Below are 72,089 nucleotides of genomic sequence, written 5' to 3' on the forward strand. Positions count from 1 at the left end.
ATCACCAGGGTAAGATACTATTTCCAATTTTACGAGTGATGGAAAGTGATGAGATGATCATAAGCCAAGGTTTCTTGTTCATGAAAGGTAAACATTTGAAACGATCGAAGTTAGGAAGAAGAAACAACTATTGGTGAACGTAGCTCCAGCTGGAACTGATAACTTACGACAGCGATGTTTTCCTTTCTGAAATTATCACTTATTTTACTAAATTCAACGCGAGTCTGGGCAGGGGAGTAGGTTTAGTCTAAAACTACGCGGTATATTGCTCATATATGGTGGGAATTAGTGGCCTGAATCTACGTACCCAGAGCTATGGAGACCCATATGCTATCCTTCTATTTATTCAGCATATCTGTAGCTGAGTTTTTATCTAAATATTATATGAGCGGTGATTTGGTGCGCTCAGAGCGCGTTTTGTCGTGCCCAGAACTGTGATGGTTGGGCACAGAGCTGCGTTTTGTCGTGCTCAGAGCCAAGTTTTAATTGTCGTTCCCAGAGCTGCATGCATTTTGTCGTGCCCAGAGCCGAGTTTTGTCGTTCCCAGAGCTGCAAGCATTTTGCCATGCCCAGAGCCGAGTTTTTTCGTGCCCAGGGGCCATACTTTCAAAACTGGCTAAATGAACGTAAGTACTTACGCTCCATTTTCTTGTCTATGATTGGTGGATTTTGCTTGAAAGGCCGTCAATGATTGGCTGATGGAATTACGATCTCTTAACTTTTTTTGAAAGTATAGGCCCAGAGCTGCGTTTTGTCGTGCCCAGAGCTGCGTTTTGTCGTGCCCAGAGCTGCGTTTTGTCGTGCCCAGAGCTGCGTTTTGTCGTGCCCAGAGCTAAGTTTTGTCGTGCCCATGCAGAGCTGGACGCCACGCACAAGGACTTCTCGACAACTCCAAGCGACCTTGTCGCTGGCATCTTCGTCCATTATTGCCGCCAGTTTGTTTTTCCGCCGTCGAATCTGAAGCCGCGCAGCCGTATTTGGTTGCCAGTGCATCTCATGCCATCGTGTGTATCAGCGAGTTAACCAAAAATCGTAGGATTGTTGAATGCAGTTTATCTTGTGGCAGAAGCATATTTCATTCTATCTTGGACTACTTACTTGTTTCCGATAACGCACAAAAAACCTATTTTCTCAGCTCTGTTTGCCCTGAACAAAATCGAATGCAGCGACATTGTTTTTCGATACTGATGAAAACTCACCTATTGTTCTTTTATGGTCTTGAATTAATTCGAAAGTGTGCTTGCTTATATCGAAAAACATCGTTATTATTGATAATTTTTTGTACATTATTCTTTAGCAAGTTTCTGCATCTCTTAATACGGCGCGAGTATTAGACACTTGTTTATCGGTCGAGTGATCTCATTTTATCTTTCATTACCTTCATAATTAAAGCCATAAATTAATACCAATTTTATCTAAACTTTATTATACTTAGCTTATTTGATTCGCTTAACATGAACATTTTTGTACTTGATTGGCTGGTTGTTAATAAAAAGAATGAATTGTTGGGTATTTTTTTCGTTCATTTCCCACATTTATCCGTTTTTCTACAAATAAAGAGAAAGAAACAGCAACCACGATTTGTGACGATTATTGACGTGAAAAACATGAAACAAAGTAGATGACATGCTTCTACACAGACGCTACATAGAAATGCATATCATTTTGAATTAATTTATTGCAAGAATTGTATATTAGACTAATTGCAAATGGCCAATTGTTGTGGCCGTGACGTGGTCGCCGAGTTTGTGGCGAATCCCGCGTAGTTCGTGACAACGCTGAACTGCGTGCTAAATTTCGCTATGATGTCAGCATTTAATCACTGCCCTTTTGTTAAAGGCCTTATCGAGGATCATTGAGAGATCCTTCTCTAGCTCCCCAAGGTCGTATTCTGGCTTTTGTGTCCTATTATGATACGTTCTCTGGAGGTCCTGTATTACCGAAGCTTGGTTCCCATATCCCATGACTGGCAGGTTGTCGCACGCATCCTGTTAAAGTTTCCTCTAAAATGTTTAAAGAATCGAATTCGTTTTGGTGTTCCTCTCAAAAACTCGATTGTGTTCTTCTAAAAAATTATAAATGGCGAATTTGTTGCTATTATCCATCCGAAATTTGAAACATAACTGGAATTATTGAAGTTAGCTTCTTACCTATGTCCAGTGACCGCAAGTATCCTTAATACTTCAATAAAATGAGAAATAGTAAATGATCAAATTCGCCTCTAAGGCCTTCACAATTTTACGAAGGTATGGTTCTTAATGCAGTGACTAGCAGGTTTAATCATTCAAGATTTCTGGGACACCCGAGCAATAGTTCGTTGAAGGAGTTCATTTACCCTGCATTTTCAAAACCTCCCGAAACATCCCAAGCGTCTTTTATAATTTGATGTTTCTGTCATTCTCGTCATTTTTAATTTTTTTAATCTTCGTGTATACGCAATTAAACACATATTTGTTACTGATTCTTGATTCTTCCGACGTGCATGTAAATTTTTTAATTTTGAATGTCTAATTTCTAAAAAAAAATATTGCTGGTCTTGTGTCATAGCCATAACATAACATAGTGATCTCGGCGCTGAAGTGTATAGGCCTGATGTGGCCTGTCGCCGATTCTTTTCCTTTTCGTGCCTTGTTCACAGAAGATTTCAAATCGTGTCATTTGACCGGATCTTTTCATGACTGACGATAGTTTGAAGTAGCTACTTCAAAGTTTGTTTTGTTTGTGTTTGACTTTGCGATAGTTTGAAGTAGCTACTGACTTCCAAATCTGAACATGTATTTTTCCATAGCTATATGCATTCCATAGCCATGCATTTTTACATAATAAAAAATGATTTCTTGCTTTTTCTCATTCAAATCACCTAATTTTTATTGAAATTACCCAACGTCTCGCAGATAATTCCCAGCCCAGCCTACGCGCTCACGAAAACCAACCCACAAACATTTTAAGTTATTCTCGAATTTCACGAAAAAAAACGCGCTTGCTTTTGCCGTCGACGCTCATCACTGTACGTACGCAGTTTATTGTTGGCGTCCAAATAAGCTCATTTCCTCATTTCTTGAGATGCTCGCAGATGCCTTAAGATTTTTCAATATACACAGGAACACCTTGCGTTGTGAAAAGCATGTGGGGGGAAATTATATTTATAAATATTTTTTAAATAGTTAATGATAGATATCTTTGGTATTTCTTTTCTTTATTTTCATTTACCTCTATTATTATTTTGGGCTACTCATTAATTTTTAAGGCTTCATCGATGACTTCGTTCTGGTGTCATCGTTAAGTCATTTGACTGGCCGCAAATTACATCGTGTTTCCGGCTTGCGAGTTAAGCGCATTCTTGTACGCTTGTGTTTGTATATATTTTACTTGCGCGCCTCGGGGCGTAGACGAGAATGCGTATACATGAGTCGTTCGGCGCTTTGCTGACTCAACTGTTGACTCAACTGATGACTCAACTGATGACTCAACTGTTGACTCAACTGCTGACTCAACTGTTGACTCAACTGCTGACTCAACTGTTGACTCAACTGCTGACTCAACTGATGACTCAACTGTTGACTCAACTGTTGACTAAACTGTTGACTCAACTGCTGACTCAACTGCTGACTCAACTGCTGACTCAACTGCTGACTCAACTGCTGTCTCAACTGCTGACTCAACTGCTGACTCAACTGTTGACTCAACTGTTGACTCAAAATCTCAAACAATAGAAATTCAATGGACTGTTATTCTAATGTTTAACATGTAACTGCCCTAGATGTATACTAGGAAATCTTAATACGGTGATGAAAGCCTAATAAATCCATTAAAATAATATTGGCGAATAGACTTACAAGTAATTAATTTTTGTATGTTCTGAATACTGTTTTCGAGAATACGTTCTGAAATTTTCTGTAAACTGAACTTGTGTCGCTGACCGAATGTAATTTTATAAGCGTTGCATTGTAAATTTGTCCAGAATATATTCTTGTGTTAAACAAAACAGCTTCATGAGTGTGCACACAATGTTAAATATTGAAACGTCCTTCCGTGTGGGAGCATGAACTTATTTTTTGATCATTTAAAAAAAGTCAAGAGAAACATCTGAATTTTTTTTGAACAATAAAATTGATCCCTACATGCATTCTCCATTCGTTGGTGCAATTTCAACTAACAGCGACCAACCAAATTGTTCCAACACCAACGTTTAGCCCAACTCTAAACTCAACTTCGCGAAAAATAGTGCCTCCCCTTCACCAGCATTTCCCGATGTCACGAAGATAGTGCCTCCCTTCACCAGCATTTCCCGATGTCACGAAGATACTACCTCCCTTCACCAACTTCTTCCGATATTGCACTATTCGAAAGCGCAAAGCAAAGGCAGGGAATGCAACAACATCTGCAATTATAACATCAGTGGAATCAGTGGATAATCTTACTTTATTAATTAACTTTTCCTCAGCATTATTAGGTCCTGATTTTATTGATCAGTGCAAAACTAGGAAAAGAGACAACAGGAGTTAAAATCGTTGTAAATTACACTTACGCAGTATCATTAAATACAGCAAGAGCATTACAGCCAGCAGTAAAAAAACGCAGTAAATACAACAAGAAATACAGTAAATAAAATACAGTAAATAAAAATACAGTTAATAAAAAGCAGTAAACACGGCAAGAAATATAGTAAAGTAAGTAAAAAGCAGTTAATGCTGTAAATAAAATACAGTAAATAAAAATACCGTAAATAAAAGCAGTAAATACAGCAAGAAATACAGTAAATAAAAATACAGTTAATAAAAAGAGTGAATACAGCAAGAATTAAAGTAAATAAAATACACTAAATAAAAAGCAGTAAATACAGCAAGATCATTACAGCCAGCAGTAAAAAACATCAGCAGCAGCTATCAGCAGCAGCACGCACTACATTGCGTAGGTAGGATGACCACAAACCAAGGCCGGCGTAATATTGTGGCGTTAGGAAGGCTGAGGCTCTTGCGGCTACTTTATTCTGCAAGACCTGTGCGCATGCATGCGAGACGCATGAGCTTCCCTCCTAAAAACTCTTCACTGAATATTCTCTGGCAAACCATCGACTCTTCTTGGCCATTTTCACTGCACGGAAATGTCTTAGCCAAAGGACGTCGTTTGGTACAATGGCTATTAAATAGCCATTGTACCGAATGACGCTCTCGTAGAAATTAATTTCGAGGAGAACATTACGGCAAATCTCGCTCATTTTATTTGCCGTCAATAACACACTTGCAACTCAGTGAATATTTTTATCACAACCGACAATGATTAACGCTCTTCGATGACACGTTATTGACCACTAGATGGCCGGTGACCTGCCATTGATACTGTGGTATTCATTTCAGCTTTGGTTATATAACAAAAGCAAATTATGATATATTGGTTAAAGTTATTGGCTAATAGTTAGACACTATCTAATATTTTCTCCTAGTATCGTTATTTATTTTCATTGAAAGTTGATACATGTAAACAAATCTTCGCCGAGCTGGCCCGTCATGTTTGTTCCGCCCATTATATTCATTGAAAGTTGATACATGTAAACAAATCTTCGCCGAGGTCGCCCGTCATGTTTGTTCCGCCCATTATCCCGTATTATTTAAGTTTGTTTAGCTTATTATTCTGTATTATATTCTCTTTGTGCCATTCATTATCTCGTATTATTTTCTATTTGTTCCACCCTTTATCCCGTATTATTTTCTCTTTGTGTCACCCATTATCCCGTATTATTTTCTCATTGTGTCACCCATTATCCCGTATTATTTTCTCATTGTGTCACCCATTATCCCGTATTTTCTCTTTCTACTGCCCATTACCTGATTTTATTTTCTGATTGTGCCGCCGATTATCCCGCGTTATTTTCTCTATGTGCCGCCCATTATCCCGTATATTGTTCTCTTTTTGCCGTCTAATATCCCGTATTATTTTCTCTTTGTGTCGCCAATTAAGTGCTGTTGTGGTTCACGCATTCCGTGCACGGTCGCGATGAGGGCCAAGAATGACCTACGATTAATTAGGTGCAAATAACAAGGCGTCAAAAATGCGACTTGTTCCTTGACTTTGCTTTGACCAGACCCCTAGTTTAAGTCGCCATGCTTAACTATTTCTATTCGATTGCGACTTATTGCTAGATTTTGCTTGACCTTTGCTCTCAGCAAATTTACCATCTATGCTTATTAGATCGATGTAATTTTATACTATTTTCAATAAGGCTTGTTTGCTATTGAAATAGTAATTAATGTAGATTTGTCTCGCAAAAATGTTATCTGACGAAGGTTTTTTTACATCATTTTAAGATATTGCAAATTACTCTCAAGCGGTGCCAGTTCTTGTTCATTAAAAATATCTATTCTAAAACTAACTTTAATTTATATGAATAATTGATTCAGGAATAGCATCCGGCCTTGTACTCCGTTGTCCGGGAACGCGACAAACTGCGGACAATTCAGCGTCAAAATGCTTCAGCGTTCCTGAGTAATTCGCTGGCATCTCAGTCTTGAAGGACGCTCGTTATTTCTTGTGGCACAAAAACATTGTTATTATTACTGTATTTTTTAGTCTAAACCGCTACTTTTGCGTTCTCATAAAACGAGTTGCATCTGAATGATGGCCGATGACATTATGCTAGGCACACATGTTTCTATGTATTATACATTTTTAATACGCAATTGCACTTGCATTCATCTTTTTTTGCCCGACGATATACCTTCATCGCAACTCTAAGAATTTCAAACAAGAATTTCGCTAACGTAAATCTGCTAATATAGGATTTCCTAAATTTAATCGAATATCTGTATAAAATATATAACTTGATAACTGGCATACCTGCGCATTCGATGTGATCTGAATGTGATATTTCGAATTACTTCCCAATAATTACCCAACTATTTGTCTGGCTCGTCAGCGCATGATATTTTGGGCATCATTTATACCAGTCTTCTTATATTGTATTATTAAAAAAAAACAAGTTCTTCAGTTGCAATAGCTCGGTTATTACTGGGTTTGGTGTTGCATAAATCTAAAGAACTCCGTCGAATTATTTTAATTTTGCATGAGCGAAATAGTTTTGAAGCTATAACTATTGCGATCTTCTAATTTTTGAGGCCTAATAATGGATTATAGCGTCGATGCTACTGCTAATATCTGGTAAATTTTATAAATTTTATCATACTGAGAATAAACTATTTTTTGTTACCTACTGTCATCAGTGTCATGTTACTTGCCCGTTTCTTGACCATATCTTTTTCTGCATAATTTTTTACACTCTTTAGCTTCATGTTTTTTTTTTAATTTAACTGCCATGTCAACTATATCCTTTAGGACCAGCTAGTATTTTTTCATGCCGCTGAGTTCCCATTTGCATTTCATGCCGCCGAGTTCAATAATTTTTAATCATAAAAGAACTTTTTTAACATGAATTTGAATCGTGTAATGTTCCTGCAATTTAACTTCTGATAATTGTTGTTGTGAAAATGTATGGCCATTGTATCACTTCCGCTGCGCGTGACATTGTCGTCCCGTTCCTGTTACTACCAAATAACAATCCACGGCCCGCCTCTCGTGACGATACTTTTTTGAAGTTTCTCATAAAAGCTTCCATTTTCTAAGATGGAGTCCTCGTTTTCTATGAGAGTTCTCTAACTTTCGTTTTCTGTTGGTTCGCCTGCACCCTCGCCGACCGTCGACTGCCGAGTCATTGCAACGACGACTTTCGCCATTCAGTCATTCAATTCGCAGTGACCGCCTTTTCGCTGAATTCTTTCTCACGTTAATTCCATTCAATATTTCTTGTCTGGCGCCAGCCACGTTTTGTCTGGCTGCTGGCTACGCAAAATGCAGGCGAACGTAAACTTGATTTTATTAAGCAGGAAGACGTTTGCACATTGCTCCCCAAATTTTAAAATTTATATCTTTTCCAGATGAAAACTGTGGCTCAATAAACTCCTTTGTTGATATCATTTTATGAATGTGTAATTTTTCCGAATAAAAAAAATTAAATCTGCCAATTCTAACGTCTAGTCAACCTGAAAAAATATCATCTGATAATTTTCAATTCATGTACTATACATTATTATTAGTTATACTATTAGCCTGTTCAACGATACCTAAACTATTAGCCTGTTCAACGATACATAAACATTAGCCTGTTCAACGATACCTAAACTATTAGCCTGTTAAACGATTGCTAAACTANAGCCTGTTCAACGATTCCTAAACTGTTAGCCTCTTCAACGATACCTAAACTATTAGCCTATTCAACGATACCTAAACTATTAACCTGTTCAACGATTCCTAAACTGTTAGCCTCTTCAACGATACCTAAACTATTAATCTCTTCAAAAACTTGAAGCACCCACACAATTTGCGATGGCGGTGATAACTTTGGAGCATCCAGCTTGTTCCCCCTCCCACAAATGTGCTGGACTAGCGGGCCTGTTCCAGGTCTTTGGGATCAGTGACCGGGCGTTTCAAATATATTTTTAATACTTTGTGCTGGCGCTATTCATCTCTATTTATGGTAAGAATACCAATGAATGCACAAAAGATACTTCTAAACTCTGCTGCGTAGAGCTATAATGGCCGTATTGAATCGCTTAGCAAAATTTATGAGCGAGGAATTTTATTGTGAAAAGTTAAACCATTTCAGGCATTACTGCCTACTTCTTTCAAGCTTACACATGAATAGCTTTTTAATGAGTGATCAATTTCAGTTTTGAATTAATAGTTAAGTTCTGTACCATAAAAACACTTCAATCCATTTCCAACCGCGGTATGAATAACAAGCTGGCGAGCAATGCGCGGAATAATTTTTTTTGTTCAGTGAAGGTTTAGCGTCTATTGCTTGCCTGGTACCGACAGGAAATAACTTGGGTAGGATTATCATTATGCAAAACCTCACTTCTTTTGTCTGTTGAGGGTCAAAGTTGATTTCATTGACGCAACAACGGTGCTGATGCCCTCCAAATCTCGGGTAGAGGTTACAGTCTGACGACATTCCACTCATGCCCAGGCTGTTGTGCGCATCCGGCGTGGCAGCAAAAGTGACTGCGGCCGGGCAGGCGTAGAATGGATCTCGGTCGGCGATCTCGCCAGACATGCCGTCGCCGGGCTCCGCTTGCGCTTTCTTAGGATAATCTGTGACTCTATATAATTGTGAACTTTTAACAAATCATATTTGCTCTTTTGTTTCAGCACTTAATAACAACTTTAAATTAGTTTAACGGGACGAAATATATCATTATTAATAAAAAATGAACACATTTTCTTAACAGACAGCGTGGCGGCGATGGTGAACATAGTGCCGACTACAAAACCATTGCGTGTATCGTTCAAGAACCGCGTAAAGCGGTTTCACTACATGATTTCAACATAACAAATCATGTCTTCAACTCGTGTTAAACATTAGGCTGGAAGATTTATTGCTGTTTTAGGGTAAATAACAGAGCCGCTTTAACGTGCACTCTATTTTTCTCGCAGAAAATGAAGGGACTCATGAGGAAACGCTCCACAACTGCAGCTCGGTTGCAGCGCGCTTTCAGCGCCAAGGGACTCCGAGGTCAAATCAGCGACTCGCCTAACAACAACAACAACAACAACAATGCTTCCAACAATGACATCAACTATGGCATTAACAATAGTAGTGTGAACAGCAGCATCAACAATGGCTATCCCGATGCAGCCACTGACGCCTTGTCCCCTCACAGCAACACATCGGGGCACCTGAGCAACATGTCGCCTCACAACAACATATCAGGACACCACAACAACATGTCACCACATAACAACACATCAGGGCACCACACAAACATGTCACCACACAACAATACATCAAGGCACCACAACAACGGCAGTCTCTACCACAACGACTGCAGCAACTCTTCTGTCTCGATGCCTCGGCCCAAACGTCACTTCATTATGGAAACTCCTGTCCAGTTTACTACCGTGAGTAAAATTCCCTCGATTTTTTGTTACTGACTATTTCTGTGTCTGCTGCAACAGTGAAACATGTGTGAATATTTCTCTCTTTGTGAACCTTTTCTTAAATAAAAAAAAAACAGGCTCAATTTCCTAAGTAATTATAACCATTCTCATCTCTGACCTGCTTTATCTTTAGAATCTTTTACATTCTAAGCGAGCGCCTTGTACTCCATTTTTTCCTAGTGTGTCGTATTGGTTCCGTTTTACGTTGTAAAACACCAAAGATTCCGTTGGAGCTGAAGCGACTTTACATTTTGGCGCTATCTCAAAACTGTATCGCCAACTCGACTTGAAGTATGAGCTTCGACGCGTGTGCCGCAATATATCCTGCTGAGCTCAAAAGGAACCTTCCATGAAATAAGTTAACTTGAAAATAAGTATTCTGATCTTCAAACAATAAAAGTCCTTGGAGTAACTGCATATCTCATATTCTTTCGTCCTTCTAACTCTCCAAATCATTGGCATAATTGACCTTAATTTCCAGAATTTGTTTGTTCTCCTTTAGACCCACTCACGTGTTTTCATGTTAGTCTGTGATCCGTCGCGTTAGGTTGGTTCTCCTGAACCGGAGCTTCGTATCTCCCATGGGATCAATTAATCCGCAGTCATTTGATATTTTTCGTCGGATTACGCGTTATTTGATCCGCCTTAAAATCAACAGAAGATCGGCGTACTGATCCTTGCCTTTGACTAAAAAAATACGTCCCGAGAACATTTTGTTGTCGGTCAGCGTCGAATCACGTTTCGTTCTATAAATAACCTTGAACACTGAATTTTTGGGTTGCATTTCTTAATGAAATGAGTGCGGTTTTATAATTTGAAGAAAAATCTGTCATTATGAGCTTTTGTCATCCATTAGTGCTAGTTTATATTCATTCCTTAAATATGAATAACTTGGGAATTGAGAGAATCGTATATAATTATTCAGTAAATGGCGACGAAATTACCTCTTTTTACGTACTCAGTTAACATAATAAAACATAGTAGTATCTCAACATAGTTGATTATAACATTATTAATAAAACATGAATTTATGATTAGCTCTAAATATGTCAGTCACGTTGAACCATTTGATCCTGCATATGAAAACTCAAACTAATCCATGTTAGGTTTTCTTCGTTATTACAATGTGACAGATTCTACACATGTTTCAGTAACATTTTACCTGGTACCTCGTCAGATTTTTTTTTTGCATTTCATCTTCCTTAAACAATGCCTGTTTTTTTCCCTGTTAATTGCCTTAAAGCAGAGGCTTTTCTACCGCAGTTTTTTTCCCCAACACAAGCTTATTTCATTTTTTTTTATTTATTGCCTACACACTAAAGTCTATTTATTTAATGCTTTAACGCTAACGGTTGTATTTTTGTCTGTGGGTTATTTTAATGCTAACACTTGTTTTTTTTCAGTCTGAAATGTCACTGGAAAAATCAATTTTTCAGTTTATTAGGGGATTGTTATAGCAGTAATATTTTATTGACCACGTATTAAGGGAGTTTATTCTCATTTCGTGTGAAAGTTTCATCATCACAAAAAGCGTTTTTTCATTCGGTTATCTTCTGAACTTCAGGATTTATATTATATTTAGTTTTTTGTTTCTTTTCTTTTGGTTTTCATTTTCACTTGCTCTTTCGATCGAAGAAGCCGGTTTAGCCGATGTACCTTCTTTATTTATCGTAGCTGCGGTCGGGGTTCATAGTTGATCGTCGGCGTCGATGTATACCGTGGAGCTGAGCGATGCTGCTGTCGATACCTGGACACGCTACACAGGCGCTCGCTTGTGTATCGCTGGACCACACAGGATTTGAGTCTTGGCCCTGAGTTGGGTATTCATGAAAATTATGTGGAGTTGAAGCTGGTGAAAAGCATTGAAGTTATGTCAGAAGAAAAATGTGGGCAGTAAAAAATACAGAATTGTATGCGAAAAAATTTAGAATTGGTCCTTAAATAATTATTTCCATAGTTAATTCATCGCAATTTGAATTTTTTCTCGTCCTATTGAATTTACGGCAAACCTCGAAAATATCTATCCCACAATCTGGTTACTTGAAAAGCTACTAATGAAAGTAATGATGAAATTCCATGATCAATGGTGATACTGGTGGCAAATAATTCACGTTAAATCCGCTTCCAGCTCGCATTAAAGGTTTTGTATCCTACAATGTTCCAGAAATGAACTAATTCATGAAAAAGTGCATTAAATTTTTGCATCCACATTTGTGAGTAGATTTGGTTCAAAATGTATTTAATGCAAAGCTCAGACAGAATTTCACTGACTAATTTCATTAAGTATTCAGCTCCTATTTTACGATTTCTACGTTCAAGTTGCAGGTATTTACGTTTTCCCAATAGAACACCTTCAGAACCTCGTACATCAATCCCTTCATCAGCCCGCTTTGTATCAAGTTTGTGTCTAGCAGACTTTGATATCCAAGAAAGATCAATCCGAAGCCGCCTGTGATGGCCGTAATCTCGCGGCAGGAACAAGTTCTCTTTCAGTGCCTTATTTGAAACGCTGCTTCCCCAGCCTTTCATATATACGCGCTGCTCGAATCCCCTTCGATTGTACCAGCTTAATTTTTTTCATCCTATGGGTGATTTTTTAATGGGTTGATGCATTTAGTTACTGAAATTTTTCGCAAATAAAATACCGGGTCCAAAGTTTGGTGTAAGCGGAATTCTCGCGGTGCAGATGAAGCCTAAAATGAACATGAAACACTTTCCAACATGTGCACTATATATTTTGTTCGTGAATCTTCGAATCAACATTAAATCAAAATTATATACATTTTTTATCTTCTTATATACTCAAGCAAAATTGTAACTCTCATCTCTCAGTTTATTTCTTTAAAAAGACTTTCAACGGGTAGAATATATTATTTCTCTAAAGTTTTCAATTCAGCTGAGAGCGCGTTCACTGACGGGTCATTTCTAAGGTGCTTCTCTCGATCCTTTCATGCTGATATTTTCATACGATACTCGTTCGCCCCCGCAATTTGTCGGTGCTGTTTTTTTAGGTAAGTCACCGCCCGAGGGCGTACGAAATGATCCAGCGGGCGCTGGCCCTAGCTTATACATGACACAGCTGCCGCTTATTTAACCCCGACAGAGAAAGCCAGGATGGGTCTTCACGGCAGAGCATATAATTTGCGATTTTGAAAAGCACGATCGCTTGTAGTGCGGGAAACTACAATCGCCGTGTGCGTCGTCGGATCGATGTAAAAAGCCCATGCCCATGAATTGCTAGATCGATGTGTATAGAACTCTAGCCATAGGTCGCTAGATCGATTTGTTGAACCCATACTCGTGGATTGCTAGATCGAGGTGTGGAGCCCATATTCATGGATAGCTAGATCGCGATGTGGAGCTCATTCTGATGGATCGCTAGATCATGGTTAATAGCACCTGCCCGTGGATCGCCATATAGAGTTGCAAAATCTACACTCATGGATGGCTAGATCACGGTGTTGAGCTCATACTCATGGATTGCTAGATTTTTGTGTAAAGTAAAAGCGTAAGGCTTGGTCATCGAGGTTTTACTATATGCATGGGATGTCGATGCCCAGTGCAAATTTATAGTCTGATGTGGTTCTATCATGTACGTCTCTCCTCTGGTATGGGTACACAGTTATTATGGCCTCGAAACGTTGAACAAACAGTACGTGCATCACTAAATCAAGGTATATTTTATACTGATTAATGACGAACGTGCATTGTTGGATCGAGGTGCAAACTTTCGTCCTGTTACGGCTTAGAATACACTTGCCGTTAAATTGAGATTGTGGCACTGCATTCAGATGTAACTTTAGTTTGTCCAATTACACACACATCGACGAATTATAAGATCGATATGTGCTTGGAATTGAACGAACCCAGTTTTATTGTTCTAAGATTTATAGATTTCGCCGATTTATAGAATCGGTTAGGTTAGGTTAGCCATTGAACGTACGAATATCGAACGTCTCCGATTAACATGTGATTGTTCGAAAGTTTCTCACGCTTCTCACGAAACGGTCATGCTTCGGTCAACTTCGATAAAGATCATTCGTAGATTTTTGATGGGCGATCGTCAGTGCAGCGCCGACAACCAACAAATATCACATAATTTCACCAGGGTACATGCCCGATCGACATGTCATCTGGCATTGAACTTTTGGCCTTGACTGTATCCTTTCTAATTTTAAATTTGCTAAGCCGTGAAACATAAATCTTCTTAGATGTCTGGGGAGATTTGATTCAACTCGATCGTTCTTTGCCGCGGTCGAATAACAAATTGACCTTACACCTTGCCGTCATGATTATTAGAGAATTTGTTTGCAATAGTTCGATTTGACAATATTAACGTTCTGAAAAGTAAAAAATTTGAACTTTTCAAAATTAAAAAAATTATTCGGGTACCAAATTGCGATGCTGGGCGAATTTTGTTGAATATGGGAAAGGGATTCGTGAGCCGATGTGATGGAATAGTCCAGCTGAATATAGGAAGAACCTGAAAGATGTTCCTTATTTCAATTACCAGTCGTTTGATTCTCTTAGAATATAGTAAGATGATTTTTTTATATTTCGCCGGATATACTCACGGGTACTCAAGTTTTATCTCACGTACTGATTTTCTGGAAATTCATGACTGTCTAAAGAATGATAAATTTCCATTAAGCTAGGGCTAGAGACTGGACTGAGCTATTCCATTTGTGCTTCGCTCTGAGGCGCATCATTTTTTTTTGTGCCGCGTTGTGTGTTTGTTTTTGAAAATTTTCCAGCTGGAAAATCTTTGTTTTGTGATCTAGGCATATTTTCGGGATTTTTTTTCCTGCCTTTTGACCATTGGGTCGACCTCCACGGTCAGTTACTCCTGCCTATGCCACCAAAATGTCGCCTATGCTTTGTTGGAGTCTCTGATAATAATAATTTGTACACAAATCCCTTCAAATTGTGGAGCCTTAAGCTCTTGTATTAAATATTTCATAACTTGGAAATTTGAGGTTCGAGCATTTCGTGTCTTAAGTTTCGTATATCTTAAATATCTCGTTCTAATGTTTTACTAGCCTATTAGCGTCATAAGTTTTAATTAAAACTGCTTGCTATAGAAACACGTTTGTTGAATGATAAATTCTATGTGAATTAAATTTTTTACAATCGGTGCAATTTATAATTTTTCTGAATCAAATTACGACGTATCAGATTATTTCTGCCAGTACAGAATGCAACGATTATTTTATGCAAAAATCTGATTATTTCTAATTTGTAAAAAGCTAATTTCGGGTCTAAACGAATGGGTACTATGAACATGCGGTTATTAATTTTCTTTTTATTCGTGCTTTATTTTAATTACGTACAAGCGAAAAAAAAAAAACACTCAAGTATACATAAAGGCATCTCTGGCAACATATTTTTGAACGATTTTTATTGAAAATTTTGAAATAGACAATATCTATTTGTATATTGTCATTTGACCCGCCTCTACATTTATTCGTTTCATCTGTTTAAGGTTATTACTTTCATTAGATATATGGTTATTCGTTTTCTCTATATGGTCGTTCATTTCATCTCTACATGGTCATTCATTTCATCTCTATATGGTCATTCATTCGTGCATGGGTTCATAGGTGCTATGCCACCTGTAACCTCTGCCTCTTTTTTTTGTCTCAGTTCTCTGTAAAATTTAAGGCGAATTACGGAAGGCTGTGCCGCCTCCACCTGCCTTTCGTCCTTAGAATTTTCCGGCTGGACTGTTCTTCAGTTGCTCGCACAAAGTTTGCTCTTCAGCAGCTTCGGCACATTTAGGATGAAAAATAACTGAACAATCTATTTCAACAGCAGCCACTTTCCTCTGTAAAAATTGTTGCTTCCAACTTCTAGAAGATAATCGACGGATTTTAATTTGCAATGCCCTGAAGACTCGCTACATCTTGTGGCAGCGTTTTGATTCTGATTAATTATTTTTTGTTATGCCGAATGAATTCGTCATGTTAATGCTTTAGCACTTCGTTTTTCAGACAGTTATACATTCCTTGCATTAATTGCCTATAAACTTCTTAACGCTACTATTGTTACACAAATATTCAAGATAATATTCACATTCTTTGTAGTCACGTTGCTGGAATATGACAAGCTTATTTAAAAAAACGTTGCCCCTTTAAGTAATTTCTTCAGAATAATTTTCTCTTTTATAATATGATACAGCAATGGATATAATCAATTCATGAAATCAGCGGAGATCAACGCTCTCGATTCGCTATGCTGTCGTCTTATTGACAATTAGGCAACCGGAGGCCGCTTGTAATGCATTGCCCTGCGACCTTATAACGTCCCTCGTGTTTTGCTATCGTTCAAGAGCGCCGAGATTGGCGTGCCCCCGGGATTAACGATGCATTTGACTGATAGGCGAGACTTGCGTGTAGACAACAACCTTTTGTTATGCTTGTGTTTGCATCCCGTTTAAATGCACGGGCAAGAATACATTTTGCTAACCATGCAAATCTTAACCATTTTAATTCTTGTCATTCTCAGCAATACGTTTCTTCTGGGGATGCCTGTGGAGCATTTATTTTAAGTTATTTTATTAAGTTCATCGAGGTCGTTTAACGATGCCGAGATAATTTAGATTTCTAGTGAACAAAGTTTAAAACGCTCCTTTTTAATTTACCACAATGTATTTGAATTCACTCTCTTTATTTTTAAGGAGAATTCACTCTCCCTTTTTATTTTTACCGTAAATCTCTTAATGTGTTTCCCGCAATATTTGTTGACGTGTATTTTCTAATCAAAAATTACTTCAATGACGAATAAAATGATGTGTTGCAGGGCGTGCAGTCTCAGGAGCGACACTTGTTCCTGTTCTCCGACCTGTTGCTGGTCGCAAAGTCTCGCAGCGGTGGCAACTTCAAGCTCAAGGAGAAGGTTCGAGTATCGGAGATGTGGTTGTCCTCTTGTCTTGAAGACGTAGCTGAAGTCTCCAAAAGTCACGACACTTCCTTTGTTATGGGATGGCCGACCACAAACGTCGTCGCTACCTTCAGGTGAGATTTTACTCGGAATCGTCTTTTTTTACCTACTTCCGCTTGTAAGCAATCTGACTCTTTGTGACATGGAAAAATTTTGTATCTCTTCCATGTGAGCTATGGCTTCAGTGCAGAATTGTTCATTCTACACTATGATTTATTACATATTTTATTATTGTTCATATTTTTTGGAACTACTCAAATGATACTAAATTATTGAACTGTTCATTTAAACTTTTTAATGATATACAATTTATTTATTAGACGGAGGTCTCAAACATTCTAATGCCATTAAATGAAAATCTCAATTCATCATCAATTTGTAGTAAAATAAATAAAAGTATAATTTTGATTTAAGATTCATAAAATTCTTCGTTTATTTTATTTATCATTGTATTTTTTCTTTTACTTGGTTTAATTTAGAGCGTCTTACCGTGTTCAGTCTGCATTAATATGACCACAATTTAGTGTATTATGTGCATTCTATAACCAGCCAATTATATTGTAAAATTGTTGAGCGTTAAACTTTCACTGCGTAAGCTATAAACCAATATTAGTTCAATAATTTATCAGGACTTTTTGCTGCGAGGCTATGTATAACGATATTTTCTCTATACATTTTTCCGATAAAATATCAAAACTGCATTTTTAAACAAACTGACCACAATTATTGATTAATTTGACCCGCTATTAATTTCTGTAGTAAGACGGCGAAAATTTATTTTTGTCATTTAATTTAACAAAAAGTTTCTGCTAATATCGATACGTTGTCATAGATCACTTGCCATGAATCATTTTCGTGCTTAATCAGCTTATGTACTACTTTTTAGCTCTTGAGTCTATTTTTTGACACAAGTGAACTAGAAACGAAAATTTCAGGTTTTTCCCCATTAGTTCCTCGAGTTGTTCGCACACCTCACGGCAAGTCATCCATCACATTGCCGTCTAGATTTTTTTCTCCCATGGTCTATATTTATTCCTTCAAATTTTTTAACCCTAACTGAAGAATTTAAACATCCCTGCGTGGCTTTTGAATCAGTTCATATTCGTACTGCGAAATTTGTTTGATTTTGGCCCCCGATTACTCATATCACGGTTGTCGCATGGCTTGAGATTGTCTCACGCGTTGCTTGCTCTATTACTGCTGCTATTAATATTATGCGAGCTTAAGATAGGAATCCTAGTACGAGCTTTCTGCCGCCCCTTCTTGTAGATTTGTATCGTGAATTATTTATTGCTGTACAGAAAGAAGCTCATGTATGTTTCTGTACCTCCTGTGATAGTAAGTTACTTTGAAGTTTTCTTTAGGCTGTTAGATTCCCTTCACAAGTCGGACAGAGCATATGCCATTTGCCTTTATTTTGGTTGAATGTTATATGGTAATAAGTTGATTTATAATGCACTTTTAAAATTAAAATTCTCCATGAAAGTTTGCGTGAAACGTTTGGAACATTTATTTCATATTTGTCGTATTTCTTCCCTAACTTTGTCTATATTCTGTCTTTACATTTAGTTTTACTTTTTTTGCCTACTTTTTTCGTGTTTTGTTGGCACCTTAACAAGTGCTTCCTTTGAAATGTCGCTTTTTCCCATTGTTCGCCTACAAAAACTTGCCGATGCCGTTGCTATGCTCGCGTATAGGCGTCACGTTTCCACATTGCCTTCACAAATGAGCCGGAATAAGTGCAGATGAAAAACTCTTAACGAATTCATCGGCATGAAACTTGGAGCCGAGTACAGGGCGGTTGCACTTCTAAGTTCCTTTCCAACAGCGTTTTTTATATGGCCTGCGAAACGTCGAAAATATTCCTTTACTGATACGGAAAAAATTTTCATCCGGGTATCGTGGATAATCAACGAATGCGTTGGGTCCCGAGACTGGATTTTTTATTTATTTCTTCTTGATTTTTTTCCGTGAGGGAAGAATTGGAGCGTTTCAACAACAGAGGGGAGAGTTCGAGCGAGGGGAGTTGTTTATTTCCTCGCTGAGCGCGCACTGACGGTTCGAGATTTCCAAGAATAGAATTTGCAGAAAGATTATCGTTGGTTACTAATTACCTTTAGTGTTACCTTTAGTTGACTATTGATGAGTATTATTGCACATGTTTAGTCCATTATTTGGTCGCCAATTGGCCGACCAAAAGTTTCCACTGAAGGACGCGTGTATGTGTATGGGCTTTGTGAAGTTTTTTTTAATCATGAATATTCAATTTGAAAGTATCCTAAAACGAATATAACAATAAAATATTCTACGAATATTTCCATTCTGTATTATTCCAATTTACAAAAATTTTAAATAAATTTTAACTTTCATAGATTTCTCCTAGTCATCTATTATACATTCGGATGCGATTCCATATTTTTTAAGCATATAAATTAAAGTATCTAGAACTTCTTTAAAACCTTTACATTACAATTGTTTTCCTAAATATAATATTTGAAAAGACAAAGGAGCTGAATTTTAAGATTTCAGCGACCGAACCGGTTTCTAAACTATTTTTGTGTTCATAATTTGAAAACTGTTTTCCAAGAAGATTATGTTGGAAAATTGATGTAGTATAATCAGCCAAACCTCTTTTTCTGTGCAAACTCATGCATTTTTCTTTCTGTTACGAAATTGATAGATTTATTGTAAAAATGTTCGTTGTTGATTTCAGGCTGCGATTAAATAATAATTCATCATGTAAACATGTAGAGTTTTCCTCAACTGATATAACAGAACTAATATTACCGCTATATTGCAGAAGACGCTACCGGAATCACGTTCTGCTTCAGTGGCTGTCACTGATTGTTTATCAACAGTGCTATTATCAGAACGTGACGCACGATATACCGAAGACTTGGATCTAATATTTTAGTTCTGTTATTTTTAAGCGACAAGCTTAGACACAATGTCACTCCTGCTTATTGTGCAAACAATGTCACATGAGTCTCGAGAAAACTTAGTTCACACGCACAGGTTTGCGTGCCAGTGTGATCCCGTGTGCGTATATGCATGAAGACGAATGGTTCATGAAAATTTATAAATCATTCAGGTGAAGAAATCACGTACGGCAAAAAAAATGCACAAAAAAATTGATGTAGTATAATCAGCCAAACCTCTTTTTCTGTGCAAACTCATGCATTTTTCTTTCTGTTACGAAATTGTTAGATTTATTGTAAAAATGTTGATCGTTAAATTTTCACTGCGTAAGTTATAAACCAAAATTAGTTCAATCATTTAATTATCAGGACTTACATAAGAATCGAACACGTGTTCGGGATGCCGCGCATTCAAAGTTTTATGCGTCATCTTCTGCGGTGCGTTTTTTTTGCTGCGAGGCTACGTATAACGATATTTTCTCTATACATTTTTCCGATAAAATATCAAAACTGCATTTTTAACCAAAACTGACCACAATTATTGATTAATTTGACCCGCTATTAATTTCTGTAGTAAGACGGCGAAAATTTATTTTTGTCATTTAATTTAACAAAAAGTTTCTGCTAATATCGATACGTTGTCATAGATCACTTGCCATGAATCATTTTCGTGCTTAATCAGCTTATGTACTACTTTTTAGCTCTTGAGTCTATTTTTTGACACAAGTGAACTAGAAACGAAAATTTCAGGTTTTTCCCCATTAGTTCCTCGAGTTGTGTATAAGAGACANATGCATGCTTGCGCATAACACATATGCCTGCACATGCCACCCATGCCACGCCTGAAACACATGCCACATATATTTACTTACATGCCTGCTCGGTGCACATGTTATACATGCCACACATGCCTGCACATGCCACACATGCTTTCCTGATCCAAATGAAAATATGAGCGCACACTTCACGCATGCCCTGAGAAACACGCATGTCACTCAAGCTTCGAATTAAGGACATATCTCAAAAAAGTACTACGGTAAAAATGTACAAATATAAACGTGCATGTTCATATGTTCATACACTTGCAGTCAAAGATGATCATACGGTTCAGGAACACGTTTAATTTATATGTACTTGTATATGTTGAATTTGGACATGCCTTCCATAGCACAGAGAGAATCCCAGGTGCGTATATTCATGAAGACGAATGGTTCAAGAAAATTTATGAATCATTCAGGTGAACAAATCACGTACGGCAAAAAAGGCACAATGCCATTCGGCATTATAATCCTTCAATTTACGTCTATACCGATTGCTTGAACGCTATTTTTCAATCGAACTTGATATCAAAATGGGTTATTGATGCTATCAAAAAAGTTTCAAATTGTTGCGTGATAAGTTCATGATTTATTGTATTGAGTAACGATTTACGCATGTATATGACTATTTTTTAATTATGCTCATACAAATGAGAGGTGATATGACTAATATCCTAATAATGAGGTTAATGCTTCTTTCTTTGTCTATAACTATTGTTTATTAGAAGGCTGCGACCTATGCCGACGATCCTCGTTCATGATTGTGGACTTTGAACAGGATATCGCGGTACGAATTCCATCGACAGCTAAAAAGGAATTGCTGATGCAATTTTTGCTGATTGTCAATCACGAAGCAGCTTCTGCTTCAGTCAATCAAAATGTGTCAATATTGGCATTTGTTTATGGTGCATTTATGAGCATTAGTTCATCTATCACAAAAGCTTAACAAGTCGTCGTTCGGCAATGTCAATACAATATACATACTTCTGCAACGATGTAATGCGCGATCGAATTGCCGTCTGAAACTTTCCAACTTGAGTTTTGTGTGTTCGTAAGACTGGCCTGATTTAGGCATCGGTTTATCATAAAATTTTCCTAATTTTTAAGCGGTATTCATACAAATTTAGCATTGGAACCTTCTTCCGTCTGGAATTACATACGCGAGGTATTCTGATCCTATATTCCGTCGCGCGTCTTGATGTTGACGCTCCGCTGGCTTCGTTGCCATGGCATTGAATTACGCGGTGTCTTTAATTAAATTATGTGAGTGGTGTACGCAGATCAAGTTGTAAAGGATTTTTATTAATGATATTCTTACAAATAATAGTAAATAGGTAGAGATAGGACACCTATACAATTTTTTAGCTAGATAGGGAGGCATTACTCGTACAAATAGAGCATGTGGTGCTGCATTCGGCCAAAATTCATTTAAAAGTCAAAATTATTACTCTTGCCGTTGAATATCACCGTTGTAGCTACATCGCTATTAATAATATTACCAAAGTATCTACATTTTCATTAGAATTTTATTTATAAAGCTAAAATTTTATTTAGTATGCTGGTTAGCGTTGACTTTTCCTGTCAAAGATCGAATATTTCCTATTTAGTTTAAGCTTCTTCACATGTGAATAATATTCATTTAAAAGTTCAACCTATTCACCAAAATATCAAAATTTCCAATTGGAGTACGTATTGAATCCCTATATCTATTCTTTGATAAATTTTACTACTTTTTGTCGGTCTTTCGTTTCTTTCTTTTAGTGTTTTGATTATCTGGAGATATTTCAATTTGCTTGTTTCTTATTTACTGTCTTGTTTTGTTTGATTGTCCTGCTCTGTTTTCTATTCAATGGAATGTTTCCGTTTTCAATGAAACTGAAAGTTTCGTTCCAAAAAATCTTCGTCAGATCTGACCCAAGTAATTCGTCCACAAATACTTGGCATTGTTATTTGCGGTATCTTAATCTGGGATGAGGTTCGTCTCAGGAATATGACGTACAACACAAAACACCTGCTTCCGGTGCCTGTATTTCCTACCTCTGTAACCGACGAGATACTTTTTACTGTACGGTTTCTTATTATTAATGTGGATTATAAATGGAAACAGAAGGTTCAGTAGAAAATTCCCTCGAAAATTTTAGCTTTGGAGGCGATAATGTTTTGCATTCAAAATTAATATGGGTAACATTTGTTAAATGAAAACAAAATTTTACAAATTTTATACTTAAAGCACTGTACAATATTCAATTTAACATTGGTTATGTATTGAAAGCGCTGAAACAGACATGCTAGCTTATAAGATTTAAAGCGGTTGAAAATTGAACGCCGAAAATCACTTTAATTTATTAAACATCAATTTCATTTCAATCGAAGTTTGTTTTCGAAGTTATATGAAAAAATTATCAAAAAGCCGTACGCATTTCTATCCATGTTCTTCTGATTTAAACTAATTTTTATTTGTATGCCTTGTTTCAAATCCATCAATTCATTATTAACAAATCACTTGTAATGTTATGATATCAAAGAGGCAAAACCGCTAGAGTTTTTAGGAGTCCCACAAAGCAGCAGCTGCAGCAGACAGGCAGGTGCATGTATATCCCGCTCCTTTGGACTTCGCATTCTCTGCACTCACTCTCGTTTGCTTCAAGTTCCGAAACAGCTCTTTGATGCAAAATAATTAATAATTAATGTACATAAATATACATGTATATTTTCTTATAAGTAATAAGAGCAGAAATAATAATAATATAAATTAATATATACATATATAATAAATAATAATAATAAAAAATAAGAGCGAATTCTACAACGCGCATTGTGCGTGATGTAGAATTCGTGTATAGAATTTGTTTCGGAAATTTAGTTTTAATCTCGACTATCTAAATTCTTGTGATACGGAAAATTTCAGTTGCTGTAAAAATATCGTAATGATGACGTTCTAATTTAAGCTTTTGGTCAATTCACACTCCACGGCCGTGCCGTTCGAAACAAATTTTATCAGACATCTTCAGAATTCAGATGCTGGTTTATGACCCAAAGTCTTGGAAATGACCTGAATCTTTAGATGTTCTCTTTTTACACCTCAGAAAATGTAAGCTATGGGAATAAACTCGGTTTAAGAGTCGCTAGGGAACGGCGAAGACGGTAATCTATTGCCCGTTTCACACGCCCGACGTCCGAACCTACTTCAAGTGAATACAAAATTGCGTCATCCTTTTAGATTAAGTCGAGAAAATCAATAAAACGGCGTTACTTTTGGGTTTATTTGAAAGGCCTGTACAGTTATTGGGCACTTGAAGGTGCCGTTTAGGCCTTGCCCGCCCATAAATTTAGAATCGATTTCTATTTTTGAAGCCGAAAAAAGTAATAAATTTCGAGTTAATGTGATTTAATACTCCCTGGACAAATTCCTAGACCATTAAAACCCCCATATAAAATTAACAATGAGGTGCATACCGCAGATCATTAGCCAATAAATGGCCACTGATAATTCGCCTCATATTTTTATCTCATAAAAATTTTGTGCCGCTTAACGAGTTCTGAAGTCGACGTTATCGATGAGTCTGGAAAACGGTCCAGCAGATGTTTATCTTTTTGACGTGGAGGAGTCAAATAGATAAGAGACAAATGCCGGCAGAGACAAATGCCTTTGGAGCTGTTTTGCTGGAGCAGAGATGAAATCTGGACAAATTATTTTACTGCCCTTATACAAATACTTTTTATTCTCATAAAACCACTTCCTCCTGGGAAGTGGTTTTCCATTTTTTGTACTGTTATCAGCTGTTCGTGATCCCCTATCTAAATAGACAGGTGGGCTAGCGTATAATATTGGGAAAAATTCGAGCTAGAATATTTTTGATTGATTGGTTTAGTTTATAAGATGGATGCTAAATGTCTGTTGGATTTAAAATATCGTAGTTAATTCAGAATATTTTATGATCAGCCGTTTGATTGAAGACTGTGTTGGTGCTAAAAGCGGTTGTTCACCTCGCTGGTGAAGAGTGATTGGTATACATTCTTTTGTTAGATTGACATTCAAACTGGTTAGAATCGGTAAATAGATGTTCGTGTATGATAAATAGCAGTCATACCGGTGAAGAGTGATAGATAGATGTACTCCTCTAAATGAACTATTGTGGTAAGGCTGGTGAAGAGTTATTGGTAGATTTACTCCCAAATAAATAATTGTAGAGAGACTGGTAGACAAGCTAGGGTGGATTGTACGGTAGCACAGGGCGTTGGAGCGGAGATCGAGATAGTGAAGCTCTTGACGGCAAGACAGCGATCTGCTGTATCGCTTTGAAGCTCTACAGAGAACAGCTTTTGTCTCTGTTATTTTTACTGGCACTCACGTAGACGATAGGCTTGTCGTGGTCTACTCGCATCTATAGCTTTGTGAATGAATTTTTCGTCTTACTATCGTTCAATCGCTAAATTTATAAATAGTATCATGTCATTACTAAAGTAATTATTCGTGTATTTTTTCGGATCTTGGTATTTGTGACCGGAAAACAATCATAATGGTAATTTTTTTCTACATCATATATATTGCACTCTCGTTGGCATCTGCGATAGGCATTAATGCAAATTTGGTTTGCTAGAATTCATTTACATTCACGTATAGTTTTTCCATGCAAAAAACATTGCTTGTGTTAACGTAGTTGTGACGCAAGAGCGTCTATTTTCCAACACGATCGTTTACAAGCCTCCGTCAATGTTGTGTCGTGTAACGTATACAATGTATACAATACATCTTCATGGTGTATACAATTGAGAGCACTATGGCTGACAACTAATGTATTCTTAGAAAATCAGCTCTAAGGTACAAACTGCTTTCTCCCGTAAGTTGAAGAAAAAAAGTATAGAGGCGGCACTTGGTCATTAAAGTGACAGAAGTAAACTTGGTGTATTTGTGTCGCAGATTAATTACTGCAACTGCTCTACATATTGGCTTACAAAATAATTTTTTAAAACAATTTTTTTGGTGAAATACGTGCTGGACCGGAAACGGATACGTTGACTAATACATGCTAACTTAATTCTGTACGAATTGCACTTGGTACGCAACAATGATTTGAGGAGGTTTACTTAATAAATTCTTTTGTATTCTTCATAATGTAGAATTGATCCTGTAAAAATATTTATCTCTCTCATATTCATAAAATTATTCCATAATTTTCCCATAACCATAGTTTTGAAAATATTTTGTCATTCCCTTACGCTGCGCTTCAAAAGCTCAGCAAGCTACCCAGCCAAATGCCTTTCGTATATAATGAACGGCCAGCAGGTGTCAAGAGGCTATTATTCATTCGCTATTGTTGAAGCTAACTCCAGACACTCCTGCACAACCCGGTTTGCCATAATAAAACACGACTAATTATATTTCTCGCCGGCAACTTGTCGAAAAATAACGTTAGGCCTACACCGGACACTCGGTAGTGACTAAACCTTGCCGGCTTCTGCCGGTTGTATCGACGGTGAATGTAAGGCCGACGATCGTTCGGCGATAATTTGATATAAAATTTTGATCGGGTATCTCATGATGTTTATCACGGGGAGCATAAGCTATGATTTCTTGAGCTCCTTGCGCTTGCCGTCGACTTTTTTTGCGTCTGTTGGTCCTTCATAAATCCATTAGCGGCAGGAATTCCGTTTGGAATATTTTCAGCTTTAATGTATTCATATTTTCTTGTATTATTCTAATTTTTGGGTGCCTTTAGACCTTTAGTATTAAAATTCATGTGAACCACAGCCTATCAACCGATGATCACTTATAAATATATGCAATATTCGTTGCAAATCTGCTTTTAGTTAAAAAATCCTAATTTTTTTTGGCTACTAGAAATCTACTCGTACCTTCGTCTGATACATTCATGTTGAGAAACTCTGAAATAACGATCTACACTTTTCTACCTGACGCATCTTCATTATGTTTTATATTTTGAGGTGTAGAATGCAATCTCTGTTGCATCACATGACTGGTGCTTTTCACTGGCGATTTCCAAATAAAATACTTTCGTACAATTTTTGTATTTTGGGGGGTTGTTACTTTGAGTTATTTAGAATGTGGAATAATTACAAACAAACTGAAAATTTTCTTACTTGTGTTTCCGATAAGACTCATAAATGAGAAGGGATTTGTGGATGGAAAAATGTTGTCAAATATATCAAAAGGCCGACGTGTTTGTTTGTGACCGATAGTTTTGTTCTGAGCTCATATTTTGTAGTTAAAATATTAACAAATTCGTAACTGAAACGATGATTTTTCTTATAAATTTGGGAACGTTATCAGCGATTGGCAGTCTTCAATATACCCGTATATCTTCAACTGTGCAATTTTGAGTGCAACTGTGCTTGTGAGTGCAATTTTGAATTGACTCAAATTAAAAGTTGTCCAATATGTAACAAGAGATTAGTAAAAAGTGTGATCATTTGCATGTTGATAAACTGTCAAACTTAATAATATTTCTGACAAATCTCCGAGCTTTCCATTAGCGTTGTATACACATGGTTGAATTCAAATAAATTTTTTAAATTAATTATTAATTAGTATTAATTCAACCGTCCTGTATACATATTGACTTATTAATATAACAAAATCACCGACAGCCTACCCCCAACCATCGAGTAGCTCCTAATATTCCAGCAATAATTTCTGATGTGGCAGAGCCTCTGAGCCCAAGCCGTAAGCCGATCCTAAGTCGCCCCAACGACTGCCGTTATGAATGCCGCGATGTTTCGTTTGTGACTTTCATGTTCGTTTTGCCGCCGCCTTGGGGCTGGACCACGACGAGGAAGGTTTTAATTCGCCTTGAGGCTGTGAGGAAGGCTCGTAGCGACCATGTGTCGATGGAAGGGAAGGTGGATGCTTCAGGATTAGGCTTCTTCTAGACTCACTTTATGCGCATGTACAGGTGACCGAAGCGGTATGGGTGACGCATGCAAGTACGCATTTTATACTACAGGTAATAGGTTCTAGTGAAAGTTCTTTTCATTGATGTTGGAAAAATCGATAGTAAAAACTGGTTTTACATTTCATTGTTACCAATTTTATTAAACCTATCAGGGATGAATTTTTTTCTTTTCTGTTAATACATCATTCGTCGGTCCAGCGAATTAGGGTAATTTTATTTACTTTCCTATCGTATTTTTTTATTACGCATCCAACAAGCTTTTTTTATTAACGGAGTAAATCCCTAATTGTATTGAATTCCAATTAATAGAGTTTGTCCTAATTCAAGAAGTTAACTGTAAGAATGATCAAGATTTATCATCTTTAGTTTATGTTCTAAGTACCATAGTTAAGCATCTTTGGCTCGTGTTCGTAGCTAGTTCTTTGTAAAAATAGATATTTGTGGTCCTGCCTGGCATCGGAATTCGATCTTGGTATCTAAACTGGTCGTTAAGGATTCAGTTACAAGTACAAGAGAAAAATTCTAACAAAATTAAACGTTTTTACATTTAAAAAGTTTTCATAATTTTTTGCTCCTTATAATTGTTAAATAAAATTAAAAAACAATCTTACTGTTTTTTAAGCTACTGATAAAATTGATTTCTGTGAATTTCAACGTGTGCAACTTAGTGCGAACTCGCCACGTGCGTCTGGCACACGCGTGTCGGCCCACGTGCTTGAGGTCACGTACACGGGCTGTGCTTTTATACCTTATAATGTAAGATATTTATACATAATTCATTCATGAAAGCGTTCGTTTATTTGTGTGCATGCGCATTGTGTTGAAAGTTCTCTTACACTTCTTCACATATTGATTTGATATTTAAATTTACCAACCCGTGAACGTTTTGTTATTGCATACATTTCGGAGATTCTCAAAGTCCGTGGCTGTTGTCGTGGAATGCAACGACAATTATTTCAATACGTTCAGTACGTTTCATAGCAATTGACATTTTAGGTTAGCCTCGTATAATTAGGACAGTGATTGGCGGCTATCAAAAAATACTTCTTACGTCTCCATGGAAAACGTAAGATTCCGAGATTCTCTTTCATTCGCAATAGTGTGCCCCGAAACTAGGACATTTTGCTTTGTGTTGAAGGGATCACATTTGTGTTCCTCTATCTCAACGTTATGGCTCAAAGTGAATGAATTCCTTCAGAAACTTTAATAAATTGCATTCTATTGCATTGCTAAAAATTACAAACTAACAAAATTTTTGGCTGTTTCAGATGAATATTTGACGTTTTTCGTGTGAGAATTATTTCACGATTAGACAAGCGAAGCTTAACTGACATAACAAGGTTTTCACCGACGATAAATGTAGCTAAGTGGTAGATGTGGCTAGCTACGTTCTTGCAGGATATTTGCAGAGCTGAAGTGCAGAACATGCCTCATCACATCGAGGAATTTCACCGGGTGCAGAAACATGGCAGAAACTAGAGCACAGCGCCAGGTTCTTTGCCGCGAAATAAGGCCTAGGGCTTGGTTGGCTGGGACGTAGGACTTGCATAGAAAATTTAGCGTCGAATCTCAACTCTTCTAGGATTAGTTTTTTTAAAGTCTTGAACAGAATGTGTTCCTCCCCATTTTCTTTATGTGAATGTGGGGTGTAGGGGGCGGATTTGTGATTTTTGCTAACATTGTGAAAGTTTTCTAGCAATTTGCTGGGATTTTTCCACTTTGATTTGATAATTCGACTTGAATCAGGCATCAAGGTATATCTGTTAATCAATCAAATTAAGATAGCAATAGGCATTTATATCAGACTACTAACATCGAGACACTGACAATCCATGTTTGCTTATATTTCACGCTATTAATGTTCCTGCTGTTATGGGTATCTATTGTTCAAGATAGTTCTGTGAACTTAGGGCCAATCTGGAGGGAGGAGAGGCGGAGTGATTTGCTACCTGCGTATCCATACCCCAAATGGTTATTAGACGTCGCACATCGCAGCGCGAGAGGCCCAGGTAGACTGGGGTAGTCAGTGTATCGTTCGATCTCACGGTGTGTGGTTGCGCGCTCTGCCTTCGAGAAAATCTTTGCGCGAGATCTTCTTGAATCAAGTGAACCTACTTCGATATCGCGGTCCTTTGTGAAGATTAGGTTTCGGTGAAACATTATTGAACAAAGTATTAGTTTTGTACGTGCTTTTAAGCTTTTGAAATGAATACTATAATTCTGTGAATGAATCTGGGCATGAATGAAACACACGGACGGTCATTGCCCGAAAAATTCCGCGGTGTACCTGAGCTTTGATACTCGAGGAAGCTACGAGCTTAGAGGACTAGAGTACTTTTCTGTTCATGATGATGCTGTGCAGTGACGATATTTGCGTTCCCGCATTGTTTTGCGTGGCAACTTCTGGTATGGATGATACTCTCGATTCAATACCAGGAAACTTGAGTCGAGCTTACGCATATCCGCGTAACCTCAAGCCAATTCGCAAGCGGCAGCGTAAACACCAGGCCTACGTTAACGGCAAAACCAGCAGGCTGGATACCGAGAGTGTCGTCGAAATACCCGAAAATGACTGCATGCCTGAATCTTCTCCCACGCTTGTGACTGACACTATCGGATCTCAGCAAAATGGACAAATTCCACTTGGTGCTAGAGTGTACAAAAAACTTGCCCCACCGACGTTCTCTGGAGAGGCGTGTGATAGCACCACTACTACGTCGCAGCTCAAGAATAGATGTGATACTCTACTGCTTAGTCGAGTGCCTAAAGTAAAAGCTTCCAACAGCTTAAAAGTGGCAACGTTGCCTAATTCTCAGCTATATCATAAGCTCTCCCTGCCATCGAATTGTTCGCAGCTTTCGATTCCTGAACAGAATTTACTAGAGACTCCGAAACCGGCAGTCTACAGATCTTTGTCAACGGCCTGTATCAGTTCAGTGTTGAAGACCTCCTCTGAATTTCAGAAGTCGAGAATTCATAGCGACTCGACGCTTACGTATGCGAATTCTATGACCACGTGCGAAGAGGCTGAAAATTACGCTAACGTCGCCAGGAACAATTTTTCGCGCGAGTCGCTTGAAAGCTCACCTTACTCCTCCATTGACGAGATTTTTGTAAACAAGCCCGGCGGTGGACGGCCGTTGCTCCGCTCCTCCGTGTCGAATGCGTCGCCGGAAGTAAGAAACCACGACCAACTGCAGCGCCGACGGTCAAAATCTTTCAGTAATAGGGAAATGTTGCCTTTCCCAACGTTATCGAAAATGGAATTTGTCAATGCGTCATCGGGAAGCTTGAACAATTATATTTCGGAGGTCGGTGTTCTGAAACGTGAAATTCGAGACAAATTATCGAGTTCAGGCAGCGGCGTGAGCAATAGCAGAAAATGGACAAATTCCACTTGGTGCTAGAGTGTACAAAAAACTTGCCCCACCGACGTTCTCTGGAGAGGCGTGTGATAGCACCACTACTACGTCGCAGCTCAAGAATAGATGTGATACTTTATTGCTTAGTCGAGTGCCTAAAGTAAAAGCTTCCAACTGCTTGAAAGTGGCAACGTTGCCTAATTCTCAGCTATATCATAAGCTCTCCCTGCCATCGAATTGTTCGCAGCTTTCGATTCCTGAACAGAATTTACTAGAGACTCCGAAACCGGCAGTCTACAGATCTTTGTCAACGGCCTGTATCAGTTCAGTGTTGAAGACCTCCTCTGAATTTCAGAAGTCGAGAATTCATAGCGACTCGACGCTTACGTATGCGAATTCTATGACCACGTGCGAAGAGGCTGAAAATTACGCTAACGTCGCCAGGAACAATTTTTCGCGCGAGTCGCTTGAAAGCTCACCTTACTCCTCCATTGACGAGATTTTTGTAAACAAGCCCGGCGGTGGACGGCCGTTGCTCCGCTCCTCCGTGTCGAATGCGTCGCCGGAAGTAAGAAACCACGACCAACTGCAGCGCCGACGGTCAAAATCTTTCAGTAATAGGGAAATGTTGCCTTTCCCAACGTTATCGAAAATGGAATTTGTCAATGCGTCATCGGGAAGCTTGAACAATTATATTTCGGAGGTCGGTGTTCTGAAACGTGAAATTCGAGACAAATTATCGAGTTCAGGCAGCGGCGTGAGCAATAGCAGCAGCAACAGCAGCAGTTCGTACAGCCTTAGCAGTGCTTCCAACAGTCCTGAGTCTAACGCTTCGAATGTCAATAATGTTAATCTCATTCGCGAAAACAAATCGGCTTTAAAGTCCGATAAAAAATTGAAAAATCGGAGGAAGCTGAAAGGATCGAAGAGTTTATCCAAGTCACTACATTCGTTGCTGCCCATGGGTTGTTCAGGCAGTTTAACTTTGAATCACGATCATTCTTTTGACGAAACTAATCCGGAGTCAATTTATCAACAAATGCCGCAAACCCTAACAGAATTTAGAAAGATTGAGCACCAAGAAACTGAGTACATACCAACTGATAACCATTTCCATGACCAGTCCACAAAAAACGATCGTAAAAATGCCGTTACCTTAGGAGTTCTAAAATCTTATGCTAAATGGAAAACTAGTAAGCCTCGCCGACCAGTGATATCTGATCCCATTGCTACAGTTTGGCCTAATACGCCATGCACAACGAAATCCAACAAAACGTTACCTTCGAACTTGAGCAGCAGTAAAGACAAGTCTAAGTCGGCCAAGTCCCTAAGAAAATCTTCTATCCTCAGTTGTGTCGCCACCAAAGACCTCTGGTACAACAAGCTGGCCCAGGTCATCGCCGAGGAAAAAGAGTCTACGCCGCCCACCACCAACATCCAAGTTTCCTACTACGACCCTAACACCTCTGCAGATATCGTGAGTACTTTGATATATTCATTAGTTGATATTTTACGCGTGCAAGAATCACTTTACTCATTCAATAGTTTCAAGACAGGCGCTAAATTGTTCCACCTCTGCAGATATCGTGAGTACTTTGATATTCATTAATCATTATATGATATTTTACGCGTGCTAGAATCATTTTACTCATTCAATAGTTTCGAAACCTGCGCTAAATTGTTCTGTTAATAATAGTTTTTCTTCTGCACTACTAACCCCCATGGTGCTTCTATTTCTTTCTCGCTTATCTATTCGTTTCTTTGTGTTTTTGAAAGTTTGAATAACTTACAATTTCAATTCTACAACTGCCAGCCCTGAACTAAAAACCGCCTTCATGTGTTATTCATTTCATACCGGGTTTAGCCGGTGCTCTGTTTTTATGTGAACCTGTTCACCGGTATTTCTATATCTTATCTCTGCCAGACCTGTTTTCCCCATACAAGCGTTACTCGCTATTATAATTAAAGTCAGTCTTAAAATGGTATGCGTTAAAGCCATATGCATATGTATAAAAATGAGACGGATTGAGGCCCGTATATTTTATTTTTACCCGACTCTTGGTGAATTTTTATTAGATGAACTGAAATTCCAACTTCGGGCTATTCGATCTGAAAGTCAATGAAAATTCTAATTAAAATGATGTGGATTATTTGCCTACTTAATTAATTACTGCATTGATAAAATAAAAAGTTGATATGTAATGATTGTATAATAGTTCGCATAACAACTTTTTCCCGCAATTATTTTCATCGATTCTTTAATAATTGCATAATTGATAATTGATACAAATTTTTTTGGTTCTGTATAATGGTATGCAAATGAACACTTTTTCGAATGCTCGGTTTTCTTCGTATGTAAATATTTTTGGCAAGCAATTTAGTAAAAGAAGGTGAAGCGTCTACATAAAAATAATTTGACGATTACAGCGTTTTCCGTAACTTTTCCGATAAAAGACATACAGATGCTATTGGCACAATCCATCCTTCTTTTCGACCAATTCTTTAAAGTAATGATTGCAGAGATGATTGCTACTTAAAATGTTTGCAATTGACATCATGATCAGGACTGACTTCATAATCAATCGAACTACAAAACCAGTCTTGGGCTACACAATACACGAGTGTAATTTTCATCTGCTATCAGCGATGTGTTAGTTGATGGCATGTGATGACATGGGTATCCTGATACCTGAAATAGGTACTGTAATGTGAGGATCGACAAATTATCGCATTAGGAGAGATAAGGACACCTTGGAGTTAAGTGCCCACATTAGGAAATGGCAAGAACTGTTCACTCAGAGGAATGATAGAGATTTTGTCCGAATAGTGATGCACTTTTTATTTGTGTGTAATGACGCCTGATACACGACTGGCAAAAGGGCGTGTATCAGCGTTACGTGCAGAAAGTAACAAAATTTGGACAGAATGATTCATTAATTTTCATGAGTGTTGGGGGTCAGGGCAGGGGTGTTTTCAGACCACGTGGAAGAGACCAAGTGCAAAAGCGTCTCCGGCAGTTGTTAACCGAATTCTTCATTTGGCTTAAGATTTTTTCTTCTAGTTTTAGGTCTGAATTTATTTGTTTTGTAAAAGTTTGGGATGTACCTTTAATAACAAAAGATACAAAAATTTTTCGTTTAATACATTGTTAAACTTTTTGCGTACCATCTAAGGAGTGATGTGAGCAATATTGAAGTTTACAATTCAAGCTCGGAAGACCTTGGTGATAATGTCGTATTTTCTCAAACTCATTAAGTTTTCGTTAGAACAATGCAGCTTGTGAACCATCAAAATTATTTTTGAATTATAAAAACATTCTTCGCCGTTGATAGTTGACATTAATTGGTGCTGATAAAAATTTGCGTTGGAACAACTGCGTTTAAGTTGCTCTTCGTATGTGCGAGTCAGCACTTGTTGCTGAATTGTGATATCTTGAGGGTCCAGAACATTTCGCTCTGATTCTACTTTTCTTGTTGAGAATCTTCCAGGTGGTGAAAAATGAAAAAAATTTCTTACGTCATCGACGGTAAACCTGTGTCTGCTTTTCCTTTCTTGTGTGATTGCCATGCAGCTGGTTTATTCTGAATGTAAATACCATGTTTCATTGTTAGACGCAAACTTATTGAGATGGTGAGCCGTATGAATGAGCGTGCAAAGGATGCATTTACTCTAGTATTCTCTTCAGCAAGTAAGATTCTCGATCTTTAAAGTGTTCGTTCGTACCGTCATTGCTTCATTGTTGTAGCTGTTACTTCCATTGGCTTCTTTATTGTATCTCTAATTGGTCGCATTTGTTGGCTTGCTGTACGTTAAACATATTTTAAGAATAAAGGCTAAAACCAAAAAAGTTGCATAAAACATTTTACTGAATAAAAGTCCTAGATGAATAAAACAGAACGTTTCGGGCTAAAACGTTCTGTTTTATTCATCTAGGACTTTTATTCAGTAAAAGGTTTTATGCAACTTTTTTGGTTTTAGCCTTTATTCTTAAACTGAGAAGAACTCCTCGAGATATTGTTAAAAATATTTGTTTTGTCACAACAACTGTTGAATTTCCTCGTGGTGTGAACAGCTTTGTGAATATCTTTGTTATTCATGACCTGTCCGGCTTTTTTGAGTCCCGGTTTTTTTGGTGATGTCTTTTTTTTTTTGAAGCTTGGGCGAGGATAGGCTTCCCTGCGGCGACTGGCGCTCGGACGTTGTAGTGTGGCATGACCGTAGCCACACACCTGGCCACTGCCTACGTACATGCCACACATGCCTGTACATGCCACACATGCCTGTACATGCCACACATGCCTGCACATGCCACACATGCTTTCCTGATCCAAATGAAAATATGAGCGTACACTTCACGCATGGCCTGAGAAACACGCATGTCACTCAAGCTTCGAATTAAGGACATATCTCAAAAAAGTACTACGGTAAAAATGTACAAATATAAACGTGCATGTTCAATTAATCGCGTTTTTATTTTAATGTATCGGAATAAGCGTCGTGGATTATTTTCTTGTTGACGATGGATGGTTTAAATTTTCTAGATTCTCATAAATTTAAACATCATTCATTAACTTCATTAAAAACAAGCTTTACTCTGTTTTTTTTTCACTCTCACTTATTCATAGAACCGTCAAAACTAATCCTATTCCTTTATTGTGGTGTGGTCGAAGAATTGGTATTTTTGGTCAAATTTTCTTAACTGTCATGAGTTTAACATGCAGTTGCTTACATAATACTAGGGAGGCTTGTCTGTCCCTTGAAAAAAGTTTTTTTTGTAAATTATTTGTAGAATTACTTGAAAGAATCTCTGAGGATTTTGTGATGGGTTCGCTTGTGGTGCTTTTCGCAGTGGAATGCAACTTTTTTTCTTCGGTCGAAAACCGATTTTGAACGTGGTTTAAAATTTCACAAAGCCAACCTGTGTCCAACAGGCGGCCGACGATAATTCTACTATAATTCCTAAGTGTTCGTCTACCCTCTACCCTCGTATGACCCTTACCCTCTGCTCAAGTTTCGTTGAAGTCTACAATTTTTCTCAGCTTCACTTGTTGTACATTTGTGCGTGCGGTAAAGATAAGCTAACGAAGGAATTCTTCTTTTTAGAAATGAAGCATAGAAAAAATGTATTGTACGAACGAAAACCAAAATTAAATCTAAATCATATTAATGAGACATAATTACACTAGTGAAGTGACAAATTTTTTAATATATTATATTATTAATAAAGTAACCGCGGTTAAAAAAAATAATTACAAGAAATCAAGGGGAGGCATGAACAGATTTCTAATTTTTATTTTATTGGTTGAATAATGGACGCTTATAATTATGGCTTGATTGTAAATATCATAAACTTTGACTAAAATTACTTTACATAGGAATATATAATATCAAACAAACCGTAAGGATTGTACGACAGACAGTGCCACTGAAATGGTCGCTTTGCGCATAACATCGAAAAATGCTTAGAAAGCGCCGTGTCTTGCGCGGGCATATCTTTCGCTATGGTATTTGTGTAGCCATGTTGTAAAAACGACGCATCACATAAATAAGCTTCTATAAATCGCGGCTAATAAGAGGTGGACGCCGGGGCTTCGTTAGAGGCCAGTCTTGTCTCCTGAAATAGCCTCGTAAGACCGCCCGCTGCTCGACTATCTGCCGGTGGTTGACTTCTATAATCGCGCGGCCAACGAAGATCAAATGAAAAAAGTGCAAGTATTCGCGTATTGAGTTGGCACAATCGTAGAAAATTGAGAATAAGTCTTTATTACTTACATTGTATTCCATGCATTGGCTTGAAATTGGAAAATAATTGCGAATATAGGCATTGGAAAATTCACTTATTATCAAATCATCTCTACCGTTTGCAATAAATTCAAGTAGTGGTAGATGAGGTATGCGAAGGTTTGACTATCGTGTCATTGCCCGTCATGAAAAAACATAAGATCTAGTATGAATTATTTAATTTATTTTATCGGGAAGTTTAGCAACCTCCGAATTGTAATTAATAAGCTTTATTTACTCGTTCATAACAGCTCGTAGGCTGCACAATCAAAACTCAAGAAAAAGGAAAACCAGCCGTTTTACGAGTTTATTCTACAGCGTTACTTATAAGAGCACTAGGGTTGAAAAAATTTTTAACTATAAATTGAAAATACCATACAGTTGTGAATAATTTCATGTTAGCGAGAGATATGAGTGGTAGCTTGATAGTTTATTTCACTGAGTGAATACATCGCGCGCTTGCCTTTGGTGGCTGTCGTGCGAGTTGCTGGTCAATCGGTGCAGTAGATTTGTTCATAAAATGCTTCGGGTGAAGGTTTTTGAGTTTTTCTTCCACACTGTTGCTTATCTAGTGTTTTCTAGCTTATAAGTTTTCTATTTTATAGTGTTTTTTAGTTTATAAGCTTCACGTACAAAGCAACTTAGATGATTTTCTTATATTTGTGCCTGCAGCCTACGGCTTTAGAAGTCTTGTTGGTTTAATTTTGAAGCTAAATTTTCTTTTAACATAAACTGTTTGTAATCTTATGTGTCTTATTCTTAAAAAGTCTTGGCGTTCTTTGTTTATGTTTGGATCTCTAGACTTTTTTGGGCCAATCTTTCCTCGTCTTTCTTCCGTCTGTATCTCTCTATCATCCACCAGCTCCCATCTTGAAAACAAAGATAATTCTGTTTAAAGTAACTGTTCATTATAGCAACTTCAGAGTTAAATCGGATAAAACTCTGAATTATTGTCTCATGAGGAAGCTATGTTCATCAATCGTGTTGTTATGATAACATCGCCTAACTATGCTCATATATTTCCTTGTACGCGAACTTTTTGTTGTTTCTAAGTGCATAACATGAAACTTTCAAGACGAATTCTTTTTTTTTCAAGACGCATTTCTTTCAATCCATAATAACCAGAAGTCACTTGCACATTAAAGCCATTTAAGTTATCTTCTTTATCATAATTTATTAATTTCTAAACCTTTGTGATTGAACACACACGTTACATTCTTATGTCGCCCGTTTGATTATGGAATTATGCTAACGATACATTTTTAAATTTATCTCAATAATGCACTAAATATGTTTTGAAATATGATAGTGCTCCGCCTTTATTGTTTGTATTTTAAGTGAATAATTAAACTCAGACTTAATTCCCATGCTTTTTACTTTATGACAAGCCTCATAATCCCCCTCTAATTAAACTATATTTTGATATCAATTAACGTTCTATATTTTCGCAGTGCAAAACGGTGACCGTGACCTCGAACACCAACGCCCGCGAGTGCATCAACCTGATTTTGGATCACCTCGAAATGCGTGACGCGGACGTGACGAAGTTTCAGCTGTGGGTGAAGTCGTCTTTGGAAGACTCGCCTTATCCTCTCATCGGCCACGAGTTCCCCTTTGCTATTAAGTACAACTGCATGCGTGAAACGATGCAGGACTGCGATGCCGAACAGTGCAACAACCTCTACAACAACGGTTCTCACTCCTCGGGTGCGGACGTGAAATGTCAATTCATTCTAAGGCAGGAACGTAAGCCTGGTCTAGATGGACTCAACGCCGATAGCAAGAAAGTGTCAAAGAAAGCGCGCAAGTCGCCCATTCGCATCCACAACGTCTTCAAGCGGTCCAACAGCAAAGGGGACTCTATCGATGGTGCGGGACCGGCGCCCCCCGGTATCTTGTTCGGCCATTCACTTGGCAAGCTCTTCGCAGCTAATGGATCTGCCCTGCCTAAACCTATCATGGTGAGTAATTGAACTTCATCGAAAACTTTCTCTTTGAAACTTCTTTATCGCTAAGATCGTTATTGACGGCCACAGCCATTGACCGACCTTCCCATTGTTAATCCGCTCTAATCAAATAATTTATGAATATTGCTTAGAATATCTAATGTTTACAGAAAATTGAATCTTGTGTTACCTTATTCAAATGATTGCCTGCGCTAGGCAATGGGAGTTTTAAAATGCATATTTCCCAACGATAGTTTATTCACGAATCATTTCATCCGACGCATTCTATTCTTAAGCTGTTACCGTAATTAATTAATAATTGATCAAATTAATTTCCGCTGCGTTAATGATTTATTCGATCGTTTCTTCTTATTCAAGTTCTCAGACCTTAGCCATTGAAATTTCTGCTATCTTGATTTTTTATTATACGAATTTTTGTACTCTGTTAGGTTTTAAGGTACAAGATTCGTGAGACAATTGTATATTACCTATATTGTATCATTATTATATATTATTACACCATTATAGATACAGTGTCTAATGTTTTGTCAGGTAATAGTAGTTAACTACGGTACCCTTCAGTATAATATTAAGTTTCTGTCACTCGTATGAAGACATTTAGGACGGGTTCAAGTATCGTTGACAGTTTTGCGATAAATGAGGAAATAAATTCTTAAATTTTCACGTTAATTCCAAATAATTTATTACTCTTGACATAAGGGGTAACTATTGCGGTTTGGTCTACACATCACGATAAGATGCCGATAGGATGTGTAGCTCATCCTACATGTTCAGGTTCATATTTTAAATTTATTTGCTTTTATTACCAGGGCCTTAACTTTATAAATATGTTGCAGGATATGCTGATGCAGCTCTTCCAGAAAGGCCCTTTCACTGTTGGGATTTTCCGAAAATCGGCCAACGCTCGCCTGGTGCGAGAGCTGCGAGAGAAGCTGGACTCGGGCTGCCCGTCCGACCTGAGCAGCACCAACATCACCGCCGTCGCCGCGATACTCAAAGAATTCCTGCGATCTCTTCCGGACTCCCTTCTTTGTTCCCAGTTCTATGATGAATGGCTGGAAATTCCTTCGCTATCTTCTGTTCGCGACCAAATAAGCCATACTCTTTTGCTGTGCAGCCGCCTGCCACGTGCCAATCTATTACTTCTGCAGCATTTCCTGTGCATTTTACACCACATCGCCCGCCGTTCGTCGCAAAACATGATGCCGCCGTCGAATTTAGCGGTCTGTGTTGGGCCGTCTCTTTTATGGCCATCTTCTCCTATCGTCGCATTTAATCCTGAAACCTCAAAGCAAGCGCCTTCAGTTATAGAGTTCCTCATCGAGCGTTTCGGAGAAGTTTTCGGTGAAGCCATGCTCAGAATTATGGGCGATCCTCCAGAACAAGACTCGGCCAGGCAAGATAGCGGAGCAGAGGAGTCGGATAGCCTGCATAGTGGCCATAGCTTGCACAGTTGCAATGGTAGAAGGGATGACAGCAGCATCGACTCACTCGAGAGGGACTTGGAAGGTGAATTATCGCCTCTGCCGCGCAAGGATAAAATGTCTTTGACGAATCTAAGCCGAGACTCCGGGTTGACCATGAGTGACACTCAGCTCTACACTCCTGATGAAGAAGAGAGCGAGAGCACAAGCTCCGGACATTCGAGTGGTGATAAGAACGCGCCTTATCCTGACCACAGAAATGTTGAACGCGTCCAGCATTATCCGGCACCCAACAACCCAAATGCCATCTACACAGCTGTGTGTAGAAGGTCCGATAAAAGTAATGGGTACGACGAGCACGAAAATTATTACGCAACTCCGTCCCGTGAGCACACGCGTGTGCACATAACGTACTCAACTCCCAATTATGCCGTCGGGAATAAAGACTACTCGTTGCAAACGTACTCTCCTGAACGTCTTAGCGATAACTCAAGGATGACTTACGAAAACGACTCAATATACAGCGTGCCATCAACCGATCCCAGCCACAAGCAGGTTCTGGAAATTGAAAACGTAAATTCAAATTTCCAACGGGACGACCCAATGAGAAGAAAATCTAATTTACGAAAGGCTTACAAGACCAACAATGTCGAACACGGTCTCATCCGGACCACTTCAGAAGAGAGTTTATTAAGCAAATACAACAACCATGAATACGGTATGTCACTGGGAGCTAGTGGAACAACTAATTTACGTTCTCCATCGGCAGAGAGAACTCGGTCGCCGGCGACAATCGAATACGATGACAGCGCAAATTTCATCACCAGGGACTCGCCGCTTCGTCGCTCCAGATCTGCTCATTATCTTGCGGAAGTCCGAAAAGAAAAACTCAAAGATAACTCTGAAAATCTCATGTCCATTTCGCGCTCGGCTTCGCAAGATACAGTTTCATGGCTAAGATCGAGGTCCACGTCCAACATACAAGATGAAGTTGATCGTTCGTACGACTCTTCGACATTAAGCGACGATGACTCCACACCTCACGTTTCGCGCTCTAACTCTAGAGGTAAAGAGTGTGGCAGCGGAAGCAACGGTCACTGGGATCCGCAGACTCCATCTGACTCTGGCAACTCCCGTAATTCTTCGTTCAAAAGCGAAAGGACCGGCAGTGTCTGCACAGTCATATCGGCAGGCAGTTGCTCCACACTTTCGTCAAACCCTCCATCTTATGAAGAAGCCTTGAACAGACGTTCTATTATGTTGCAGCATCAGCAGCAACAGAACTCAGGATCTCCTTCTCAATTTAATGACCATTCCATTCGGGAAGAAAAGGTTAAATCTGCTCGAGCCAAGAAGCTGTATGCAGATTCTTTGCGCTTGTACCAAGAAGAAAAGGTCTTTGGAGACATCGTTCGCGCGTCACCGGCTCACACTCTCGACGTGGATGAAGTTGACTGTCCTCCACCTCTGCCTCCTAAGGGTGACCCGCCTCCTCTTCCTCCTAAGCAACGATCCAGCCGACGTATGAGCAGTGAAAATTCCAATAAATTGAAACATCTTCCACCCGTCCACGTAGAAACTACGAGTAGAAAGAAGCAAAGCAGTCTTTCTTTAAATTCTTCCGTTGGTCCCACTATGCACAAAACTATAATCTATACCGATGTTGGCCCTCCTAATCTGCCTCCTAAAGAACGCACTGTTATAGAGGTCGTGGAGAGCACCAATGATCGCGACAGGACAGTTCGCACCGTCGCCCAGCCTGTCGTCGAGAAGAAGAGCATTGAGACTCAAACAGACGACTGCGACTTGGACGACGACGATGACATAAGAGATGACGACAGCCCAACTTCGGACGCTTGGATGTCAGACCACGTAACATCAGTTCAAGTTCCTGATAGCACCTACAATAACTACAACATTAACTCCGTCTCGGCTTCGTCTAACGGAAACTCCAAGAGCAGCACCAAGAGGAGCCGAGGTCGCCCTCGAAGAAGAGATTCCTCAGCTTCTCAGCGAAGCCGCAGCGTTCCCAGTCGAGATTCAGCCATACATCCTTCCTCCTCGGACAGTGAGGACGATGAATGGGAGTTCCCCCACGAATATCCTGGAGCAGTCAACTACGGTCTGAGAGATTTCGCTAATTATGAGCCCGAACTGAGGCAGGAAATAAGTTGGTCCGTATCACAACTGCGAGCGATATTTGGCGAAAGCCTAAAGGGCGCTAAAGTCCATCCGCCCCCATACCGACCTCCGCCGATCGCGGGCCGCGCCCCTATAACGTCTTACCATCTCGGAGCCAAGGACAACTTCTGTAGAAAATCATCGCGACCGCAGTCTTCTTATGGAGAGGAATCTTACGTCTGAGACCAATGATTGACACTTGTGCGCGCCAGTCTTGTGTTTCAGAGCTTGTTTATAATGTATACGTAATTGTTACATATTTTTATCACACGAAGAACCAATCAAAATGAATGTTGTGATGGTGAGTTAGCGTTAGTTGGTTGTACGTAACTGTTCTTTGATCCTTACGCAACACTCATCATTAGATAGGAACAATTCGTTAAGTGCCTTAATATTTTTATCGTTGTTACTTTAGGAAATTTAAACGCGACGTGGAGCTAGTGAAGAGACAAGCTCACTGTTCTGAGAACGTTACTCGATCATTAACCCGATTTTCTAAGATAGTGAAGTTTTTGGCCAAACTTGTGTTTGAATGTCCCTGACCTCAGTTATATTTATTCTATTAACTACCGCATTCCAAAATGATTTTTTGGTTGTTTAAGATAAATCGAGGTTATTAAGGAAACTCCGCGTGTAATTTCGCTTCGCTTTGCTTTGAAACTAAGACTTAATCTGTCCCCACCGTTGCTGTTTTTTTACCATAAGCAGTTCTCTTTTATACATTAATGTTACGTTGCAAGTATGATCCGGCGCGATGTTGCTCACTGTACCTTCATGAGAACGCGTTAACTAGCGTCTTCATGTCATCGATCTTCTGTCTCAAAGTTTATGTAAATATTTGCTAGGCCAAATGTGATTACTGGAGACATTTCTCACTCTCAATGATTCTCTCCATATGTTACGAAACGTTCTCCTAACAAGTTTCGATGAGACTGTTGATATTCAAACGATCTTATCATGTCGATGAGAATTGTTGCGTTGATTTAAACTTGCACTTATGCTGAGAAATATTCCTTTTGAATGAGAATTTTCACTCCATGAAAAAAATTTTCACTTCCTATGAGAATTTGTTTCCAATGAGAAGTTTCATTACAATTTCATAGAATTTGTAATCCAATTGCGACTGTTGAAATAGTTTGTTACTTTTTAGAGTGCGTGAATGATTAACTTATTAATATTCAGACGAAAGTACGTTGTTATGATGCAGTGTATGAACTTGGCTGCAAGTACGCTAGGTGTTGGCTCGTCGCGGTGATTTTGTACAGGTTTATCGTCTAAGTCATAAAGTGTAAGACGAATTGGAGTCTCAATGATCGAAGTAGGTGAATTAAAATGATTATCATTAAGAATTTCAAAGCTCTATTGAGCTCTCAATGATGACCAAGAGCTTGAATAAAATGATGTACAGGATAACTCCTTCTCTATGCTCATGTTCAAATTCTTTTGTGAAAATATTTTTTTGGGCAAAGGTCGGAATTTTTCTCGGGATTCATGTTGATATTAAAGCCAACGTGCTTAACAGTAAGGCAAGTTATGAAATATTGTACGACACTCCCTTAATGATGTTCGGAATACTTCTTCGAGAAGTATAAGAAATTTCAAAAATTTCCATAGATTTAGTTCAATATTGTATGAATCAAAATTCATGCTATAAAAGTTTGAATTATTGGGATTCAATTACAAAGTTGTTCGTTAACGCTACTACATTAGTTTGACACTAATGACATTTCGTACATGTCCCTGCAAATTAAAAAAAAACATGGTAATGTTTTCAATTTCATGCACAGAGAAAATTTTCATGTCGCTCTTCAGGAGCCGGAATTTTCAGGAGATCACTAAAAAATTTATGCATCCCATGTAGATTCAAAATTTTAGCTGTAAATTTTCAGCGACTTGTGAACATAATTTTACGTCGCGCCCACCGAGTTAAGCTCGGCCATTCATACATGCCTGGCTGCTCAATTAATGGTCACAAAGTGTGAAGTTATTAATTATTAATCAGTATTGAACATAGAGTGCGAGTAAGGAGTAAATTAAGTTTGTACATATTAAGGCTTCCGTTTTTATAATTTGTTATAACATAAACTATATACAGTCAAACATACCTTGCCTTTTACATTACCCTGATGACCGATAAGAAATTGCACGTTCTCGAAAACGCGACGGACATTCATAACTATCGGAACTACAATGCGTGATTTTAGGCAATAAATTGGCTATTTAAGTATTAATTTGATTGACTGAAAAAATTACCAACAGAATGGCTGTGAGGAAGTGATTTTTTAATTAGCAAGAAAAGGTTAAGCTTTACTCACAACGAAAGCTCAGTTCGCAGATAGGCTACAAAGGCTGAAAATGTAGGTTCGTTAAAGGTCACTCAATTTTTACAGTACGTTTTTTCAGCAAATTAACAGTAAAAATTACCATACATATGCTATAACATTTACAAAATCCTGAAAAATTTCTTGAAATTGTAGCAAGGCTTTCTGAAAGTAATGTTCAGCCGAAATGAACTTCTCCCTGACAAATACTACACAAAATTTAAATAAGGGAAATTTATAGAGAGCAAAATTTGATTAAAATCATTCTAAAATTACGGACCTAGCAAATTACGGACCTCGGGTTCCAAAGGCCGGATCCCTTGTGAATCAAGTCACGAAAAATTCAAGAATCGGCAACAGGCCATGGGCTGGTGGGCGAATTTGTCGCCACAAGTCTTAACCCCAACTATAAAAAAAACAGGCCATGGGCCTATTTATTCAGTGCCGACACTTCTATTCTATTCTAAATTGCTGCTGGTCAGCCTACTGGAGAGCCTGGAGGTGCTGGTGCCCAACGGGCGTGACATCGTTGCAAGATTTGAGGGTTTCATGAGTGGTCTCTGTGGGTGAGCTCCGAGGGGGGCTAAGTGGGTGAGCTTTATGAGTGGAGGCAAAATGGGTGAACTTCGTGAGTGGGCCAAGTGGGTGAAGAGTGAAAGCTAATAATATTAAAAAAATTTAACTCGGTACTCACTGCAGTGAGTGACAGAGAGAGCATTTTCTCGTCGACGAAAACGTGAAGTCACGGACAGACGGACGGACGGACAGACAGACGGGCATGACGAGCACAATAGCGCCTTTTTTCCATAAATGAGAAAATGCGCTAAAAATTGTATTCATTAAACCTATTGACATAGATTATTTCATTTCTTACCTTTATGAAGTTCTCCCGTTGAAGTATATAATACCAGATGCTTATCATAACTCTTCTTTGACCTTTGGATTTTGAATTATAATGATCGTTTTCATTTTATAGATTGTCGAACTGACGATGGAGCTGGACTCAGAAATGTTTTCAACATCGATATGATGAATTTACTAGGCGTTCTCTTTGTTTTTAAATTCCTTTTCTTCTTTGAACATTTCAACGCTTCTAGTTGAACACGAATGGCGCTCGCTCATCTACGGAAGTCTGTGGCAATACGAAAACAAACTGTCCCGTATCAACATCTAGAAGCACGATGCTGTCGGTGATGCTGGCGGCTGGGACCTCATCTAAACTATTAAGCACGAGAACGTTGTTTCCTTTGGCTTATCTGAGCTTATACAATATCATATCATATTGATGTCGGCGCTGAAGAATGGGCCTGATGTGGCCTGTCGCCGATTCTTTTCCTTTTAGTGCCTTGTTCACAGAAGATCTAAAATCGCGTCATTTTTATCTAAATCGTGTCATAATATCTAATCTAATATCTGATCTAAAATCGATATGGTGCTAGGCATTTCAAGTTTTAACATATATTTTTCCATAGGTTTATCTAGTCTGTTCTTGAAGTTATTTGATACTCGGAGCACCAACGATGTCATCGGGGAGGCTGTTCCACATGTCGGTGACTCGAAAGCGAGAAGAAATGTTGTCGCGTGGAGAAGTTGCAGCGCAGTTTTTTTAGTATATAGCCGTGGCCCCTGGTGTTGGTTCTTGTTTCAAATTCTAGTAATCCTTTTGGGGCCTTGTATAAGCCATGAGTATACTTGTATACTTCAATAAGTCAGACGTCGATAACAGAGGCTTGGAAGCTTCATAATCTTTAATCTTTCTTTGTAAGACTTGCCCTTCAAGCCTGGAATTATCCTTTTAGCATGTCTTTGAACACTATACTAAATTTTTGTCCGTTTCAAGTTTCGGTGACCACACAGCGTTTCAAACTCTAGGTTCGGGCGCACGACAGCAACAAACAACAGCTTCGTTGCTTCTGAACTCTTAAGAGCGTCTGATCAGTGTAAGAAGTTTATTGGATTTATTAGCTTGCGTTCATCTTTCATTCCTAATATTCGAAATGAATGTTTCACTTAACGATTTTACATGCTATTTCACGAAAAAAATCCTCAAATTAATGAAATCGTCTAGCACAACAAGTCCGGCGATTAAATGATATACACCAATTTCATCTGAATATGTACAACGGATAAAAATTTTCTCTGACAAGTCTAATACCTCAAATCGTCGATTTAGAAATAAACTTTCACCACTTGACAAGTTTGGATTTTTTTGATTTCAAGAAAAAATATTGATTGAACGAAACTACACGAGACGGTAAACGACAATAAGCACTATATACGCTAATAATCTTGTAGAGTTTAGCTTTTCATTGAAAAGATCGCTGCTATAAGCAATGAGTCGACATGAGCTGATGCGTCATGACGGAAGGTACCAGAGATATTACTTTTATTATTACATTCAGATATTACTTGAATATTATTCCACAAAGACATTACTTGGATATTGTTTGAATATTGTTCCAAATATATAGTACTAGAAGATTTTCCACAAAGACATTACTAGAAAATTATTCCACAGAGATATTACTTGAATATTATTCAACAAAGATATTGCTTGAATATTATTCCACAGAGATATTACTTGAATATTATTCCACAGAGATATTACTTGAATATTATTCTACAAAGATATTACTTGAATATTATTCTACAAAGATATTACTTGAATATTATTCTACAAAGATATTACTTGAATATTATTCCACAAAGATATTACTAGAAAATTATTCCACAGAGATATAACTTGAAGATTATTCCAAAGATATTACTTGAAGATTGCACAAATATTTTACTTGTACGAGACTCACCACCGCGTCGAAAAGTTGAGCATAACACTTCTTCCACGTAAATGAACAAAAATATAATCTATTTTAAGGAAAAACAAAAGTCAAGTTTGATCGTAGCGAGCCACGTTTAATTTGGTACTAAAGCAGTGTAGATGTAGAATCCAACAACAAAGTTAATAAAATTTTATGCAATCAATCGTACTTTGGCTAAAACCATAATTAGAATAACAGAATCTATCAAATCTGCTAGTTTAGTAATAGAACTTAAAAAAGATTGTTAGAAAGTTAAGAACTATAACCGCCTTGTTAGGCGGATCAACATTGTCTCTGTATAATGAGAATAAACTAGAAAAGAAGTTAAACTCAAAGTGAATTTTCATCAATCTCGAACAGAAATTTTTATTAATTTTTAGAAGGAAATCATATCTTTTGAATCAGAGAAAAATGGAATGAGGTTTGCGTTACACTTCAGACATTCATGGGAGACCAAACCTACAGTCGCCGAAAAAACACCGAAAGCTTTTAACGAGAAACTAATCAAGTATCGAAATGTCTGTAAACTTCCTCGCATTGAATATCTCAAATGCTGACTTTGTTCATGAGAATAAAGGTTAGTGATTAGGAACAAAAATAAACATTAATACGTAAAGAATGAATGTTACCAAGTAACAATAATATTTCATATTTACCAACAAATAAATCCCAGAGCTTGCGCTTCAGGCCAAGCTACATTCACATCCCAGTACAACACGCCGCAATACCGCTTCATTATTTCAATAATTAATAGATAAAGACAATTCAATAGCACGAATAAGAACATTAATTTGATTGACAACTGAATGAAAATAAGACATGCGGGAAGTGAACCAGTAGAAGTGTATATTAAATAATGAACAGTAAATAATTCAGATATTAGAGTTAACACGTAATACATTGACATTATGGAAGTGGCACTAAAGAACAACCTGCACTGTTAGAAAAATTACCGTTAACTGTATTACCGGCGTTTCAGTGGCCGGTCGGCACGTGAAAAGAAACACCGTGTCGCCGTTTTGATTCAAATTTTACACTAGAAATCCGTAAAACATCTGATAAAAACGGCGAAACAGTTTATTTTCATGGGACGACATAGAACTAGAACGCCAGTGGGACCGTTTTTTCACCGTTTTTTTCTAACAGTGTGCTTAAAAAAAGTATAATAAGTTTCATCCAGATCCCGAGCTCGTGAAGCGAACAAATAACTTTGATGAACAACATCCACAGCCCGGCATGGTCACACGTCGTAATTGTTACGTACAATAGCACTTATGCAATGTACTCTGAAAAAGACAGTTCGTCTAATTTACCCACTCCTTAGTAAAACCGAATTAGATTTAAAGAGTTATTATTTACGAGGTTGCTTAATTTACTGCATCATTATTACAACAATAGGATCGAATAAATTTCTCTCATGATCAACGAGTTACGATTAAAAGCTCACGCTGAATACCAAGTGAACAGATCTCATTAAGTTCTCATTAAGATCTTAATGAGATAATCGCATTAAGTCTCAACAGATCTCATTAAGAACCATTAAGTAAGGTGAAGTTCAGTAAGTCTACATAGAACAATATAAGCGCATGCCATCGCGTTCACAGCCAACATGTTTCTCAGTTCTCACCTTAAAGTTATAACCCAAACATTGCATCCAATGTTCCCAACACTGCGTTCATCTCACCCGTACAGGTCCCATACTTTCAAAAAAAAGTTAAAAGATCGTAAGTTCATCAGCCAATCATTGACGGCATTTCAAGCAAAATCCACCAATCATAGACAAGAAAATAGAGCGCAAGTACTTACGTTCACTTAGCGAGATTTGAAAGTATGGCCCCAGGTCCCAATCACGTAAATAACTCTTAAGATTGTATAATAAATTTTCAAAAAATCTCGTAAGTGCATAAGTTAATTTCAATTATAACTAACAAGTGTAAGCTATTAGCAGTCAATCTTACAAAATTAATGCATATTAAATTTAGAAAAACATGAAAATGAGTCCGTAGGATTGACGTTAAAGATGAGGAAGCTGAAGGCAAAAATCGCGTTTGCAAACTGCAGGCCATTTATGAAACTTTCAATAAATTTCTTCGAGTAAAAATTAATCAGAATTAAATTATCGTTAGAATTCCAACAACGACGACAATTTCATTTAATTACATTAAAATATATAAGATTTAAAGGACTCTATGTTGGAATTATTAATTGATGGGGAACAATAATCGAAATGGGAACTTTAACTTTAAACCTGCCACACTCTCAGCAATGCCATTGAAGTTATTACTTGGTGTAAGCACCTACACATCGCAGTTATTTATCAGCTATCAAGTGCATAGCATTTTCACTCCGCAGAACATTTATTAAGAAAAACACTTCCCAGTTGCTTTTCATTATAGAATCTGTGCATTGAACGTTTCTCGCGCTAACTGGCGCATGCGAATATACACGTAAATTAGACTGAATTTCTATGAATAACATCACACATCTCATGGCATATCATTATTTTCAATCTTACTAACCTTACCACTCTAAAGTATTAAAGCCATCTGCTTATCACCAGGTAGTTCTGCGTGTCATACGTTAACCTTTATTCTGTACGTGTTACACCTAATTTAAACTGTGGCCCCAGCCTTAACTTTTTAATACTTAACTAAATCCGATTGAAGTCGCACTAACTTGTAATAGTTCGGAAACTTCAAATCATCCCATACACAAACACAGCAATTATTTCACATGAATGTTTACCAGAGAAACCTTAATATCTACTAAAGTTTTTAGTTGAAATACAATCAAAGAATTGAAAATATTACCAAAGAAGTACATTCAATTAAAGATAATTGCCCAAACAATAATAATTAACAGTTTGCCGGAATAAAAATCATCATTCAAAGCAAGAAACCACCAAAATCGTTTCATCATCTCAACCTCAATAGAGATCCTAACCACTGAAGGAAAATTTCATGTAATTAATAAATCAAAGAGAAACCATTCATGGTGCTGAAAATAAAATCGCGTTAGCGCTTTTCAAGCTAAACATATGATGAATTTAAAATGGAAGAACGTATATTATAATGTAAGTATGAAAAAAAATTCCACTAGTGCACAAACTACAGTAATGTACGAGTGGTTTGTTCAAACTATGTATCTGAAAATGATACGCAATGAGAACTACGGTACACTAGCGTACCTCGAATGATGTTCAGCCTACACGACATTACTAGTTAGCTTACTTGTGACCGAAACCCGCGTGTACAAATAGCAACAGAACTTTCATACAAGCACATATAGAGACACCACAATTATAAAACATCGCAAACATTAAAGCTACAGAATTCTCAAAGAACACATGAGATAAACTGAACGAAATTGGGTGAATGCGAAGTCTCTATTAGAAGGCCTTTATAAAAAAATACTCCGGATTAAAAATATAAGCTGTTTTTAATTAAGACCACAAGATTGGTAGCTACGCGAGTGCAGCGGAGGTATACAGAAAATCCTACATCAGCGATCCCCAAACTTCAGCACATGCAACCTAATTTAGAAACAATGATCGTGCTCTCCTGCCACGAATACTTTAAACAGCTATACATGTATAGAACTTTATTGAAACCGAAAATATTTTGAGTGTTCTTGGAAATATGTAAGGTTAAAATTACCCCCAAACAACTGATAAAAATTACCCGAGTTTGGGAACCGCTGTTCTACGTTTCAAACACGTCCGGAACCGGAAGAAGAGCTGCGCTTCTTACATCTCTACTTTGGCTTGCAATTTACTAATACTTACTTAAGTGTAAATTCAGTGCAAGAACGCTTCTTGCGCTGAAAAAAATAGTTAGCAAAAAGTAACAATAATGATATAGAATAATTTTATAATAATATGAATAAAACTAAGGCAAATTAAAGCTGACGCCGAGTTAGTTAGGACGCCTGTTAGTACCAGTAGTGTCCAGTATCCAACATACGTTAGTATAACAACAAATAAAGGAACATAAAACAACCACTATGAGAACAATATAAAACTAAAACAATAGCAAGACATCGTGCCCATACAATGAACTTGCGCGCCACAACAACAGCAGGGGAAGAAACACTACACATCAACGCTATTATTTGGGAGTGACTAGGAACCTGTGGAGAGAAATCATAAACATGGTAGAGGTGCGCGTGTAGCAGTCGTATCTCAACGCCACCTCTTATACATCTTTATAATAACAATAATGTAGTTATTGTTATACATTATTGTAGTTACACCCGTATTTGCTCGGTATTTTTGAAAGTACGAGACACAAATAACGGAGGAATTTGGTATCAAGAAGGCAGAGCAAGAGACGACCACTGCACGCTACTCTACTGCTAAGCAAGCCTGTATAACACATATTAATAGCCAAGCCAGCCTAGAGTATCCTAAACCACTATAATGCTTCGGTATCTTTGGCAGAAGTGCTTATTGTAAGGGCGTTTTTACAGGAGATTCTAATTTCGAAGCCCCAAAGTTTAGGTTTAAACAGAAGGCGGTAAAGTAGGTGAGTGAAAGCGGTCAGCATAAGGTATCGGGGCGAGCTAAACAAGTTAGTTCGTTATAAAACACTGACACAATTAACAATAAGGGTTAACCTTAGAACTACACAATACCCCTGACACCGATGTTTTCGGCTAACTATCAGGTCTAAATATATTTAAAACTTTAAAATTTACGCCAAACTCAAATAAGACAATTATAGTTCTAGTTCGCGAGAAATATGTCATAATTCAAGTTGATCAGTTCACACTTTTACTGGATAGTAAAATAAACATCATTTACCAGGAGACGGTGATTAAAAGTTTCTAGCACCAAGAAAGTTGGGCAAATTTCTATTTAAACCAGGCTTTGGTATGAGTCATTGGTAATGCGAGAACCACTTCCATCCGAAACAATTGATTATCTTTTAAACATTGCACAAAATATGCGTAGCTCCATCACCGTCTTGAAACACACTTGTGAGTGCCAGACCTTCAGCAATTGTATATCCACAGCCTGTAGCTTATTTTTAGACAAAGTCGAATGAATGTTTCATACATATAAATTTATCGAAACCCTCAAAAAGATCTTAGATCAATTCTCAGTACACAGAAGACTACTGAAAAATCAGTGCTACTCGGATAACGCCACAGGCAGTTGATGCAGCCTCTATGCAAACAAAAATGTACAACACAATAACATATAATAACACTGACAACACGTTGATAGTATAACAAGCATGAATTCATATAGGTACGTTTCTTCACGTTAATTTTTTCACTTCAAAACTTGAAGATGCGGAAGAATGAATTAAAAGTGATTGTAACCATTACAAGGATGATCACTTTTATAAATATCATCCTTATAGGACGAGTAAACGGTAAACAAAATTACCCTTGGAAAAAGAAGCAGAAAACATTAAGCAACGCATCAGTGAGATATTTGCGAATTTTGATTAAAATCGCTAAGGGAAATTTTAAAATAAAGTGCACTCGTCGGTGTAATTATATACACTTTGACGATTCGATAGGTTTGTAAGAAACTACCAAACGCTCATCGGTTGACTTGGCAAAATTTTCTAACAAGAGTGAGTCGCGAGCGTAGCAAATGGTTGGCAATGCACGAAAGCAAGGCCACTACAAATACCGGCATCAGAAGACTAGCAAGCAAAATAACCTTTAACTGCCCGATTATTTTCCAATGCATTTTTTTAAGACCACAGGTCTTAAAAATGAGGAAAAAAGCAGCATCACAAATGCCAGGCAGTCAAGGTATGGTTAGGCAGCTCTAGTGACTTGAGTCAGGAGGTAGACGATTCTCTAACGTTGCAAAAACAATTGCCAAAACAAATTTTAGAGACTTCTTAAAAGATGTTAAGAACAACTTTCAAGGAAATTATATCAGAAGGCAATTTTATGGAGACAAATTATCTCCATTGCCGAAACATTCCGGATTATAGTCAGCGTGATTCCGCAAATTAGATTAATATGTCTTTGAAATTTTCTCGTGCTACATGTCTTATGATTTGGTTTAGTGCATTGTAACATTTTTTATACGAGTAAACTTCGTTGATAAAACCTAAGGTATAACAGGAACAGGTCAGAAAAAATAGATAAACGCAAACGAGAAGCTGCCATTCGTGGTTTAGCTGAAAATTATCCTTTGGACGTGACGGAACTCTGACAGCAATTTGAATTTAATACCTGGAACTAATTTGTCTCATAGGTTTCAGTGTCCCAGATTTTTTCTCTAAAAATGCACCACCGGAACAACGAGACGAGCCGTGTCCCGGAAAAATAAAGGGACGAGGACAAATTGGATTTGATCCCGGACTGAGTTCGGAAATAAAAAAAATACCGCAATGTAAAATTGGTTGCGGAATTTGAAAATTACATCCTTTACATTATGAAAGCTACTAAACAGATACAATACGAGAGTTAACATAATGATACCAGACATTTTATAGCGTTTACGAGACCATGATATTACATTACATTACGATACGATACAAAACGAAATAATTATGAACGCACGGATTACGGATTAACAACATAATTTGTTCATTATTAACGAGCAGTTGAGCAATTTGGCTGGCAAAATGAGATTGTGGTTGAGGTTTTCTCTGATAACTTAACGGTTTTGGTCCCCCGCAAATAATCAAGTCTAAAGAAGGCCTAACGATTCAATGCGCTCCAAATATCAAGTGCTGACACAAGCGCTTGTCAGCGACGCAGTGTCTGGCAGTGACACTATAAATTATTCATTAGTTTCTGATGTCATTATCGATATAATTTTACATAGCAAAATATTAGTTACATTAATAACTGACAAAATGTTTTTGGAGAAATGGTAAAAAATTCAATATTTAAATTTGATTACAAGTAGTAACAGGAAGGTATCGTTTCGTACCCTTAATTATGTCCGTTTACAACACACGAATTCCCGGGAATTTCAGAGCCCTTATTTCGTTCGGGACGTCTCGTCTCGTTTCGGTATCGTTAATGATTAATGATTTCCACTGACAAAATGATAAAACACCGATGACCGACATGAATAATTAAATAAAACGCATTATAAGAGAGAAGTTAACAGTATAAAACCCGTAAAACAGTGAATTGAATAAAACTCTTTAAAAACCGCTACATTCCTGTGGCATTCACTTGACTGTTAAGACCTTTAAACTGAGACGACACACACGGTGACGAAAATTATGAATTGTCAAAAAATGAGCGAAAATTTAAAGCATCATACATAAAAACAAATGCGTACATAAGATGCAGGTTTTCAAAGATTACTCTGAAAGCAATCAAATGAAAATTAATACAGTCTGACCACGAATCCATGAACTTCGGTTATTTGAAGTAGATTTGTTCAGACAGGCAAAGTTGAAATACGTACGTAGAGTTTTACAGATCACGAAACAAGTGGTTGATATAAATATTCTAAAGCTCGAAAGAGAAAGAATTAGATAATAGAAAGAAGAAGTCGGAGAAGTAAGTTCAGACAAGCCAAATAAAACTTGGTTGTCAACTGTTGTATGCGTTCAACTGGTCACAGTGGCAATCGTGTCCTCCTGGGATTATACTTTCAGAAAAAGTTAAGAGATCGCAAGTTCATCAGCCAATCATTGACGGCTTTTCAAGCAAAATCCACCAATCATAGACAAGAAAATAGAGCGTAACCATTTACGTTCACTTAGCGAGTTTTGAAAGTATGACCCCTGGCAGTAAGGTTAACTTATAGATGCGAATCATGCTACTCAGAATCTATTGTTCACGCAGCTCTAAAAATTAATCCAGGTAGACTGGTAGACAAATGCGAGGATAAGTTTAAAGAATTATTAAGTCATTGCTCTACGTACGCGGGTCATTTATACATACGGCGCGAGAAAAGTGTTCCGCTATAAACGTTAGTAAACTATTTACTGGGACTATACCAAGCTCCTGTAAAAGGGAGCTTACGCATCAACCCGTACCATAAATTCTAGCAATTATCTTCAATTATTGAGAAGTGGCTGTGGTACACCATGCAAATCCAGTCCTGCGGACCTACACAAATTTACGTTACCGAAACCCACCACAACACCAACATCACCGCAACACTACAACACCAAAACACCAACATCACCGAAACACCACATCACCAACGTCATCGAAATCACCACATGTCGACGCCTACGCAGCCATCGCAAATAGTGGTGACAACGTCAGTACCATCAACTACACTTAGGAACCCTGCGCAAAATACTCTAAAGTATCAAAAATATAAAGAGCTCTGCATAACCAACAGCACACTTCAGTACATCACAGTCGAAAGGGGCACAGCCTTCGCGAATAGGGGAAAGCTGAAGCTCCCAATCAGTTCGCTGGTTGGGGAGGAATCTTCTAAACTTTGGGAGGGGTTTTTAAGTTCGGCAACAAATATCCTGGGCTTGGGGAAGAAAGTCCTTGGGTTCGAGGACCTAATCTTCAATTGTTTGGAAGAGACATTTGGGTTATAAGACCGAATCTTCAATTGTTTGGAAGAGACATTTGGGTTATATGACCTAATATTCAATTATTTGGAAGGGAGCCCTTAGGTTCGGTAGTCAGTTTCAACTGTAATGAAAGTATAGGCTTGCTCTCTGTTTAAGGGGGAAGTTGTTCTTAAGGAAGAGACACTAACCTATTTTAGGAGCGAGAGGAACAATGAGTAACAGCTTTATTGTGTGGCAGATGACCGAGAGTCCAATCTGTTATTTACTCGAGTGCCTAAACTTCCCAAGGCGATTCCCGGTAGCAGGGCGATGAAGATTTCGAAGCTTCCAACGTCATTATTAACAATACGATTCACTTGACGTTATTTTTCGACTGAAATCTCAAAAGAAACCAAATGAGTAGAATGCCAAGATGATTATTTTTACCAAGATGATTAACGGTGTTGCTCATATCAGATCAAATTGCTCAAGCGATTTCGATTATTCTACGGAGAGCTAACCTTATATTTAGTGATTTCAATTGGAGTATCCCGAAATTCACGCTTTGAAGTAAAGTAGACGTTCCCCGAAAACTGTTTTGCAAAATTCTTTTAAAAATTAATTTTTTTTTACCTGTGCTTGCAATGCTTGAGACGGTGGAACACACAAAAAAGCAAAGGTGCTGATTTTTACTTACGCTAATTGGAGAAGAAAATCTCGAACGCCATCGTTTACACTAGCAGCATTCTGAGAAAATATTCTAATCTATTGGACTTGCTCCTTTGACTTACAAATTTAATCACAGGATGGAATATGAGATTATTGGTGAGCGCAAAATTTTATGAGCGTCGGTGGTTGTGGTGGTGCAAAAGAAGTAAATTTCAACGAATTGTTGGTGTAAGTGCAAAACTCGGGTCAGAGGAGTACAACAATCAATATGGATTAAATAGTCCATGAAAAGTGCGGGGCCCATGGTGGAAAATGGCTTGGGTGAATGGAAGTAAACGTGGTAAAGCGGTAATTGACAAACCATTATCGTAGCCAAAAAATCTTGGAAATCAAGCCAATTGTAGACGTGATTAAAGCCGAACATGGGAAAGAGGGCATGATTGTTGCATTAGAAGACGTACACAACGAAGAAGTCCACAAGAGCGGAGTGGACAGTTGCGTTACAGACGGAACACGATCGAGTCGCTGAACATTATTAGTCGAAGAAGGACAAGCTATTTCCTCTAACAAAACAAGCATGCATGGCAACACTGAGATAACAACAACAATGACAGCAATACCAACACCAATCATGCACAAATACTATTGGCGATCGATACACTGCGGATGTCATCTGAAAACATTTCTGGTCTATAGTATTGTTAAAAGCTCGTTCACTCACTCAATAAAAATCGAATTATCACCTTGAGAGTATAGCACGTGAGCTTAGAGCACGTATTTTCCAGCTCTAGCACGTGCTCAGCGTTCTAATTTTATGCAAATGGGCGCGAAATCTTCCAATTGGTGTTGATTTTTTACAAAGATGGAAGTCAACATCACTCTTGGGCGCGAAAGATACACACACACGATCCTAGTAAGTACGTTTTACAAAATATTTTGAAATCGCTGGAGCTCATTTGGTGTTCTATTATTCGATTATGAATACTCTGAATGCAAAGGATTATCTTCCTTGGCTGTTGGAGAACAAAGCCATGATGAATCTTAAACCAAAAATCGGGAAGTCAGTCAGTGGGTTCAGTGTTACCGAAGTCGTTTTGGTGTGTCATGTCATAGGTGCAGTTTTTGCAGGTATCAAACGAAGAATAGACCTAACAAATTCTTCGTTGAGGATGGTCTGAAATGTTTCTGCGAGTTTACTTGCGCCCGAAGGCAAGAAAAACGGAAATGTAAACGCATCTTTAAGTCGAAACAACCGGGAAGTATACCAATTTCGGTGAACGAGCACCAATCCAATCATTTCGCACCAACGAACTTACACTCTATCCTTAGGAGTAATGCATCAATATCACAGCCAATAGTGAAAAATTTTAGTGCTGTCAGCATCCAACACCAATAGGTGAATTTTATAGCTCACGTCCATCAGATGAGGGTGTCGAGAGCTGCAGCACGATTGGAATGAACAGAGCTTCTTGATCACAACTGCCAACATGATGTGTACCGTCTACCCTCCTTATCTTATCACGACACTAAGTTAAATTAAGCCACCTATCTTTCTGAAATCAAGCTTCCTTTATCCCACATCAAGGTAAAAAGTTGCAGGAAGCGATCTTTTTCTCTGACGTTTTTCGTCCCTGTTTTCCTGATCTCAGTTATGCCTCCCTGCTTCGCTGCGGCGCCAAGTGTTACAAAAGCCCTCCTCGGCAATGAGAAAATAATCACGGCAGGAAAAACCGTGCTTATCTTGCAACTGAAGATTAGCTAAACCAATGACATTAAAGTCAGTGGTATGTAATCCAGTTGTTAAATGCACCTAACTGTCAACATTTCGGCACGGATGTATAAATTTAATTTGAGAGTTATTTTTTGTAAACAATGTGATAATAGGCGAAAATACTAGTGTGCACCATAAAGGAGGCGGGCAGTTTAGTAACTTTGGTGCCGCTGCGTTGGGAACGCATAACATTCTATCACACGTTATATCCTATCAAATTAGTTGTGCTTTCAATAAAACTACGTTAATAGACCGTAATATATCCTCATGTTATCACAATATATGGACTCTTATACCTTTAAATAAATGTATTAATGGAATCATCTAACCTAGAAGTAGTAGTAGTAGTAATGTATTAGTACCTAAAAATATCTAGTGCCCCGTTTACCTCAGACGACTACGTAAGTAATGAGCGAATAAATATGAATAAAAGTGTCATAGCCATAAGCTTGCCATGGGCTCGACGTGGTCGTTGTGACAGATTGAAGGCATGCGCGATGTCCTCGACCCCCTAACTTCTATGCGCGCCATTAAGAAGGCCGTAGCATGGATGAGCTACCGTGCATGTCGCTACCTCGTCTTGACGACATGGACGATGTGCTGCTCATGTGCATGGACGTTGCAGGAGTAGGAGGTTGCAGAGCAGGAGGCGGAGGTAGACGAGAAGACTCCAAGTTTCCGTACATTGCTCCCTGGTCGTCATCCTCGAGCAGGCGTCTGTGGTAGGGCGGTAAGCCCTCCATGGGCGAGTGTGGCACGGGCGCCAGTTCTCTTGGTGGTCGCCCATCAACGGAACCGGAGGGACTAACTGATACTACGGAACAGCTTGGCCGAGACAGAGATCCAGCCACGGAAGGAGGGCAGGAAGGACGGGTGTCCCGGAGAATGCGAGACAGAAGGTTAGCTGGGGACTGATGGTGGGGATGGGGAAGGGGGCTTGATGGTAAAGGTTCACTGAGTCCTCCATGATAGATTCTCTGATGGTCCTTGAGGGCGTACTTATTTTTGAAAAGTTTCGCACATATGGAGCATCTAACAGCAGGGTTCGTGAGGTGTACTCGTTCCATATGCTTCCATAGATTCCTTCTACAAGATATTAGCTTACCACAGACCTGGCACTCGTGGGGGAGGGAGCTCGGGGGCAGAGGAGGAGAGCCAGACCGAATGTCCCCCACACATCTGCCCGAGTCCATGTGGTCTATGAGGCTGCTAGACGCCGTCATGTTGCCACCGCGAAACTCCTCCATGTTGTAGCCTCCTCGCTCGCTGCCTTCACAACCCAGACCTGCAACATGGTTAGTTAATGAGCACGGGAATACAAAGTGAGCACTGATCGCAAATCAAGTTTATACCTCAACTGGAAAAATTATAGATTACTAGGCCGGCATAGATAAGAATAAGACTAAACTGATCGCAAATCAAGTTCATACCTCAACTGGAAAAATGCTAGATTACTAGGCCGGTAGATAAGAATAAGACTAACGACGGTTTGTGCAACCGAGATAAAAACTGCATTTTGAATAATAATATCTACAATTTACAGGTATTATTAAAAAAATAATAATTTAAATAATAATACAATTCCAACCGCATTATGGCGATACTACTAGATAGCTGTTGTTTTTCATCACACCAACATCACAAACTGAAAAACTAGTCAATATCTTTTAAGGTAATGGCCAAGTGCCTGGAAATTACGGAGAGTTTAACGCAGTACGAGTACCGATCTCAAGTATCGCCTCCAGCGCCGTTGTTGAAAAATGTCTTCTTGAGCCTGAAGAGAATATCCGGGCACTAACAGTTCTCAAGACTAAGATCAGTAAGTGATCGTAACTGTTCATGCAGACAATCGTAGTAGACTTTATAGTAGTTCCTCAAAATTGGCTTCATATTGACTCGTCATTGGGTTCACAATTGCTTGTAATTGGCTCCAAATTGGTTAGTATTAGGTTCCATAATGGCTCGTAATTGGCCCCATAGTGGTTCGTAAATGGCCCCAGTGGCTCGTAATTGGCTCCATAATGGCTCGTAATTGGGTCCATAATGGCTCGTAATTGACCCCATAGTGTCTCGTAATAAACCCCATATAGTGGCTCGTAATTGGCAACATATTAGCTCGTAATCAGCCATCTAGTCGCAAACAATCGATCAGATAGTGGCTTGCAATAGGCCATTTATATAGTGGCTCGTAATCTGACCTCAGATGCTTGTAATAATATAAATCTGTATTCAAATCGGCACCTACCGGAACGTGCCAGGAGTGATGAATATAAAATAAAACAGAAATTTGATTTGATCGAAATAATTCAAGCCGAAGTATAAAGCTTCTGTCGACCTGCAGAGAAGCGATGAGGTCTAAACTACACTACACTAAAAACTTTACTCCTTATTAACATAGTTTACAACATTGAAATAGAATGTGGTGCTTTTCAGCCCAGTCTCCAGTGATGAGAAATTTGTTTTAACAGACATTATTTGGAATGTTTCTATATTAATGTTAGACGATTGACTGAAAGATCATACCATCTCAATGATAGACGACTTCGATAAGACTCGACGAGACAATGACGATGTATAAAGAAACACAAATATAAGAAAGCATGTATTGAGGGAGCAACTGCAAAAGCTGAGACATACTATACCTTAACGCATCCATGAAGACCACGGTTAAAAGACCACCAGGATATCAGGTTGAATTAGCTACCGAAATTAAAAACAAGTCCCAACGAAGAAAGTACTCAAAACTTCCCCTAACGACAGTCAATTTTCCAGATAATTAAACTAAATGTTGGACAGCTTTGCCGCGTGTTTAAAAAGAAACGTTGAAATCCGACCACCAAAGACAATTACTGTATGTTAGAAGAGAATTCTAAAATTGGATATAGGCATATTTTGAAGTCAGATATTTTGCTCAACACAAACATGCATGCAAAAGCTGCAATTTCAAAGCTCGCACTAAAGATATAGAGAAAATTGATATCAGAGCAGCGAATATCAACAAAAATGCCTTATTTCACTCAAAAAATATCATGATGATTTTTAATGTCTGTTGCAGATATCATACGAGTAAAATCATTTTGCATATAATCACTAATCTTATAGGAGATAAACTTCACTAAATATCTCAGTAAGTAAAGAATTACTATCTTGAAATTGAAGAAAATAAGACATCATAAAAAGGTCTCATCTTTGGTCGAAAAACGACAACAATAAATCTATGATGCAGTGCATCTGACAACTACCTAGGCATATTTAAAATAGAATTTAGTATCGGTACAATATCACAGTCCATTTCTCTCTAAATCTCTCTTAGAAGACTATTCAACAACGAATAAAGAAAGAAGAGGATCAAAATCAACTCTAAAAATTGTCAATTCGGACAAACGAAGGAACACAACACTGTTAGAAAAAACGGTGGAAAAACGGTCCCACTGGCGTTCTAGCTATATAATGGCCGGTTGCCCCGTGATAATAAACTGTTTCGCCGTTTTATCAGATGTTTTACGGATTTCTAGTGTTAAATTAGAACAAAAACGGCGACACGGTGTTTTTTTTTACGTGCCGACCGGCCACTGAAACGCCGGTAATGTATACCGTTAACGGTAATTTTTATAACAGTGAAGTTGTATTCACTCAGCAGCAGGTAACACGAGCAAAACATCAAGTATTCATCCAAAGTCGAGTAACTCCCGCAAGAAGTCGAGTATATTCATCCAAACAAGATCACAGCCACCTAATTAATATAAACGCGAATCACAGCACAGAGGCTTAGTTATCACAGACAATACATTCTTATTATACTTTTGGAAGTGCTAAAATATTTACAATGGCGAAGAACATTTAATAGGTAATTTGAATTGCGAGAGACTACCCCTCCACAAACCCGATTAACAGGGATTTTGTAAGCTGATTAATGGAACCTGTTTATATAATCCAAACGTTTCATTCATTCCAAATGTTTGTTCATTCTACATTTCTATTGTGAATATTGCAATACAAATTCATCCTTCATATCACAGCTATCCGTAAAATGAACTTTAATGTAGCACCGATAGTGAAAGACACAGCAGCGAATAAAGTATCAACAGTTTTTTAAGCCTTCATAATGAATGATTGAAGTGCTTAAAAAGTCATTAGAAAAGAATAGCTTTGCTCTGTAGAACTAATCGGTTATGCAGAACTAAAACTGAGAATAGTTCTGCAGAATCCTTAACAGGCTTCACCTATATAAGCGGGGCAGAAATCTACGGAAGTTCAAATTAGAAATATTCTTTGACAAACATCAAGTTCATTTTCACCTATAAAAAGATGCAGCAAAGAATGACATACAGGGTCTCTAGTATATACATTCATGCAAAATTTCCCTTAAATGTGCATCAAATCGATTACATTAGAACAAGTATATGCTATACAGCTATATAGTGAAAAGTTGATTAATACCGATCGAAAAAACAAGCGAAAAGAAAAGCGTGCAACTCTAAAATAACTAAATAATGTAGCAAACAAGTCATTATTTAAATGCTCAACATCTTGAATATTTAAGTTGAGAATTCCGTATCACCGTATAACATATTCATATTCAGCTCGGTAGTTGGTGCGATAAAACTTCTATCGCTGTACGCAACTCGAAACAGGTTAAATATGTAAAACATCCAAAGAGGCCAAACTCATAATAACGCATAAAAAACTCATAATTACGCATAAAAACTTATAATTACGCATAAAAACTCATAATACGCATAAAACTAGATTACGTACCTAATGCATATGGCATCTGTATCAGTATACCTTATCATACGCGCAGAACCTTCTAGTCCATTGGAACTGACATGCTAATGTCAGTCTACACAATGTCTACTTCTTTAATTAACAGGTGACTCACTGCAAGGCATTATTATGTCAAATGTTAAGAAGGATGCGCCGTAGGACGCGGAGTGAAGGGATCCGACAGAGACGCAACGGTTGCAGACACAGAAGGATGCGCCGTAGGACGCGGAGTGAAGGTACCCACCGGAGTGGAAACGGAAGGAGGAGTAGGAGGAGGAGGATGAGATTCCCCACCACTATTATGACCACCAACCCCCAATTGTGGTGCCCTTGTAACTCTCCCATCACCATCACCATACAACACCATCCCATCACCACCTGCAACATACAAACAAACCGTTACTACTCCATCCTTCCTCCTCCAATTCCTCCTTCCTTTTCTACTGTTTATCGTTCCCACCCAACAACTAACCTGTTCGTAATAATCAAAAGCGTCCTATCTACCGCCGACCGTAACACATTTAATGCTATAAACCTTGACCACTTTTCCGCAAACATTAAATCATTTCAGGAAATTTAATGATTTTTTTGTTTGTAAGTTGAATGGGGTTGAAGAAAAAAGATAATGAAAAAAAGATAAAAAGATAACTTAAATTCAAAGAGTGCGAAATGCAACAAATTGTTAATGAAATTGAACAATAAGAGGTAATACGAATAGCATGTACTTGAAAATCAACAAAGCTTCCGATTTTTTATTTATTAAAATTATAAAGTAAATTTCATTTATTTTTAAAATAAATAGAATATTCACATACTATATTGTTTAATTAGAAAATAATACAAATAATAATATTTTATCAAGTTCCGTCATTTACTCGAATGCTAATTGGAATATTATTGAGACTTCTAGCATATATAATGAATTGGTATTAAAAGCAACCTGCTCTTGATGATTAATTCGCTGGGAAAGAAAATCAGCTTGAATCGCGTGTAGGTTGTCAAGTAAATTATTTAGAATGCATGAATGCATCTCTCCAGTCCAACGCAAATCCAACAAAATCAGCAACATAAGCTGCTCATGTATAACACTATTATTATGACACCGTTAAAAAAGTTATCCGAAAAATAACTTATAGACACAAGTTTTAGAATTTTTAAAGCGAGTCCTAAAATGTCATTTGAAAAATCAACTTAAATTTACAATTTCAATTTTTTATTGTTGAAAATAATTGGTATTTCAGTATCAACAATTGGTGATTGGTGTCACTTTTTCTTCTATAAGAAGACCGTACTGAAGTATCCCTCCCGTCAGAGTACGCATTCAATTCATTTACAACGACGCGACACACGGTCGCGTCAGTTACACAATGCGTCAAAATCCGAATCCAAGTTTGCTCAAAAATGCAAAGCCTCCGCAAGGAAAGGACTAATTAATGCTTCATAATGAATGCAATACTCGCTCCGTGAAATAGTCAATGGGCGCACCTAAAAAGTTAAGCTCGATACGACGTTCCATCTCGTCTAGAGGACACTTGCTTTAGACGCAATTGAAAATATTTAGCAGTAGTTGGTTATGGCTACCCGCGTAAAAGAGATATTAGTCAAATATTTTTTCATTATACTACTCGTATTATAATAAAATCTTGCGAGTATTATGAGTAGGAATTGCTTGCGCTTGATTACCATTATCACCATCGATACGGGGATGTNGTAGGAATTGCTTGCGCTTGATTACCATTATATCACCATCGATACAGGGATGTAAAAGAACGCCATTTCATGAGATGTATATTTGACACCAACACCTTAACGCTAAGTAAAACATCGATGATTCTATTCTAGAACATATATTGCTGGTACAGCGTCTCCATCGTAATAGTGTAGCTGCCGTGCATTGGTGATTGCACGATGACGATTTAAAACGTACTTAAAACTAACACTTGTATCGAGGTCACGTCTGAGCAGAACGATTGTCATTTATTGTCTACAACGAGAAAATTGCGTTAAGCTGAGTCCGAATAGCACTAGTACCGAATAATTTCTATCGTATAACAGCTTATAAAATGACAACGTAATTAGGGTATTGACTACGTCGTAATTAAGGCAGAAGCGCTAGCACTAAATCCTGTGATGCATTCAACTCCAATAACAACAATGAAATTAAATAATATCATCCAGCTACCAAGTGACAAGCAATTGCGCGCTTGGGACCAATAAAAATTAAGGGTTGCGAAAGCCGAGTTATGGTCTCAACGTACACGTTAAAAATGATAGTTAAATTTGAGCGCAGACATCAGATAAGCGCAACTTGATGAACAATAACGATACAAAAAGGTTCAATTAGTGGGATAGATAAAAAGTGAAGGAATACATGAATTCAATTCAATTGGAATTAATTTCACATGATTAATAATAATTAAAATTCACTAGTAAGACATTTGACTTCATAAACAGTCGTTCATCAACTTTCTCTCGCAATTTTGTGCAGAAATCCAGCATCATATTTATCCGCATAATTAGTTCCCAACGAGATTCACACTTCTGGAGATATAATATCAATTCAAATTCGAAATTTTCACGAATTTATACCTTTTTTATACAATTTTAAACTGCGTAGCACAGACGCCCGCACGCTTAGTTATAACGATTGTCCAATTGCCGCATGTTTAATTATGAGAAATTGTAATTTTGGCTAAATTTGCACAATAGGTTTCGCTGTGAGGGCAGAATTCATGTTTCAATAATACAACGCACTAACAAATTTGAAATTAAGGGAACGAATACAAATCATTCCCAGTCACAGGTTTTCCTACATTTGAACAATTAAAGTGGTTTACGAATGTGAGATGTGCGACCAAGCAAATAATCGAGATAGAGTAATTTAAATATGCACGCTCCCAGTTATACATGAGAACAGTTATACGTACATGAGAAGCATGCACACTAATATCAAATCCCTAGCCATCATTAAATACGGCTTAAATAGACCGCACAAACTTTTAACTCTTTATAATCCTGAATAATTTTAGGCTTCACATGAGAATAACATCAGAAAAAATGAGAACTATTCCTAGTTTTGGGCTGGCCGATGACTGTTCAACTCACAGTTGGAAATAAAGAAACGCTCACATGGAAATGAGAACAAAACATCTATTCAACACGGCTATACTATTTCCTATCAATGCATGAAATAAACGCTACCCAAAGAAAAGGGTGCGTCTAAAACCACAACATGGAATGCATCATACAGAATAATAACGGTACCCGTAAAACTACACTCGTTCTTTTAACCATGCGACGTCAATATACCAAGATTCTCATGCACGTTAATTAAATTCGATAATCACAAACATAAATTTGATATCTCCCAAACAACAGTTGAAGATCTTCCGAGTAAACAAAAATAAAATTATCCAAGGTTTGCGACCTGATAAGAATTAGATCATTAAAAGTTAGGACTACATCAGTGAGTTCTCAATTTAAACATCCCACTGCTGAAGTTATAACGTCATGAGTTAAATGAAATCAGAGATTCTTTTTCTCTATATTAGAGATCCCGGTACTACCCCTCCCTTATTTTTTTCCGGACTGGTTTCCATGCATCTAAAGTTTAGGGCCCACGCCAACATAAAGTTCATTTTAAATCTATCATTTAAAGCGTAGTTTTACTTGAAGTTGGACTTCAAAATTAGCAAGAAAGGCTCGCTAAAAGTGAGACATATCAACGCTAGCTACCCTTAAGTGTTGAACTTCAGTTACAACAACGGTAAATTGAGGGCAAAAATATTACAACAACATAAGGATCTGTGAGCAAATATACTATGAACTACGGTCTTGTATCGCTCCTCTAATGGAATGCGGTCTAAGTTAATCAAAGTATCACACTAAGATATGGTCCCTCGGGTGGTAATGCACTGAACTTATGGTGCTACAGGTGCTAATCAAAAATACTATATACTCTCGTAATAACGATACTATGGCCTTAAGTAACAACAGAAACGAAGCTCCTTGGAAAAATATGTATGGCATTTGAACGAAAATGCAGGTATTTAGTGACATTGGTCTGGAATTATTGTGCAACGAATGCACAACAAAATAGTTAATGATACGAAAAATGTACGGCATCTCAAAATGTGAATTCAAAAGATTCAGGCAAACGAATAGCCAGGTTAAGGTGAACATAATTACAAATTTGACGGGGATACGTTATCTTAAACATGATTGCATATTGCAAATGAGGTACCGGTAATAGTAGAATAATGTCAACATATTGGCTAATTTTTCATCCTAAGATGACCAAGGTATGATAGAAACAGCAAAAACACTTCTCGGAATACGCTCGTACACACACCTTATGAACATATACCGGTAATGTGTTGTCTTGAATTTAATTTATTATATTGTATTTAATTCAATATGATCAAATCGCGTCAAACACACCAAGGAATTTAGTACGGAATGAAGAAATCTGCCTTCCTATTGATATAAAACTTGTGCGACAGTCCAATAGGGAACTCATGAGGATTCATTTCGAAACTAAGAATCTTTTTGTAGTGATAATGCGGCGAGTTCAATATGCCGTCAACCCTCAACATGATTCATTACTTGATGACGCACAGATGATAACGCAGCTTAATTATTGATGATCATTTACCTTGAATTTTCGTTTTTATTTTGAAGGAATAGGTTTCAACAAATCGTCTTACAAACTTCTGCAGATCATTTGAGAAACAACACTGATGTCCATTCCCTCAGTGGACTAAATGAAAACACGTTAAAAAATCGTCAAAAACGCGCTGTTCGTGGAGCATTTTTTGGCAGCGTAACGAAAATGAGACTAATTAACCCTCCACAGCCTGACATGGGTAACCGGAGCAATATTGTCGCAAGCCTACCTCCCAAAAATGATACGTTCTAGCGAGCGCAAAATGACTTGCACTGATGGTTGCCGCCACGAACGACAACTTTAAAATGTTCTCTGTTGCGTACAAACGTCCTCAGGTGGCTACACTCAATAGTTTACGTATAATTTAATTTGAAAATTATGTTCCCAGAGAGGGACATACGGCAGTAGAGGGTTAACAAAAAGATCGCGCACATTAATACAGATTTGAACTAAAATCCAACTAGGAACAGTAAATTTCAGTGTTCAACGTTCTGGAGTGCATGTTCATTTCGCAGCGGGTTTGACAACCGTGCTGGTTACAACAGCAGCAATCAATAAACTAATCGTCATAAAATTTTGCATGGAATCACCGATCTAGCAAGTTTATAAAATATGAACAAACAATTTTCACCAACTTGAGCTGGCTAATTACAGCCGATCTTAATATATTAGAAAGCTGACAAATAATCATTCGAAACTGAATGATTTTCACACCAGGACAATTAGCCATGCGTATGGATCGTGTTTAAGCTTATCGTTCAATATAAACTGTGAGCAACTAGAGGCGATAACTATGAGGCTACTAGAGTACGATGAGCTCACTAGTGATCTATCAACTAGGGTACTATAACTAGAGAGGCACTGAGTGGAGGGTACGAGTGGGTTGCTTGCTAACACCTACATAATATAAGTGTGCAGCTTAGACACTTCCAGTGATGGATTGCAACAACTATAATGCATTTTACACACCAAGACATCACGACTCATCAAACCAACTCTTAAATTAAATGGACCAGCACCATGAGCGATTTTTTCACAAATGCAAGTCAAAGTAACTCCGCAAATAAATGAGGCAAACGTCTGAACAACAAACAATCATCAACCAACAATCCAATTATTATCGCGAAGGAAAAATCTGCACATTGCTTCTGATGTACAGCAAGATTTTTCAATATTATTTCCAATTAACGCCTAAGCTCTGCGAAATTTATATAGAATCGTAGTTTCGCCAGGAACGTCATATAATGACCATGTCTGAAAATTATTTTCAAATCCAGGAAAATAGATAAGCTGCCCAACAAGCATTTCCCCTTTTCTCTGCAGGGCCTCTTGAGTGCGGCGTTGAGGTAGCGGCAGGGAAAGGAACTCAATATCCGACAACACGTACGGTCGAAATCGTACGAAATCCGACAACACGACCGTACGAAATCGTACGGTCGAAATCGTACGAAATCGTACGGTCGACAACACGTACGGTCGAAACCGTACACACGTACGGTCGAAGTAAATATCCGACAACACGCACGGTCGAAATCAACCAAACAACACGACACTTGTTTGACTCCATCGAACCTTTTGTAAATAAGCTACCAGGACGCTTGATATTAGTCTGATAATAACAGCAAAACAATCAGGGCCAATACTTTCAAAAAAGTTAAGAGAGCGTAAGTTCATCAGCCAATCATTGGCGGCCTTTCAAGCAAAATCCACCAATCATCGACAAGAAAATAGAGCGTAAGTACTTACGTTCACTCAACTAGTTTTGAAAAGTATTTCCCCCAGGAATTCTCACCAGCTTTGACACAGAAGCCTGGCTTGTCAGTGCACACGTTATTTCTATCATGTCGCGTGCCTATTATTGTGAGCATCTTATTGCAGCACCTAACATTACAGTCTAAGTAACTAGAGTACATATATGAGCAGCCTTGTAATTATAAACGCTAGATAACCTTCGCGTTGGGAATTTGATTCCTGTGCATGAATGCATAAAATACAACAACTAAAGCCATAAGAGTAGATCCCGGTAAATTTAGAAAAGATTGAAAACAATACAGAACCGGGGTGGTCATCCACAGGCAAACGATGGTACGAAAACAACACGAGTTTTGCCCGACTTGGTACAGTTGAGAACATTTGACATGTGAGCGTACAGCTAAAATAATGTACTATGAAGGATAACAATCTACAATCAAAGAGCTAACATAGACAAGACTTAGAGCCTGCTCCTTAATATTATTGATGGTAACTTGAGTACTTCTTAATTTTAAAGCTAACGAGTATATAATTATAGGGTGAATAGGGATGTTATTCATAGGTTCTTATGAATAGGGATGTTACCTGCGCATGACAACAGCCATATCTCTCCTGAACAAACCAAATCATGCCCGTAATATTGGTGGCCACAGAAAGAACGACTGTGATTCTTTATATAGCTCGGATCTCTAACTGCTGTGCTAACATCTTATACAGTAGATATTGCGCAACTAACCTTAACTTGTGACCACATATAAGTCAACTCGTCGGAAGTGCGCTAAACATATAACTGGACATAACATATTCTTTAGGACATTATTGCTGCCACACATTAGAAACCCAGGATTATATCAATGCCATCAACCATCAAAGTGAACAATCCTTGCTTTGGTGCCTAGAAGACTATTGACTATCAATGAACCTATATTGCACATCCACGTACGTTATCATTAGAATTGCACTTCTGTGTTAACATAATAAATTTCAAATGAGCCGGAAACACTACAATCCTAAATTAGTAACATGAATAACAATGAATAACGACAATTTGTGAGGAGAATATCAACGATAACGTTCAACGAATTACGAATATGTTAGTGATCAAGATAATGATCTTTTCAGACGTGATTGATCAAATCACGGTTAATGCGACGCCGAGCACTGGTCTTGAAACATTTCATCTCTGACAATTATTCAACGATGAATCAAACACCAACATTAAGCACAATCTAACTACAGAACCAACTTTCAAGACAACCGTAGCACGACTTATAATTAGATTATATAAATAAGGGGAGCCATGCTACTATGTTTACAAACAGAAGTATCAGAACAGGTCATACGCTGACATTCGTGAAAAGCTTAAAAATATTTCATAAGGTTACTAAATAGATTTCAATAAAAGAAGCAAGTTGTTCGAGGACCGCCACATTTGACGGTTGAGAACAATATTTGGGAAACGCAAAATAGGGATAGGCCAAAACTCAAACTGCGTATGGAGGTCTCCATGCGAGCAGGGATAAACATGTCTAAAAAACGTCAGTTCCGGCTGACTCCATGTACATAGTTAACTTGGAGTAGAGTCAATTCACTTTGAAACAAGCAAATTCAGTGCAGTAACCAGGCTACTATGTACGAGACAACTTATTTCTTAGATTCCTCGTATATAATGACAAATTTCCATAGTTAATTTAGTAACAGATTTAGAGCTTCTAAACCTGAGGTCATGTTCACCAACATAATGAATGACGAGTTTACAGGTACGAAAACATTTTACCCAAGAGATTTCCTTCTCTAATTTAATATTATTGTGACTGGTTGAATGACAGGCAAACTATGAAATTACTTTGAGAATCTGGCCAAACAAGCAATAAAGATATTACCGGGCAGCCGACATGGTATAAGCATACCACGTAAATAGATGGCTATGGACACTTCAATAAAACGAGCTATTAGATATCTGGCAAAATGAGGTATATAACTAGTCTCCTGAACAATACCGTAACATTAACACAAACATTCAACATAAATGAGGCTAAACCATTAACATATGAATGATTAAAGCTAAAAACATAAACATGAGTAAAACTATCAACATCCAAATGATGAAAATTATCAAAAATGCTTGTCTTGAGGTCTATTGTGCTTTTGATCACTGTTATTCAGTGAGACACCTCCAGTCACTATTATTGCATCAACTTTGGCGCCATTATTGTGACTTCTCTCACTCGCTTACGGAGATTCTCGTCATTCTCCTACTGCGCTTCTTTCTGTCATTCAAATTCGTGCCTCTTGTCACTGTTCTTGGACTTCAAGTTACTATACCAGTGCATTCCGCCAATACGAACTTAAATGTTCAACACGATGCCCTTGACAAACATTTATAACGTATGACATAAAAATGGTTTGAAGATCATGAATAATGAGACGCACGCAACCATTGACGAAAAGGTACTAACAATAACGTATTAATTTGTTATGGTCTAGGGCCGCCGCTGATTAATTCCTTAGATTTTTAGAAAAATCAAAGAAAAATTTGAAAAAAATCTTAGAAAATGACTTCGTCTGCTGAATCAG

At 38.0% G+C, this 72,089-nt stretch overlaps 2 protein-coding genes across 2 annotated transcripts; one reads left to right on the forward strand and one right to left on the reverse strand.

Annotated features, from left to right (window-relative positions):
* Positions 1-9,489: 9,489 nt before the first annotated feature.
* Positions 9,490-44,394, forward strand: LOC108671514. Its single transcript, XM_018159067.2, has 5 exons — positions 9,490-9,951; positions 16,789-17,003; positions 32,292-32,418; positions 38,174-38,683; positions 39,526-44,394. The coding sequence occupies exons 1-5, from the start codon at positions 9,490-9,492 to the stop codon at positions 42,475-42,477; spliced, it is 4,266 nt and encodes a 1,421-aa protein (XP_018014556.1). The 3' UTR covers positions 42,478-44,394.
* Positions 44,395-58,501: 14,107 nt separating this feature from the next.
* Positions 58,502-59,589, reverse strand: LOC125178463 (zinc finger protein 256-like). Its single transcript, XM_047882218.1, has one exon. It carries the CDS (start codon positions 59,572-59,574, stop codon positions 58,858-58,860), a length of 717 nt encoding a protein of 238 aa, XP_047738174.1. The 5' UTR covers positions 59,575-59,589; the 3' UTR covers positions 58,502-58,857.
* Positions 59,590-72,089: the final 12,500 nt, after the last annotated feature.

Source organism: Hyalella azteca, unplaced genomic scaffold, assembly GCF_000764305.2.
Source record: "Hyalella azteca isolate HAZT.00-mixed unplaced genomic scaffold, Hazt_2.0.2 contig9922, whole genome shotgun sequence".
Lineage (NCBI taxonomy): Eukaryota > Metazoa > Arthropoda > Malacostraca > Amphipoda > Hyalellidae > Hyalella > Hyalella azteca.

Coding starts and splice junctions, on each gene's coding strand:
- LOC108671514 (XM_018159067.2), top strand. CDS start 9,490: ATGAAGGGACTCATGAGGAAACGCTCCACAACTGCAGCTCGGTTGCAG. Junction 32,419..38,173: donor CTAACACCTCTGCAGATATC/GTGAGTACTTTG, acceptor ATATTTTCGCAG/TGCAAAACGGTGACCGTGAC. Junction 38,684..39,525: donor CCCTGCCTAAACCTATCATG/GTGAGTAATTGA, acceptor AATATGTTGCAG/GATATGCTGATGCAGCTCTT.
- LOC125178463 (XM_047882218.1), bottom strand. CDS start 59,574: ATGGAGGAGTTTCGCGGTGGCAACATGACGGCGTCTAGCAGCCTCATA.